Source organism: Manacus candei, unplaced genomic scaffold (assembly GCF_025592945.1).
Source record: "Manacus candei isolate 608988 ecotype Guabito, Panama unplaced genomic scaffold, ASM2559294v1 h1tg000008l, whole genome shotgun sequence".
Taxonomy (NCBI): Eukaryota; Metazoa; Chordata; class Aves; order Passeriformes; family Pipridae; genus Manacus; species Manacus candei.
Window position 1 is genome coordinate 26,997,232 of NW_026138056.1, and position 72,089 is coordinate 27,069,320.

Sequence of the window (72,089 nt, forward strand, 5' to 3'; positions counted from 1 at the left end):
CCTCCAAACCAAAAAAAAGCAGATGTTGTGAGCTTGAGAGCGTGAATAAACAGGAGACTAAATCAACAAGAATAAATATGGTACCATACACCTGCCCCAATTAGTACTTTATTTCAAATACATTAAATGTAAATATTGTTTTCCAGTGTGATTTCATTTTGCCAGAAGTGCCCTCATCACTGGGTTACAAAAGTGTTACTACACATCTTCCTGGCTCAAAGCATACTTGATTATTTTGTGAAATAGAAGTGACAGAGAGAATGTTGTTCTGACTCACTGTAATGTACAGGTTGGGGAAATTAATCATGGGCAATCAGGCTCAAATCCTTTTAGAGAGGGATGGAAATAGAAACCTACCCCTTCAGATGTTGATTATCTCTTGTGGTACTGTGTAAAGAAAACACAGTATGTATTTGTCTTTTGTGATATTTTAGGAACAGCCATACTGAAATGATCCTGTGTGCTAATATTTAACATCAGAGACTATTTCTGAGAGTCCAATCGTTCTTCATTTCAGGAACTTTTTGTTTGGTAAACAAAATATGTTTTGATCTTTATACACTTAAGAGGCAAGCAGAGCAAATTAACCAGTTTAATAATAAACTACAGTTCAGAAATCAGAACAATTTCCTGTATCTGTCTTTTAAAATGTATCTTCAAAGTAATTTAAATAATGACATTTTTCTTTTTAATGATAATCTGTCTTCCCTTCACCCCAGCTCCCCATTGGCCTGCAGCTCTGACATTTCTCCATTGGTTAAAATCTTTCTTGGACTTCATACCAGTTGAAGAATGTTAATTGATGATAAGTTTTGTACACTGTTGCTCTTGGACAAAATTAAACTAAAAAAAATAAAAGTTCTTAATCTCAATTAGAAGCAGAGTAGAAGCTCCCTTCAATAGAAATAATTACTTCCAATCACTAAATACACAAGAATGCCTTTTTCAAAGTATTACAATGATATAAATATAGTTTTGTTCTCATGCAGTCATTGTATTAAAATTTAAAATGAAATGTTTTAAACTAGTAGCATAAAAGTAAAATTTTAATGAATGTTTATTTAATAGATTTCATGTATATATACAATTTCTGTTTGACTTTTACAGACCTTTGTGATTAATTTTCTTTAGTCACTTTTGTGAAATAGATGGTGAGGATGGTGTAGAAAAACAATTCTGCCAATCTTGCTCTTTGTCATAGCAATGGATAATACGTGATACTAGGTATGGCTCCTTTTCTTGAAGGCCAAGAGCTGTGGAGTGCTACATGTATCTATTAAGTGCTGTTCTTTTAAGTATTTTTTCTGAGGGACTGATAGAAAAATATGATCTTTGTGAATTCTGTCTGTATAATACCAAAAGCAATGGATAGAAAATGATGCTACAATGTCTAAAGATGACCAACATTTGAATTAACATCATGTTGCACAAAGTGTACTAGAGAATGTACAGTGATACTTGTTGATAAAAGAAAATGCATGGAAATGCTACCTGGTACATGCAATGTGTCCAGGGACTTGTACAACTTCTGATAGACGGTATAGGGTCTTAATGCATCTTTTTACTCCGGTAAATCTAGCCACAGGAAAGCTATGCTGCGCATTTTATGCTGCACATTTTTTGTTTTTGAGTTCTGTCTCTAAATTGCCAATATAGCAGTGCTCCACAAGAATAACACAGTTCACAAGATCCTCAACAATGGACGTGACCAAGACATTTTCAGCTGAAGGAATCCATCTATTGAAAGATCTTGCAACACTGGAATAATCTTGCACATTACTGTACTCACACCCAGAATAGCAGAAATACCAACACCCATCATTTCTTTACTTCATTTGTTGTTCTTGCCAGAAGCCTTTTGTGTCAGTTTTGTAAATCTGACCAGAAAATTAAAAAACTGCAGGGACAGTTTGGGCAAAAGCTTAATGCAAGGCTTTGAGCAGAGCTCATCCATTTTAGTCACCAACCTTCAGATGGATATATTTACCTTCTCTAGCTCTACATATATTTAATTGAAAAAACCCAAACAGATTAAACAATAATCAACAAAAGTAAAATCAATTCAGACCACTCAACAACATGGTGGGCATATTAGATTTCAGCACAGGAGAGTTCAGGAACCTGCTCCAGATCAGGAAGAGATTAAATTTGAAAACTGGTCTCCCACCTTAGAGACTTGCTTCTGAAAAGTCTCCTGCTTGACCATTTTTGTGGGAGTCTGAAGCAATTTGCTACATTGTTAGTACAGATGGGCAGGTGGGGGCCTGATTTGAGAGTGGACATGTCAAAACGCCATTTGTCAAAATCGTAACACTTTTATGTGGTCACAAATCATACAACCATAAACCAAATGCAAAGGGCACAGTCACAGAGTGTAAAAAGTTTGCTGACAAATTAATTGATAACAAAAAGAATCAATTTCAATGAGGCCTATCTCTTTTTGCATTAGTATTTATTTTATTGAATCTAAAACTTGCATTATCATATATTAAGGTCTTCAATTTGACAAAGACTAAATATGATCAAGTGCTTTCAAAAGGTATGACAAATACTCAAAAAGAAATATGGAAAGTGATATTTTATCTGTATTCTGTTTGAAGCCCAGCAGATGTCCAGTGCTGATGGAAAAGGGCAACTACTACAATTTCCAGTTGATGGAAACTGGATGGAACCCCATAAATATCTTCACTCCTTTAGAATTTTTTGGTTCCTCGTCTGCAACCATTAATGGCTCTAACAGTAAATCTTTTCTGTTGCTTTATAATGAAATAGCACTTGTGCCTGTACACAGAATAAATGGCTTGGTATGACATATACTCTTTACTAGGTGATAATGTTAAGCTGTACCTCAATGCTTGCCACCAGCATGCTTGTAGCAAATGGGGGCAGAGCCCTCCCCAAATCTTCGTTCACGAAGCCTAGCCATGATGATTGATGATGATTCACCTCAATGCTACAGAGTCTAGGTCTTGGCCTCCAGAGGTCTAGAGAAGATAGAAGCAAGATGTAGCTAGACAACAGTAATGAGCATTAAAAAATTCCAGATCTGATGTGTAGACTCCAGGAAGTCCTAATGTTTTGTTTCCTTCCCGTTTCTTCAAACTCTTTTGCATGGACAGGATGTTAGTATGGCTCATTCTTCTGTATCCGAAATGATAGGTGTTAAATTGTCTTAGCACATAAACATGGAAAAAACTTGCATCTAGTCTGTGTATCCAGCTGCACAGTGGTATTTTACCTCACACAGTTTTGCTATAAAAAAAAAGTTTAGTGCCCAGTACTTGGGTGCAGAAGCCCACTTCCCAGCAACACAAGGAAAAAAGTCATAAAGATCAACGATTACAGAGCGTAACACTTTTTGCATATCACAGAGCATAAGTACCTATAGCATCCTGCACTTAGTTCCAAAGTATTTAGGGAAGTTATAACCAAAACTGAGAGAGTATAAGAAGAAGCAGTGTGTTACTTTGCATGGCATTGTTTCTCTTGGGCCCATGAAATTTGGAAGCATTTGTAGAGCCGGCCTGAAGCCAGCTGGATTCTGATGAATTTTAACCTCAGAGTCTCAGTTTTTGAAAATGAAAATACAGAGAACCTTTGCAAGCTGCTACAGCAGTCCTGTGAAGACTGGAAGCTGGTCAATTCTGAAGTTAGCTCAATGTAACAAATTATACTAAGTAAATGAAATATTGTCCTGATTAGCTTGCATAAAAATTTCAGGCTAGAAGACTTTGATACAATGAAAATTATATACATGATGCCTATTCTTGCCTGGGAAAGAAATGAGTGGTTACAAGGTTTTGAATTCTCCTTTGTAAAGAGAAGTCTCATGTGGCTGGTCTGAATCCACAATAAAATTCCTGTCCTGATACCTCCAGCCATATCCACATGTTCTGGACTTTTGTGGAGCTCACAGCTTTTTCTCTTTGCTGTGTCTCAGCAGGAGCAGGCCAGCTTAGCATCCTCTTGCCAGCCGCCAAGGATGGAGGCGGCCGCGGACGTGGCCCCCCTCAACCTTTTCTGGGCAATAGCTTTTGCAGGACCGAGGCCAGCTTCTGGCTGAGGCTGCGGTCGCAGCCAGCCCCTGCAGCCCGCGGGACTCGAGGCATCGATCTCCCCGGGAGCTGGTGCTGGCTCCGCCGCCCCGGGGGCGAGGACGGGCTGTGCGATGCCGGGGCGCGGGTGCGGGGGCCGGGGCGGGCGCGCTGCCCGGAGCGTCCCGGAGCGCGGCGCGTCCCGCCCCGCGGGTGCCGGGGAGGGGTGTCCGCCTCACGTCACCGCCGCCCGCGATAAATGCCCGGCGGGGCGGGAGCTGCGAGGAGAGGCGCGGAGCTCTTCGGAGCGGCGGTGGCGGCGACCCAGAGGCCAGCGGGGGAGGCGGCGGCTGAGCGCAGCGGCAGCCCCTCGCCGCGGCTCCGCTGCTGGACACGTCCTTGACCGCCGCGCCGCTCCCGCCTCAGCGAGCGGGGCGAGGCCGCGCCCGCGCCCCCCGGCCCCGGCTCGACGCGGGCGTGGCGAGGAGGCGGGCGGCGGAGCGAAGCTGGCTGCGGGGAGAGCAGGCAGCCGCCGCCGGAGGGGTAAGGGCACTGGCGGGGGGCAGCATCCTCCCCGCAGCATCCTCCCCGCGGCAGCGGAGGGCAGGGGGCGGCGGCAGGCAGACCCCGGGGCCGTGGGGCGCTCCAGTCCCGGGAGAGCGGGGCCGGTGCCGCCGGGTGCGGGCGGTGGCGGCGCGCTGGGGAGAGCCCGGTCCTGCCCGTCCGCCTCTTTTTGTTCCCCTCCCAGCGGCTGGGTCCTGTGTGGCGGGATTCGCGCGTGCTCGCCCAGGGTGTAGGAATGACCGCGGCTTTCCTACCTAAAGTATTCAGTTACCTAGTAGGCGGTGTTGGGATACTGTATTCTTGGAGGTGGTGCTACTTTTTCTGATCGTTTCCAGTGCTTTCCTTTGTTTAGGGAATAGAATAACCCCGTCTTCCCCCATTTTCTTGTCCGAGTTGAATACCTTTAGTTTCATCATGTATTTTTTTGAAATCATAGAACAAAAGCTTTAATCAAAGTCATATTTCGAAATGCACTAAGAGGGGCTATTTTATATCAACTTTATTGTGGATTTCAAGTTTACACTTTGGTGATGAATGCAAGCCTTAAACTTCTTTTGTTCTTAAATTCCAATTTTGAGAGACCTTATCTGCAGTCTAATCTTCATTGATGTGTGGCTCCTTCGAAGTAGATATGAAAAGTATACTTTTTGCATTCAGACACTGAAATGGGCATACCAGTGTAATGTATAAAACCACTTGAACAGAATGAGGTTCATAAGGTTGAAGATAACCTATCTTTCCGAATCAAGAGTGTGTACTTATTAGAGTAAAAAAAAGTAGCATCCTGCTTTCTCCCCATCAAATAACAGTGACAAACTCTGTACTAACTACAGGGTTTTTTTCTTTGTAAGTTCATACAGGCCAGTCCTTCAGTCTACAAATTACATTACTCTCTCTTATGTATTTACAGCCAACAGACGTGGAAGAAAGACTTTGTCTTGGAGCTAACTCCTGAGCATTTTTGAGATCATTCATCATGAAGTATGTAGTACAGGAATGGCTCAGAATAACTATCTTGCTATTCATAGCTCAAGCAGTTTCTGCAATGATTCTTCCCAATGCCACGCTCTTAGAGGAACTTTTGGAAAAGTACATGGATGAAGATGGTGAGTGGTGGATCGCCAAGCAGAGAGGGAAAAGGGCTATCACAGACAGTGATATGCAAAGTATCTTGGATCTTCATAATAAGTTACGGGGTCAGGTGTATCCACCAGCTTCCAATATGGAATATATGGTAAGGAAAAACTGATAGCGACATGCAGAAAGAATTGTTCTTAGTATAGTTACTATCACTTTATGAAACAGCATAATTTCAGTCTTAGTTTGCTTGTCTTCTCATTTAAAGCATATGTCACTTTTCTTTTTGTACAGAGATGAAATGTGAGATAAAAATGCATGTTTGTGGATCAAGTATCACGTTCTATTGATATTCATGCATTTAATCTCTCATAGCTCACTTAAATTTAAGTAGCAGTTCCTCAGTGTTAGGGGCCAATTTCCAAAACTGTGGTCCTCAAAATAATTGATTGTGATTGTGGCCTAAGTTACCATCTAAGAAGGGTACTGAACTATGAAGTTTCAAAATAACATATATTCTTTCCCATGCTTCTAGGTCAGATGGAATTTCTGAGCTAAATGAGAGTCTTATAACAAGAAAGTCTTCTATTTAAATTGGCATGTGTTACTGGAGTCCTGCATGTTTCTGTGTTTAACAGATTAATAATGTAATACATAATTTCTGTTTGTATTTTTTTCTTTAGGAAGCCTCTATATTTGGATTATTATTATTAGCATTAAGTCTCCCATGTTTCTGAACTTTGATTTTATTCCGTAGTTCAAGGCTAACTTTAGCTCTCCTTGCTAAGTAGATCAAATCAGGTCATGAGAGCTTTTAAGAAGTCCAGAGTTTTGACAAGAATGGGCAATTTTACTCACATCGGCATCTTTTTCCTGTTTCCATGTGGTGTATTATTTGTTTATCTATTCAAGCACCAGAGAAATAGCATTGCTATAGGTTGGGTTGTTTATATTAAATATTACACAGGTTTCATGACACTTTCCGTGACAGAGGTTTGTATTAGCATACTTCAAGATGTAGATATCTTTCCCAGTCTGCACGTATCCATAAACTTTGTTTCCTGTTGTGACTTTTTCAGGCCTTGTTATAATAGAGGTTAACATTTTGTTCCCAGTAACTCAAGTTGATTGATTTCTGGAAAATGCAAGAAAAAGCTGTTAAGCCTTTTTGTAAAATAAGAATAGGGGAGACTATTGTTTTCCCATGTTGAAAGACTGCAAACTTTTTAATCAAGATTATGTGAAAGCATAGCTATGATTTTCAGTTATGTGCCTTTCTCCATTCCTAATGCCATTCTACATTTGCCTGTCTTACATATCTTGAAAAGAAGAATTTGGATGTAGTCACTGAAGCAAGACTTTTGACAGCTCTATGCTTCGAAGATTCCTCCTGCGCTGCACACACTTTGGCTTAGACTCTGTTAGGTCTACATCTGGAACAAGTTTTTGTGGTTTTGTTGTTGTTTTTTCTGCGCTCTCCAATGACCCCTGAGCCAGAGTACAAGTAGCATGAAAATGTGATTACCCAATTTTGATGCTGAGGATGTTATTCAGAACAGGACAGCAGCTTTCAAAAGGGTGGGATTCAATTTTGGCATAATATCCAAGGGAATAAGGGGTTGGGATGGGCAAGGGTTTGGGATCTGTGAATGCAGAGGGTCTGTGTGAAGGGTCAGGTCAGAAGGACTCATGAGAAGGCATAGAGGGAGGCTAAGAGTCTAGTCAAGAAGGTTGAGAAATCAGAGTTATGGAGGAAAGGAGCACTTGATGAATAGATATGGTTAGGGGAAGAACTGGGACTGTCTGTGCAGAGAAAATTTGGGATCAGAAGTTTGTGGAGGGAGGTTAAGAGGACAAAAATTTGCTAAGAGGCAATTTTAAAAGGCTTAACCTGTGAATGAGTGGGGAGGGAGATGGTACCTGGAGGAAGCAGGAGAGAGTCAGTCTTTGGAACTGAGAGGGGACAGTGGGAGCTGCCTGCTTCTTGAACAGAAGGAGTAAATGACAGGATTTCTGATTGTTTGCACATATACTTTTATTATACACTTTGTGATTTCCCTTTCAGTGTCTTACCAAAGGTGAATTTCTGTCCTCCAGAACAGGGAAATAATCCCCCTAAATGTTTGCCTGATGTTTAGCAAACTAGATAAGTACAAATGAAACACTTTTGTCTACTTTTGGTGTGCTTTATTAGAATAGACATGCTGGCAAAAAAATCTCCTGCTATGGGCACAGTCCTGTCCCTCTGTACTAGTAAAACTTCTCCTTATAAATACAGCTAGTTCTGCTTGGGGAAATGAAGTTTTATGTCTCACCGAATCTGAATGGAGGTGGTCGAGGTCCAGGTGCCTCACTTGTACACCTCTGTCTCTATTAGTCTGTCGTATAGTTGAGAAGTTTAGGATCTCCACTCTCTGAGTGGAGCTGGGAGAAGGAATGTGGGGGATGTATGCTCTCATTGCACTGTTAGTCTGTAACATCTCAGGTAACCTAACAGGTGGCTCTGGCTGAAATGCTTCTGTCCTGCTCCTGCTAATAGAATGTACCAGAGCTGATTATGAGAGTGATCCAAGTACTTAAAGAATCAAGATTTTATATTTTAAAATTTACTTTTTTTTCCCATTCTGAGTCATGAAGCTAGTTCCATACATGGCTGAATCAGATGAGTTCAGTGCTATAAAAGTTGCTGGGAATGTATAGCTAAGAAATGGGAGGGATGGGAGGGTAGGACAATCAGTTATATGACTTAACTTGCAAAGTCCAGCCTTATCTTTGAGATGAGGTCTCTCTATTAAAAAAAAAAAATTAAAAGGTTGAATTACAGATATTCTGTACAACTTTACACTCTTCCCGTATGCCTTGAAGAAGAAAAGGGTACTGGGCTATCACAGTTAAAGACCTAAAGTTATTAGCTTCAGTACGATTCACAGTAGATAGGTCTAAAACATTCTTATGGTTGTCTGGCTGAACTTACTGGATGAAAAGTTCATTTTCCCAAGTACTGTGGCTCTGGTGATGAGCAGTAGTGAATTCCTAGGGTAAAAGAATAAGAATAGAGCATGTCAACAGAGAGACTTCTGCAATGAAACCCCCCAGCTTCCAGCAAACAGCAACTTAGGGAATTCCTGACTCTGGTGGCATACTTTTGTGTCAAATGGAATAGTCTCAGATGGAATTTTTGTGAATCTGAGTGCTTTTGAGTTCATTTAGTTCAGTTGTATTCTTTGAATCCATAGCATCAAGTTGTAGAGCTCTATAAATTTAATTATGTACTGTGTGAAAAAGTACTTTTTCTTGTTTGTTTTTTTTTTTTTGCTTTAAACCTGTTCTTTTATGCCTTATTTTACTTTATTGTGAGAAATAATTTTCTCAGAGATCACATAGCTTTCTTTTGAAGAATTGTGCTTCCCTTACTCGAAAACTGTTCTATCTGAAAAACAGTTCCATTTTGTTTTCCTTCTCTGTCAGATATGGTTCTCCTGTTTTCCTTTTATTTCAAAGGAAACAAAGCAAACTGTTGACAGTTATGGTATACTCCAAATTGATGTAGTTGTATTTATTTTCTTCACTTCCTAATAATTTCTAACATTCTCTTACTTTTTGACTGGCTGAATTAAAGCCAACATTTTTCATAGAGCTATTCACAATGACTTTAAGACCTTTCTAATGTGCTAAGAGGTCATTTACTACACTACAGTGTGTATATAGTTGGCTGTAACCTCCAGCCGTGTCACTATTATTTTGTATGTGTTCACATTGAATGCTATCTATCATTTTGCTTCCAATCACTTAGTATTAATGAATTTCCCATCTTTATCTTGTATTTTTCCTATCGTGTTTTTAACTATCTTAAGTAGTGAGTACTATCTTGCATTCCCTTTTCTGGGGCTATTGTGATCAAGGTATACAGCAGAGGACAATGGACACATCTTGAAGGGAATTTGAAAAGTTATTTTGTATTCTTAAATCTTTTTACTGTCATTTACCACTTTTTTCTTTATCTCATGATAGCTTAATTTGATTTGTTTATTAATTTTTAAATAGCTTAGGAACTCTTGAAAATTTAACTGCATTTTAACCCTTTTTGACATGTTTTTGACACTTTCAAAGTATAATTAATATATTTGGGAAGAATTTGTATTATCTATGTATTTCAGTATTGTTTTTTAACTTATCCTATGAAATTGTCCCAACAGAAGTCTGTTTTTTGGTCTGCAGTTTCTCAGGATCTACTAGAAGCTTTCTAAAATACTAACACCCATGTGCTATTTTTTGTTACTGTGGTAATGAGGCCATTTTAAAAGAGAGAGTGCACCACACAGTAATTTAGAAGTTTCATGATCAAGTTTTTCCAGATTCTTCAAGGCTATTGTCTGCTCCTGGCAATTTGATACTGTCAATATTTTCATTTTCAGCTAATGTTTAAGTCTCCTATGTGTCCTCTACCTTATCTTCTGTTTCTTTCTCTGTATAGAAGAATCCTGGTGAGAGATCCTGTGTAAGCTCATCTGTAGGGAACAGTAGTGCAACAAGTTCTGTTAACTCCTCTGCAGTGGCCTTATGACTGCGTGTTAGATCATTTCTTCCTAGACCTCTTCCTTGAATGCTGAGAGAGTTTTTGGATTGTCAACATTATGACTTAAATAGAAAAAAAAATATTTCTTGAGGTTATGATGAACAGTTTGTTATGAAAATGCATGGCAGACGTGTGCTGTATATTTGTTTGTCTGGATTGTTTCCTAGTAAAGAAAGGAGTAAGGAAAGTTTTCTTTTTGCTATGCATATGGATTTAACAGCACTGGAAAGAGAGCAAAGAGGGATGACGTTTCCCTGCTGCCTTTCTAAAGCACCCAAACAGTACATAGCAGAATGTTGTGTGAATCATTATGCTTTCAACATTTCCCACCCTGGGCCATTGACACCAGCGTGGCCTTCACACCATATATGCACTTGGAGCACATCTGTATGGAAGAGATACTTGAGCTAGTACTGAAAACTGCAGCTGACTGCTGCTGGCAGTGTTCAGTCTGACCAGATCAGGGAGCTGCTGTGGCTCTGATGTTCTGTGGCTGCTCAGGTGTCCCTCCTTGTTCCTCTCCTGTGTTGGAGCTGCCTGTGCCTGCCCAGCCTCCCTTGGCAAAGACCTGTCCTTTAAGGCAAAAATGGGAACCATTGTGCTTTGTCATATACTTGTCTATGGTTTGTTGTGGATTGATGTGGAAGGGTTCCCTTATTCTCTGTTATTCAGTTCAGGTAGAAAGGGATTTATTGCATATTAATAAATTCTTAGTAGATTGTAAAGTCTTAGTAATATTTGAAAAAAATTGTTTTAGGCACCATAACCTACAATTTCCTAAACTCTTGATCTTTTTTTTGGTTTTGTAAGCATTCTTTGTTTAGCATAGATTGAAATTGGAAAAGCTCTTCCCCCCCCCCAATAATTTAATTGGTAACATTACACCTTAATAAAAGTGAACCTATTAATGAAAACTTAGATTTGTTTTTCATGATCATTGCAATCAACACTTTAAAAATAGTCATTATTATTTGGATAGTGGAAGTTGTTAGTTCTTTTGTGTTCCAAACAGTTATACTTTGCAAAATAAAAGGACCCACCAAGGATAAAACTTAAAAAGTAATTTTGATTAATGGATTTAGGATGCATTCTATTTTAAACCATTTTTTTAGTATCCATTCCTTGATTTCATCCGTGTTTTTCCAAACAAAAGAGTAAGTCAAATAGCTCATGCAAGATCCTCATTTCATGCCTGTGGAATTTGCTGTACTTAAAAGTGTTTGGGTTCCCAGCTTGACAGATAGCAGAACATTTCAACCTGCTATTTCTTGGCACAGAGCCACACACTGCATTTTGTAATTACTATAATTGGACAACATCAGTCTTCTCTAGGGATACTATCCTCTGCTTATTTAATTATTTCTAGTCTTCTGGGAAGATTCTTCGGATAAATACATTGCAAAACCCATGTCTTGTTTCTATAAAGTTTTATTTTGGAAACTTTGTGAAGAAAATATAGTCTTGTATGGGTGCTTTTAAAAAAATTCAGATTAGAATATTTATTTGGTTCATAGAGTGGAAAAGTATATATTTATTCTTACTTTTTGTTGGTATAATATCTCTGTAGGTGTTAGTTTCAAAACCTTGATAGTGATGTGTTGAATATAATTCCTTTCAAAACCATGACTGCCTTGTGACTTCTATGGAACCTTATATTTTGGAAGGCTTAAAGATTTGCCACTCCATTTCAGTAAGTTCAGGAACACTTCAGAAGAAGAAAATTAAGTAATTTGAGACCGTAAATATTTCTCATTTAGGTTTTTTATAATTTTTCTGCTGGCAAATTCCTGCTATATTGAAATAGAAACCATTAAACTTTGGATCATTTGAACCCACTAGTTGACAGAGCTCTTGAATGGATGATAGTAAAATGTTATTTATTGCATTGCAGTGACTCAGTAGGGAGTAAAATAATTTTTTTTGCTATTTTGTGATGTTTTTAGATTCTATGATTTGTTTTAAGTCTGGAAGTAGCAGTTTCTCTATATATGTCTCTATCAGCTCCCAGTTGAGATTTTTTTGTCATATCCATTGTTCTTAGGAAAATTGAAACAGCGTTAGGAAATGTAAAGGAAGGCCTTTTAGTGGATGTACAAGTTTTGGTGAATTTTTATGTTCTGAAGTGCCCTGTTAAATTTCCTAGACCTTTCTGACAAAATTTTTGATGTCTCCATTTAGTGTGTCTTATCCATCTTGCCAAAACTCTTCAGGGATGCTTGGTTAAAAACAATTCCTGTTCCTTCTTGAGCAGAGGACTTTGGTTTGTGGAATTCCTTAAGTGGCTGAAGAGCGCGTTGGGTGCCAAGAACAGAGCAGCTCTATTCAGAGTGAACCTGCCTGCTTTCCCTCTAGTTTTCCACTTTTCTGCTCCACTTCAAAGATTGGTGGAAGTGCTTCAGCTCCTTTGCCTCTGCTCAAAGGCTACTGACACTGCATCAAAGAACACAGTGACGTTGACTTATCCTCTTATTCTCTCTGGCAGTTTTAGCAAAGGATTGTGCACTGTGAAGTGGCCAAGAAAAGAAGTGGATAAGTCCATGGTATGACTTTTATTGATGTAATGCCAACAACAACTAGGCAACTCCAAGTAAAGAAACTGAAAGTGGAAAGTAGCAGAAAGGCTCACTGTCTCGAAGTTTAAGGAAGCCTTCCCAAAATAAAATAATTAGCAACACAGGACAGACACTGTTCATCTTTTATTTTTGCTGTCAGAGAATTTCTTCAACCCCCATATCAAAAAAGCTCATGGAATATTAATTGGTAACAGCAGAATCAAAGCTTAAATACAAAATGTAAACTGAACACAGAAATCATCAATGAGATTTATAAAAGTAACTCCATGTAGTCCGTCATCTTCAAGATATCTGCCTTGGAATCTTCCTTAACTTCTCACTTTATTGAAATGCTATATATGAATTTATGCTGTTATCCGTAAATATAATCATCAACCTTAATTTTGGCATAAGTAGAATGACTATCATAGAAAAAAGTGTGATTCATTAAGAAGACTATTCTCCGTCCTTTAGAGAAGGACAAATTTCACTTCATTATGAAACAAGAAAAGTTTCTTAAAATGAGGTTGTTAAATTCAGAATTTGGCTGCCTGATAGGTATTACAATATATTTGTCCTGAATTCCCTGTTGGATTTTCAAATGATCAGGCATTCCTTTAATACATTTTCAGCTCTCTTTTTTTAGATTTTATTTGAACATATTTCTGACAGTAGTGCCAAGTCACATATGATCAATGGATGCTCTCTGGCAGCAAGTTTAATTCACTAATGTCAAATCACAGTGGTCATCTTTTAAAAGCATTTACTGTGACACATATTTGAGATACCGCAGCTAATTCCTGTTCAAAGCCCAGGAAATTCTGTAGCATCTCTAAACTGCTGTATGAAAGCAATCGGTTACAGCGAGTTTATCCTGGTAATCACTACCAGGATTTGAGGTAAGGACTTGTTCTCTGGTCAGTTTGTGATTAGCTATAAATATTTATGAATACTACTTGTGATGAATGTGTGTAATTCATAATTTGACAATGGATAAACTAGAGAAATCAAGATCAGCTTTTATGCTGTTGGTTCTCTTCCATTCCTTTTAGAATATAGAAGTGAATGGATGATTTTTAGTCATGTTCTAATAGAAAGTCTTAATGCATTGCTTTTAAGAAGTAGCAAAGTAAATGCACTGTTTCAGAACACCTTGGAAAGCTGAATATTCCAGCGAGGTTTTTTTAACATGCTTAGAGTACACACAGAATTAAATGTGATTACTCATGTCTGCTGGTTCCTATTCCTGGTTTTACTTTTTGAACACAAAAAGCTCAAACACATGAAGCTGTAATAGGGACATACTTCTAAATATTGGTGCAATTTTTTCAGTGTTTGGGAACAATATTTTTGGCCTTATACTGCTTTCCTGTTTCCAGGCAAAAGCCACAGTTTTCCTGCTTTTTACTCTTCTCCAAAAGAGTAGCTGAAACCTCAAGGTCTATTCAGGGATCTCTGCCCGGTTTAAAGCTTTATAAACTCCAGTCTGCCACATGGTAGCATGTGGGTTCCTTACCATTTGTTTTCTACATAGGTAGTAGTTCTGCAGCAGAAAATGGATGTCTAACTTTATTGGCAGAGAAAAGTTGGGCAATTTTAGCTATTCTCTTTCTTTGTCCTTAAAGGATATATCAGTACTAGTTAGTATTGTTGGTTTTGTATTTTCAAGGGGAGTTTCCTGGTGTTTCCATACTCATGAGTTTTTATGGTCGCTGCTGTATATGGGACCTCAGACTAGAGGGAGGACACATTTTTTTTTCAAATTCAAATGACTGAAAAAGGTAAACATCTCAGTTGAGTGCAAGTTACTTACTTTTCAGATGTGTTCATTATCACTAGTTTCCATGAACTTCCTTCAGCAGCTTTGTACTGATGCAAATACCTCACCTAAGCATGACTGAAAGACGAGCAGATGAAAACTGCCAATGTCTGTTTATTAAGAAGAGATCATGTTAAACCAATCTATTTTACTTTTTTAATGACCCAATAATTAACCAGAATAGTGTATCAGAAGGAATTAGTATTAATTAGCAATTAAATGTCATGTTTTGACTCTGGGAAGTTCTTGACACTCTCTCCCCCTGACATTTTTGTGACAGAAATTGACCAGAAGCTCCCTATTAAATAGGCAGAAGATTGAAGGTGTTGATGCTGTTGGAGCCCATTCATTTTTGGTTAAGCACTTGGGTTTTGACTTGTCTGAGCAAAGAATACACATGAAAACTGCAATATGTCTGCATACATAATATATATAATATGGGCACAGCATGGTGTTGTTTCAGGGAACATGATCAAAATTAGAACCTGAAAAATAGAAGTCATGGCCTGGAATCAACATGGTGAAGTTTAACTGCAAGATATGGAATAAGGAAGAAATCAAACAGGTAACATACAAGGGATAAAATGTAGAGATAAAACTACAATAAGAAGATGCAGGAGTTGCACTGAATTTGAAAATAATATGAGGGAGGAATCTTTGAAAGGAGACTTCTGTGTGTGAAACTGATGAGACCTTGCCTGAAATGCAATGTCTATTTCTGGTAATTTTTTAGGAATGGTGTAGCCATTCTAGAGAGAATGAAAGAGATTAATGAGATTGATTATAAAGACAGAATATGTGCTTTATGACATGATTGAAGGAATGAAGCAGCTGAATTTCATTAATCTTGGAAATAAATAAAGGTTGTTAGAGGAAAGAGAGTGATTTCCTTTTTCTTGGCAATAAAACATCAGCTAGCATTGTAGGGCAGGAGATTTACATTGCATACCAAGGAAATCCTCTTTACTCTTACAATGATAAAACTCCAGAAGAAAATTACACTAAATATTATTCTGAAAATACTGTTACTAACTTTAATTTATAAAAATGTGGATAATACAGGTATATTTGGCTCAATGGAAGAGTCTAGATAAACTACAGTCAGGATCAGTCTCCTGAAGTCATTTTCAACTGTACCTCTGTCATTCTGTGCTGATGCCATGCAGGTGATTTCTAGTTCTTAACTGTATTTCTGGCATATTTGCTCATGGCATTTCTGATTCTATGTTTCATTTCTCCTTTTTTTCCTTCTCAGTGTCATTAGTCTTAAAGAATACAGTGGATTCTTTTAAAAAGTAAATAAATACCCATACTGTACTGTGGTATTTACTTTCCCACTCTTTCCCTATATTTAGAATGTATACAGCAATGAGGTATTTATCCTATGCCATGGTAAATGTTTACTTTCAGTGGTGCCCACTGTACTTACTTTTCCATCTTTACTGAGCTTAAATTTTAGCACTTCTTTAATTTCAATATAGTCCAATTCCATATGATTATTTCTGCCTTCCAACATATGTGAACATCTCTCTCCAATTAAAACGTTATCACTAGGGGTTTTTTATTAATATTATTTTTAATGGAAAATGGTTTTTGAGCTCCTGGACTTTGCAGTTCTGTTTCAACACCATTTGGTGTAATTGGTGGACTCGTATGCTGGTGCAGCTTGGGTGAGAATACACTCTTTTGATTTAACACTTGCACAACACAAATGGTGGGATTCATCTCAACAAGCTTTTGCTGTCTGTGCTGTAAATGTCTGCATTTGAGCCGGTCTCCTTATAATTAGTAGAGAAAAATGAGAATTGTCAACACACAGTTTATCTCGGTTAAAGGTGGGTAGCTAAAGTTATCTCCCTCTATAGATGCTTATTGGTCTGTGTAACTGCAAAGATAATTTGGATGATTATCTCAGATGTAGGTATCTGATTTAAGACTGTTTAAATTCGGGGGAGGTTAATCCCACCCCATGTAATTCATTTGGCTCTTGATGAATTTTAGTTTAAGCTTTGGTAACCTTAACAAAACATCAGTTCCTCCATGAGCAAGCAGAACGTTGGTTTCAGTCTATGTGCTATTTGAACCCCGTGTTTACAGTTTAAATACCCCAATTTTTAGTCCAGTCTGTGAAGTTAAACTAGCAGTAGTTGTGGCTTATTTTAATGTCATCTGTTGTAAACTAGAAGCAGTCAGAAGATCCATATTGTATGTAACATCACATCACTGCTGCAAAACGTAACCTCCTGGGGTAGAGGTAGAGTTGGCAGCTGGAGGCAGTAACTGCTTCTATGGTTCAGTTTAACCTGCCACCTGAGTTTTAACTTCAGCCAGTGTGGTGTATTAGAACATTTGTGAAACGCTGATAGTGGCATATCTGTGTGAGTGTCTTTGATTGTGCACTAGGTTTTAACAGGATTCTGATGAAAGTAATGGTTGTGTTGGCGAGTGTTGTGGTGCAATTGGAACCCATTTGTAGAGTAAAAGAATTGATGCTGAGAACCTGACATTCTTGGTGTCTGCATTTCAGGGGGGCTTATTTTGAGCTAGTTCTTTCTATGTGGACTGAATACTCATGAACAGCTGCGAAGTGCACTCCTGGAGCACAACTACTGGCATTTTATTTGGAAAGAATCCAGTTTGTACTTCAGGAGGGCTCTGTTGTACACATTAATTTGGAATGATCAGGATTTTAATTTCAAAAGCACATTGCTGATCCAAATTTTAAAAAAGAAAACCTGCAAAACTAATCCACTTTGAATTCAGTCATGGTGATATTGCAACCCAGCCTAAATGATCAGGTTCATTTTCTGAATGCTGGTGTCACAAAAAAGAATATTTTAGATAGTAGATCTGTGTGAACTCTAAGAAATGCAGCAGAAATGCATAATTAATCATGATACTCAGATGATACAAAAGTTGTTTTCCAAAGCTGAAACAGGAAGACACTGAAAAAGTATACAACCCTTGTGAGACTGTAAGGCTACAGTATGCAGAGCTGAAAGTTTTCTTCTCTTACTGTGAAATAGATACTTACAGGAGCTGGTAAGTTTAGTTCCTGCTCTACATAGTGGGTCAAATATAAGTTTGAAATAAATAGGAGTTTTATTGTGTAGGTATAATGCTTTGGATAGCAGAAGCATCTGAGATATGGACCACACAATCTTGTCAGTGGTAGGCTCTTCAGAGTAGATGATGAAATCAAGCCTAGAGCAGTAGTGAGCCTTGAACTGAGTGGTTTTGTGTGTGAATGAATTATACTGTCAAAACAACGATACATTAAAAGTTAATGTAGACCATATTTGTCACACAGGAGTAGACAATTATAAAAGGGAAGTGGTTATGTCAGTAACTTTCTACAGAGAAAGATAAGTCTCTTTGGATCTTTAAAGAGGTAAGATAATGGGATCAAGTTTTCACAGACTGAAATTTCACATTTCGATGGGTGATTACTTGTTATTTCCTGTAGCTTTGGTGAACAATTATTTATGTATGCAGATGGCTAGAAAGCACTGAAGCAAAGGCCATCTTGAAAGTTTTGCTCGGGGAAAATGTAGTTTATGAACCAGAAAGCTGTATTTGTCATGATAACTCAGTATTCAATAATACCATGAAAGAAACTATGGCCCGGATAGATTGAGGAGCACAAAATGATACAGCATATACCATTTTCTTAGACTTTTCTTGTATTGATTTGCAACTGTCTTGCCCTCTTTTTTCTTCAAAGCAGAGAAGTACAACATGAATTTCTTAAGTTAGGTGCTGTTGTGAGCTTGGTCTACATGAGAGGGAGGGAAAGAGAGGTACATAGCTTGGTAGCTACAACCACTTTGACATCATGATCACTGATGAACTAGAGGAAAAAAACCCCTCTGTAGTTCCTTCCTGTTCCTGCAATAGCGGTGTGTCTACCCATTGCTAGGTAACATCTTTTGGTCTTTATAATTGACATCACTGAGTGGTCTTCTCTTGAAAGTAAAAGCAAGATTTGGAAAGTGGAAGGACATTTTTCAATTTAAGACATACTAGCAACTCCTTTTAGGAATAGCTTCAAGTAGGTTTAAGTTGCTGAACAGTTTGTGATATTTTCAGTGTAGAAAGCCAACCCTGATGATGATTCCTTATATAAAAGGTAGACCTCACATAGTTTTCCAACAATGTGAGGAGCACTTTTTCTTGATAAACAGGTTGAATTACCTTGCATGTAGTACCAAACAATTGCCAGTCAAAATGCTTGTCAGACCTGGGAATCAGCTGCCTAGTTGCACTTCCATCTTCTTGTGCTCCCATTACTACCCTGTATTTACCAAAGGAATCTGATAGTGCAAAGACATTGAAACCTGGTCATGTACAGACCTACATTTCAAAAGATCATAGTAACCCTTTTTATGAAAACAAGCAACTTTCTGTATTTTTAAGTAACGTTTTTTGAAGATTTAATTCATCCTTTATCAAACAGAAGGATCCTTACCTATAGCTATGCAGAGATTTCTTTTAAACTTTGCTATTTGTTTCAAAGAGTTGTTTTAGAAGTGCCCGTGTTGTAAATCTGTGAAGTACCAACTGCTGCTGTGGAAGAACCTTCTGAATTAAGCTTAAAGCTTTGGAATTAGGTCAGCTCAAGTATATAGTAGCCAGATTTGAATATCACTATTAACATTGTGATTAAAGTATGAGAAATGCTTACTTTTGGTAGGATGTAAAATAGCTGTGTTGCCGTGACTCTTCATATTCTTCCGTTTTTATTCTAGCTTCTTTTAAAGTGCCAAGTATTTTGACATTTTAAAGTTCACTAATTAATTTTTATATTTTTTTAGAGTTCTTCATTGTGTAACTTACTCTGAATGAAGATTTTTACATGTTTTTTGTAAACCTTTCCTTATACATTTGCTTTCCTTCATTTATCTCTTTTCTTCCCTCCTTTAAGGAGGAAGGAAACACTGGGAGAACAAAAACCTTTTGGATTTTATGAAATAACACATGAAAACATAAGTGTTTAATCTTTCTTTGTATATGGAGATGCTTTCATTGTTTGAAGCCAAAAGCCATCATGTAAGTGAAACAAGGGAATGCTATTAAAAAACACAAGAATAACACTTTTATTCCAGTAAAGAGATATGTTTTAAATACTTGTGCAGATTATTTTACATGTTTGTTTCTTTTAACCTGCTATGTGAGCAAGCACAGAATGAAAATGTAAATGCATTACATTTAATGTTCATCTGACAGGATTGGTATGAAAAGCCTTAAAATAAACAGTCTCTTAATCCTTAGAATTAAGATAAACAGTTTTTCTTCATATAACTTCAATTAGAATAATAAATTTAGGGGGGAAATTTACATCTCCTATTTTAATTACTGAAAGAGAAGGACAAAATTCAAGGTGGCATCACTAATATAAAGCAGCTTCTTCCTGTTTTTGATCCCATCCCTGAAGCAATGATTAGGGCATGTTAACAAAGAAGTAGAAAATCTTTCAAATTGTTTAAGTTCCAACTACATGTAACTGTAGAAGTGACCTTGAAAAATACCTTTAAACTATTCTTCTCTACATTAGCTGTGATATGAGATTTCAGGCTGACACATTTCTTGTACAAGTTTTTAATTTGTTTTCAGAAATTTTGTACATGTTCATAATGTTATTAACACCCGTGTACAATTTTTGCATCACTGGACTAGTCAGATATAAATTTAAGATAAAGTTTTTCAAGTAATTGCTTCAGGGATTAGGATATCAGTTACAGAATCAGAAAACTGGTAAAGTTGGAAGGGACCACAGAGTGTCATTTGTTTCAATCTCCCTGCCTTAAGCAGGATCATCCCCACTGATAAATAAGTTAAACAATACTGGGCCCATTATTAATCCTTTGGAGGACACCACTAATGACAGAACTACAACTAGACCCCATACTGCTGATTACAACTGTCTGGGATCTGCTGTTCAGCGAGTTCTCAGTTCACCTCACTGTCCATTCATCCAACCCACACTTCTTGGGTTTGCATACGAGGATATTGTAAGAGACAGTGTTAAAAGCCTTGCTGAAATCAAGGTAGACAATATCCAGGGCTGTGCCCTCAGCCATCCAGGTAGTTGTTTCATCACAGAAGGCAATCAAGTTGGTCAAGCGGGATTTACCTTTAGTGAATCCATGCTGACTACTCCTAATCACCACCTTGTCATCCATGTGGCTAGAGATGGCTTTGAGAATGGAGCACTCCATTGCCTTTCCAGCTACTGAGGTGAGGCTGACCATTCTGTAGTTCCTTGGGTCCTCCTTACACTTTCGGAAGACTTGAGGTGACATTTGCTTTCTTCCAGTCCTCAGGCACCTCTCCTGGTCTCCATGACCTCTCAAAGATGGTTGTGAGCAGCCTCACTATGGTGTGTGCCAGGTCTCTCAGCACTTGTGGATGCATCCTATCAGGGCACATTGAGTTCTGGATGTCAAGTTTGCCTAGGTGTTCTCTAACTCAATCCTGCTTAACCAAGGGAAAGTCTTCCTTCCAACATTCCTGGATCAGAAATTCCTGAGGGCTGGTCTTGTCAGTGAAGTCCAATGCAAAGGCAGCATTCAGTAACTCTACCTTCTCTACATACTCTGTTACCAGGGTCCCCCTCCATCTAGTAATAGGCCTACATTATCCTTTGTTTTCCTTTTGCTACTGATGTATTTGAAGAAGCCCTTCTTGTTGTCCTTCACATCCTTGGCCAGATTTAATTGCAGACAGGCCTTGGCCTTTCTTGTCTCATTTCTGCTTACTCTGACAGCATCTCTAAATTCATTCCAAGTGGCCTGACCCTGCTTCCATCTCCTGTGTATTTCCTGGCTATGCTTGAGTATTGACAGGAGTTCTTTGTTCATGAATGCAGGTCTCTTTCCCCTTTGCCTGATTTCTTGCTCATTGGGATTCATCAGTCTTGAGCCTGAAGGAACTGATCCTTGAATCAAGGATATTAAAAATCATTAGAGTGATCCTGGAGATTGAGAAGGGCCTGGAGACCCAAGTAACTGTGACATCTAAACTCTTCTACCTTTTTTGTTTTCTGTGGCTGTAGGTGGTTAGCGGTATTTTATTCCCACTTTTTCTTTAAAGGCTCTGGTAATCACGAAAGTGACTTGAATCTCTATGTAGAAAGTTCTTTTGAACTGGGACATTAGACATTGTTCCAGAATGTTTCATAAATTTGATGTACCTTTACAGAGGTTTTGTTTTAGTTCTAACTTCTGTGACAGACACTTCAGGAAGTGGTGGCTTTGATGAGAAAATGAATACTGCTCTTAAAGAGATGTTTCCTATGTGCAGTTTACACTTGACAGATTTTTTATGTCTGAATATGTAATGCTTTTGATATTTACTCCATCACATCTCAAAACAATTCTGAAATGATTAAAATCAGAAAGAAATTAAGGTATATCTTGGTAATCATAAATGAGGCTGCTTCGAGGAAAGTACGTTATGATGAGGCTCACCTCAGCATAAATTGTAGGACAAATTTAAACTCTATAACCTAAGAAGAATTAGGGTGATTGCATCGTGATGAACCTTAAGCTATGACCTGAATTAAGCATGCCAATTCCTACCTGAAATAATCTTGCATGTATAACCCCATTCATGAAGAAAGTAGAGTTGGTTCTTTGGCTCATACGCCAACCTTTTCTGGAGTCAGGAATGACTGTGCAATGGACAGAAATATCCAAACACCTCAAACTCCTCATTGCTGATATTGTCTCCTGCACTATGCTTTCTGTGAAGAGCTTAAGACTGTCTGCTCAGGCGTGAATATCTTTGCTGCAGCTAAGATTGTGGCCTAGAAACTGGGAAGTCTGCTTATCTCTGGCTAGGCAAGCGGGGTAAAGGGAGTAAAGACAGTATTTTATACTGTGGATGAAGGCAGAGAAACAGTTAAAGAAGACAGAACTTTCTTTAAAGACCATATCCAATTTCAACAGCACTTGGAGCGTGGGTGTTCATCTGTCAGGAGGATTAACGGTGAATTTAAGTTTTTCATCAAAAAGCTATTCTTGCAGAGTTCTGGATGGCTCTGTCATGCATAGCTATCATCACTCTTTAAAAGAAAATTTTGTTAAAGATAAGTACTTCAGTAGCTTGAAGAATTGATTCAAGCAGCTAAAATTGATTGGCTAGCTCTAATCTTAAAAAAAAAAAATCATTATTTCAGTTAAAATAGCTGCATAAAATATTTTTATGTGGTGAAAAAATGGAACAGTAGAGCTTCTAACCATGGCTTCTGTTTTAAGTGTCGAAAATGTGAGGAGATGCTTTACAAGAGAATATATAGTGGCCTTCTGAAGCTCATCAGAGCTATAAGAAATTTTAGCTAGCCTTTGAAGTGGGAAGTTCTAAAATTGAGCAGGTGCCCAAATTTTGATCTACTGTAGTGGGTTGACCCCGGCCAGATACCAGGTACCCACTAAAGCCACTCTCTCACCCTCCCTCTGCAACTAGACCGAGGAGAGAGAAAAAAACCCAGCTAAGGATTCATGAGTAAAGAGCTTGGAGAGGTCAGTGATTGATTACCTTCACGAGCAAAGCAAGACTCAAAATGGGATAATACCTGTATTTATTACTAACAGGATAAGAGCCAAAGAGTGAGAAATAAAACAGTCTTAAAAACATCTTCCCCCCACCCCTCCTCCCTTTCTTGTTCTCCCTCCTCCCCCCAGTGGTGCAGGGGGACGGGGAATGGAGGTTGTGGTCAGTTGTTGTGTCTGCCACTGCTCAGGGAGAGGAGTCCTTCCCCTGCTCCCGTGGGGTCCCTCCCATGGGAGACAGTCCTTGATGGACCTCTCCAGCGTGAGTCCATCCCTTGGGCAGCAGTTCTTCCCAAACTGCTGTCCCATGGGTCATTCCTCCATGGAGTGCAGTCCTTCATGAATGAGCTGTACTGACGTGGGTCCCCCACAGGGGTCACAAGTCCTACCCCGGAAAAACCTGCTCCAGCGTGGGCTTCTGTCTCCATGGGCTGCAGGTCTCTGGCAGGACCGTGCTCTATCCTGGGCCTCCCACCGGTTCACAGCCTCCTTCATGCATCCACCTGCTCCAGCATGGGCTCCTCCATGGGCTGCAGGTGGGTCACTGCACCCCGATGGTCCTCCATGGGCTGCAGGGGCACAGCTGCTCCACCATGGTCTGCACCACGGGCTGCAGGGCCTCAGCTCCAGCACCTGGAGCACCTCCTGCCCCTCCTTCTGCACTGACCTTGGTGTCTATGTCGTTATTCCCATGTTCTCACTCCGCTCTTCCCTGGCTGGAATTTCTTCTATGCAACAATCTTCTGTTCTTAAATGTTATCACAGAGGCGTTACTGTTGCTTCTAATTGGCTTGGCCCAATCCTGGAGCCAGCTGGCATTGGCTCCACGGGACAGGGGAAGCTTCTAGCAGCTTCTAACAGAAGCCACCCCTGTAGCCCCCCCTGCTACCAAAACCCAGCCACAGAAACCCACTACATTCCACTCCTCACCTCTGTGAATCACATATTTAAGAATTTTAAATTTTACATTCATCACACAACCTTCCCTTACATAAACAAAAGAAATAACAACCTACCAAAACAGAATATAATGAAAATTCCCCTTGCCAAAAATCAAAATAACATCACCAATCACCAAACTTAAGTGAACAATTTACGCAAAATCCACCCCTTGTACCTTTACCACAATTACAGCAAAAATTCCCCACGATCATTTCATTCTCAAACAGTATTCAATACTTGTTTTGCTCGTTACCTCTCCCAATTACTATCCTTATCTCAAAATCCTCATAACTTCCCCGTACAGGCCACCAAAAAGCCTGTAGGTGTTACAATCCGAGTCCTTGTCTCAGCCAGATGTCCTCCATTACGGTTTGGGTTCCGGCCTCCACTACAGTCTTCTGAGAGTATTGAACTGTGGCTCGATAAGCACAGGCCAGGCCAGGGCAAGAAGCTGTTGGTTTTGATTGGGGTAGGCAAGGCACCCTTCCGTGAGGTGATGTGTCAGTTTGCTAGGGTTGAATACTCGTCAGGTGTGAAGTCCCGGGTAATGGGAGGTGTCAAACACCGTAGGAATCCTTCCACACTCCCTGCCACCCAGGAACTGGGCCCCTCAGGGCATATCCCAATATATTATCACCTAAAGTTTGTTTTCTCCTACACCAAGATAACACCACATTCCACAAACTCCATAATGTTCTGACAATATTGGTTAGTAGCAGTAACATTACTAAACAGCTCACATAAGGATTAGCAAGGAGCATGGGTGACTTCATTATAAAGCCATTTATATCAGTCAGGAAGGGGGGGAAGGTTGTATTCCTCCATCAGTCTCAAATAGTTCCCCAGAAGACAACTCCCCCAGCACAGAAAGGCCATTAGTACAAAAGCAGGGTGCAGAACCATTGTTTATATTAGTATGTTCCCGAAACTAGCAAAGTAAAGCTATAAGTGATGCAATGCAATGTGTATATATATATATATAACTGCCTTTGTCGTGCCCCACAACTGGGCGCCAAAAAGGACTGTGGTGGGTTGACCTTGGCTGAATGCCAGGTGCCCACCTAGCCGCTCTATCCCTCCCCTTCCCAGCCGGACAAGGTAGAGAGTAAGGTGGGAAAAGAAAACAACACAAATCGTGGGTTGCGATAAGGCAGTTCATGCAAAAAAGAAAGCAAAAGCAGTGTATGCACACATAAAGCAGAAGCCAGCAGTTAATCTCTACTTCCCATAAGCAGCGATGGTCGGCCACTTCTCTGAGAAGCAGGGCTCCAGCACACGTAATGGTTGTCAGCAGGCAGCCATCGGAGGCAGTGAGTGCCTCCAGTCCTGCTCCTTGCCTCAGGTTTTATATCTGTGTTGATGTCCTATGGTATGGAATATCACCTTGGTCAGTGTGGGTCAGCTGGCCTACTTCTGTCTCCTCCCAGGATCTCGCCCTCGATTGAAGAAGGAATGTTACAGTGCTGTGCTCAGCAGTAGCCAAAACAGGGGTGTGTTATCAACACTCCTCTAGCTACCAATGCAGAGCACGGCACTGTGAGGGCTACTATGGGGAAATAAATTCTGGCTCAGCCAGACCCACCACATCTATCATAAGTCTAATTTACTCTAAATTTGCATTTCAGAGTCTAGCTGGTAAAACCATTCTTAACAGCAATTATTTGGGAAATATGTTAACTTTATGACTTGTTCATGCTCAGAGCTAAATCTACATATTATAAGATTTTGAACTGACTTAATGTCATACAATATATGCGACAAAAACAAACTGTGGTGGCTTTTGTTTTAAAATTTTATGATCTTGTGATTTCATGATAGAATGATGAAGCAATGGTACTACAATCTATAAGAACAAAATATGTATGTGGAGGAAGTATGTTAACCTTACTGGTTTTTTACAATGGGTGCAGAAGGGAGAAGAACTATTTATGGTAGTGTGACAACAAAAGCGAAGAGGAAAAGATTTATACAAACTGTCATATAAAAATTTGTGATTTAAGATTAGAATATTATGAAGATTAAAGAATGCTGGAGTTTATGATATCAAAGTACTGGCCCAGAAGGGTGAATAGAAAATTCCTACTGTTTTCTAAAACTAATGGGCTTTGTATCCAAAGGTGGATTAAAAGATTTATTTTGTCGTTATTATACTGTTTGAGTAATTCTGTCAAAATAAATATTGCATTTTGGGAGTCAAAATGTACTCTGTAAATTTCTTACTTGCTGATGATTGCCAGCTAGTTGAGGGAGGTGATTGTCCTGCTCTACTCTGTGCTGTTGTGGCCTCACTTTGAATATTGAGTGCAGTTTTGGTCACTGCAATATAAGAAACATACTGAGCTATTGGAGAGTGTCCAAAGGAGGGCAACAAAGATGGGGAAGGGTCTCAAGGGGAACGGCTGAGGTCACTTGGTCTGTTCATCCTGGAGAAGAGGAGACTGAGGGGAGACCTCATTGCAGTTACAACTTCCTTGAGAAGGGAAGAGGAGGGGCGGGCACTGATCTCTTCTCTGTGGTGACCCGTGACCGGATCTGAGGGAATGGCCTGAAATTGTGTCAGGGGAGGTTTAGGTTGGATATTAGAAAAAGATTCTTCAGCCAGAGGGTGGTTGAGTGCCGGAACAGGGAAGTGGTCACAGCACCAGGCCTGACAGAGTTCAAGAAGCATTTGGAGGATACTCTGGGGCACCTGGTGTGACTCTTGGGGATGGTCCTGTGTAGGGCTGGGACTTGAACTCAGTGATCCTTGTGGATCTCTTCCAACTTGGCATGTTCTGTGATTCTGTGTGATTGTATGATAATAATAAGACAGAATGGAATGCAATACATTGGAGACCTCTGAAGAAGAGAAGCAAGAACAGATATTCTACGATTAAATTGAGTGATATAATGATGGTCTTATATAACCAAGGACATATTTGTTTTTAATGGGTAATCTGATTAATAACATGAAAACTGCATGTCAAAATCAATAGAAAAATAAATTTTAGCATGTGGAATTTGTCTGTTATATTTGTGTAATCTTTGGTTGTGTTAAGGAGCTTTCTACCTTTCATCTGTGCCAAAAATTTGTAGACATGATCTCCAGTGGCTGCATGGGAATTTGGATCTGGAAATATTGAATTATTGTTATTTAGATAGCATAGTCTCAATCTATGAAACTTAATCTGAATTTATGATGAAATACTTGAGGTTCTTTCCCCAGGAAATACTATAGTTTCCTAACCTGAGCATTGGTATCAGAGAGATAGGTATCTGGAAACTGTTTCTGCAGGTCTCAGGAGATTCAAAAAGTCAAGCAGCATTATGGATACTTTGTGCAAGAGGGATGGATCACTTTGAGCAAACCCCAGATTAGTGCAGTAAAAACTATGCATACAGAGTATGGTATGATTTTTTTGATTTGCCTTTCAGCTACGAGCCTATTCTTCCATGTCTCTTAAAGAATTAAAAATAAGGATAAAGAATAGTGATACACAGTAATTCATGATCTTTTTTTTTGACTTCTCCTAAACATGCCTCATGAATGTCTCCTTTTTTGCCAACCTAGTGATAAAATCAATGAATGACAACCTTACTCTAGTTTTCATAATTTGTGTTTGAATTGTGTATTATTTCAACAAAAGCTTGTTATAGAAAAGGAAGAGAAAATCGCATTCATTTCACATGAACTATTGGTTTAGAGGAAATAAAGCTTTGTTTGAAAGCATGTTGGGTAATACCCTTTTGGCTAAGAGAAGTGCCCATAAGTAAAAAGAAATCTCAAGATAGAAAAAGCACTTAATTTAGCTTGGAAAGTTGAACTAAGCCTTTCAATTTCGTATTTGTGCTTTATTCACTGCAGCATGGCTGCACATGGTTTCTAAAGGGAATGCTGCAATGGGGTTAAAACTTTTTTTTTTCTCATGGTGAAAACATTTTTCTTTCTTACATAACACAAATGGAGCATGCAGTTTTCAAGTCTCACTTTTTTCTTCAGTCTTCTACCTCAGTAAAAGAAACTTCAAAAATGGACAGTCTTCTTTTTTAATTTTTTATAGAATGAGATACACACCAAGGATTTCTAAGAAGATTTCCCTTTCTTTTCTTTCAAATTTCAGACATGGGACACAGAACTGGAGAGATCTGCAGAGTCATGGGCTGAAACCTGTCTGTGGGAGCATGGACCAGCAAACCTTCTTCCATCAATTGGACAGAATTTGGGGGCACATTGGGGAAGGTAGTTTAAGATACTGTTTTATGCAATATATGAAATTTTTTAAAATTTAACAAAATTTGATTATTACTTAAAGGAAAAATGATAGAAGCTACAACTTTGGAATGATCTAATACGTTGCTACTGGCTTTCATAGGTACAGACCTCCAACATTTCATGTCCAAGCATGGTATGATGAAGTGAGAGATTTCACGTATCCCTATCCTCATGAATGCAATCCATATTGTCCATACAGATGCTCTGGTCCTGTTTGTACACATTACACACAGGTATGTAGGTGTGTTTGTTTTTTATCATCTGTGGAAAAGAGTGTTTGAGACCTCCAGTTATGTTGCTGTATGATAATTAGAGCATACTAAACTTTCAGTATATGCCATAGCACAAAAGCCCTAAAAGGGCTTGTTTAGACTCCATGGTTAACAGCACTGGGTATTAGTAACAGAGTAGGGTTGCCATACAAATCTTTAGACTTCATCCTCATGAATATCACTTCCTTATCAGGACTAAGGAAAAAGCTCACGAACACCAGTGTAGCACTGTGTTGCTGCTCACTGCACTTCACATAATCCGGCCTTTGTGCTGCTGTGCTGATAGTCCTTTCTGTAACAAGCTGAAGAAACAGCTCATTTTTTAAAAAAAGAAATATTTTCTTAGGTGAGTTCCTCAGAGCAAGGAATAGATTTTAAGATATTACTTTAATTTCAGCATGTTTTTAAAATTGCATAAAACTAATTTATTGCTTACTTCTGAAATTTGCGTATCTAACCTGAATTTTGGCAGAGGGGAGCCAGTCATGTTTTCAGTGAATGGGAAATATATGGTTTTGAGATTATACTACAGTCCACATAAAATTTGTGATACAATATTCGAAAACCTAAAAATGATTAATTTTTAAACATTTATTTTCTTTTTAGTAGCATAATTTACAATTGTATCTAATTTTAAAACAGAATTACCTCCATATTCTTATTTACCATTTTTCTAAATATAATTACACTTACCATTACATGCGAGATCAATACATATATAGTGTTTTTGTGGTATCCTGTTGGATCTACAGTTTTGGCTTACCTTGAATTAATACAATTTCAACACCTGTCATATTTGTCTAATTTGAAGATTCCAGCCTTTGTCACTCTGATTATTTTGAGATCTGCAATGAAAGGTGAATAAGGAGCACAGCCACCTTTGACGGCAATGACATGAAAGCATATTCATTTAAAATCCATTACTTGGGTCTATTTGGCGTATGAGTTTGTTTTTTTTTAAATTTTATCCTTTATCTTACTTCCTTTTACTGATGAAAGATATCTGTTCTCTCAGTCCAACCGATCCAAACCCCTCTGGGTCTTTAGGTTGTACTGAGAACTCTAGAGCACAGGAACATAACTTCTAACTCACAATCATCTATAAATTGTAATTCCAAGAACCAGTTCTTCAGATCATGTTTTGTAAATGTTTTGCTACACTTTCAAATATATGCTTAGACCATTTATATGTATAAAATTAGAGCTGCATTTTTTGTATCAAGGTAAAGCTTTTCTTTCTATTAAGGGTATAACCAAATGGCCTTTTGGCAGTTGTAATTAGGTCACTTCAACCCATTTATAACAGAGGGGAATATATCACTTCCATTATTTGAGTTTTATATCTTGAAGTTTGGAGATAGTTATGATTTTAAGTTTATCAGCTTTGGTTTCACGTTTTTCTCTTTCATTTTCCATAGGTTGTTTGGGCTACAAGTAGCAGAATTGGTTGTGCAATTAATTTGTGTCATAACATGAACATCTGGGGACAGATTTGGCCAAAAGCAGTCTATCTTGTATGCAATTATTCTCCTAAGTAAGTAGATTGATACCCAGAAATATCTTGGGGGGGCAAGATGCTTTAAATAATCTGAAAGGAGATCAGTCTGGATTTTCTATCATTTGTACTGTTACTTTGTTCCCAAGGCAGGCTTTGGCTGCCCAAATACTCTTGTGATTTTTCTAGTCCTTCAGTTTTCTGATCCATGTTTTAGTATACAGCATCAGAGATCTTTGTTGTAGTGTGATATTTGTATCTCCCCACTGTGACTTTAAGGAATGTGTAACAGGAAGCTTATGGTTAAGATCAACTTTTATAGGATATTCCATCTAGGAGAGTGGAACCTGTTCTCATTTAATGGAGGAACTTAGTCTTACAGTGCTATGCCAGTCTGAAAAAATCTTACAGCAATTTACATCAGTTCTTCAGCTTTTTTCTTCATGGACTTTTCAACTACATCCTATGTATTTGGTATAGAATCATAGAATCATTTGGATTGGAAAAGACCTTTAAGGCCACTGACTCCAACTGTTAAACTAAAACTGCCAAGTTCACCTCTAAACGATGTCCCTAAGTGTCACATCTACATGTCTTTTAAATACCTCCAGGGATACTGATTCCACCATTTCCCTGGGCAGCCTGTTCCAGTCCTTGACAGCCCTTTCAGTGAAGAAATGTTTCCTAATATCCAATATAAACCTCCCCTAGAGCAACTTGAGATCATTTCCTCTCATCCTATTGCTTGTTACTTGGGAATATCAGAACAAAGTTACAGTCTTATGTATCTGCTGGTTTTCATTATTTATTTGTTGACATACTAAATGCTGTTTAATGTTAATACATTTATTTATTAAGATATTTTTTGCTATTTTTTTTTCTTTTTGTGTAAAGGGGTAATTGGTGGGGTCATGCTCCTTATAAACCTGGTCGCCCTTGTTCTGCATGTCCCCCTAGTTTTGGAGGAGGTTGTAGAGAAAATCTTTGTTACAGAGGTAAGTACTATTTCAGCATTACAACTATAAATGGGAATAGAAATGTAACCTTTCCTTTTTGACTTCTTTCCTCATTATGCCTTAACATAGTGGAATAGTATATATTATGCATGTACCCCAAGACCTGGTAGGGCCCTTCTTTACTATGATGAATGAGATCATGTAGTTATGGTATGTGAGGCTGAGCCTCATCAGAGTGGACTGTACTGAACTCCTGCTGATAAGTGCTGATTCAGGGCTTTTAGTGCACAAGGATGGAGACTGTCACTGTGTGCTATTTATGCCTTTCTGTAATTACAGTGGAAGTCTATGCAGTCATTTGTTTATAGGGAAACATTATCTCAATGACATAGTCATGTGCTATATGAAAAATCAAGAACAAAACTAGAAGACATTACAAATTAAAATGTAGGCTAGGATGATTATTAACTTCTTAAAATTTTTGGAATGCTATTCATATTTTATAGCATTGAAACACAACATATTATGAAGCTGCTACTTCTTTTTGCTTTACTCTGTGTATGAGTAATTTAGCAATTTTTCTTAATAACTTTTGAGATCTCATATGGACCATATGAAAGTGCATAAACGTGCCCAAATACCTTCCTTATAGTTCTTGTCTAAGTAAGAAATGTACATTCAGTTATAAGTATTTCAAAATTATTTTCATTGTGTATGAATAGAAGGGTCTCATTTTCAGGTGTATTTTATTATGAAATAAGCTTCTTTAATTGCATATCATCTGTGAATTTGGTAAAATTCATGTATAACTGAGATCATCTTTGTTCTATTGGTTTTCTGATGGCATAAAGGTACTAAAACAGGAGCATTTTCATACTTAAATTGTGCTGCATGTGCTAGAAAAAAAAAATCTTTGCTCAGTATCACAAACATACTTGAGATGTTTTTATTAATCTTGTGTTCTTTATCTTATGAAATAGTGAGAAGTCTTTCTTGCTTTCATTTTTCCACCATTTTATGAGAACAAAGTCATTTTACTGAAACACAGTGAGGGATTTACATTCCACACTGATTTTTTTTTTTTTTTCTGAGAGATTATTTTTTTTACCCATTTTCTGAAACAGAGGATTCAGAAAGACCTTATTCTCCCCATGAACCAGAAGAGGAAACCAACGAGATTGAACGTCAACGATCCAAAGCCCAGGATGCAACAGTGCAAAGCCGGCCAAGAACACATTCACCTTCGGCCTCCACAGGCACTGATGACAGTGAGAAAAATGAAGTAATAAGCACGCAGCAAATGTGTAAGGAATTTACCTGATTTGCAAGTGGTCAACAAAATTAAATTGTATAGTGTGAAATTCACTGCAGTGAATTTGCTTTTTGCTTGTTTTAGCTCAGATTGTCTCATGTGAAGTAAGGCTAAGAGATCAGTGCAAAGGAACAACTTGCAATAGGTATGGTAAATTTTACGGTTGTCATTTTGAGATTCTGAAAGGCTGTATTTGTACATGAGCTGGAATATTTTCCCTTTTTGTAATCCCAGGATTTAAGACCAAGTTGTATTTTATTCTCTTAGGTATGAATGTCCTGCTGGCTGTTTGGATAGCAAAGCCAAAGTTATTGGAAGTGTACATTATGAAATGGTAAATAAATATTTTTAAATTAGATTTTGTACCAGTAGAGTGTTTAATGAAATGTCTTTTCTGTTGGAATACTAGTTAAAATCGTATTAAGAATGCATTTTGAGTATATCAACATTCACCAAAAATAAAAGCTAACACCAAATGTTTAAGATAGCATCAGATGACCTAAATTTGCATCTGCTATTCTGCATGTACTGTCCAAATATGCTTCATACTTACACATACACAGAAGTAGAATTTTTATGTCCACTTGTTTCAATGTAAATATGTGAAGGTGCGATTAAAGGAAAAGGACAGCAATTTGTGGGTACACTTGTATAAATTGTTTCAATAAGGTAGGCCTACTTGAGAAACCTTAATGCTAGTTGAAAGTATAGCGTTTACTCTGTAGGTCTGCAAAACAATATAAGAAATAACAACTACTGTGAACAAGTATAATGTAAATAAGAACAGTTTATCTCTAAGGCAAAGTGGTGTTTTATTTGTGTGAAATAATACCTCATAGACCATGCCAAACCTAATAGACTCTCTACCAAGGTTTTAATGACACATTGTAATTGAAACCTTATTAATGTCTGACATGAAACTGCTTTTCTTGCTCTGTTTTTCAGCAATCCAGTATTTGTAAAGCTGCCATACATTATGGCATCCTAGACAATGAAGGTGGTTGGGTTGATGTCACTAGGCAAGGGAGGAAAAACTACTTTATCAAGTCTTATAGAAATGGCATTCAGTCAATTGGGTAAGTTTTCTTAAAATATATGGAAAGGTTTTCACATGTTTATTTGTAGTTCCTACAAGATATATCACAGTAAAATATTTTTCTCATACTTTTTGTCATAAAGAATATGAAAATACTGTAGAAAGGCACATGGATATGGAGTTATTGTGTCCATTCTGAAACTTTAGCCAGTGTTTAATGGTGGACAGAAAAGTGACACAATTATGATGTGAAAGAAGGCAGATTGTTTTACATGTTTTGAACAAAGCTAGTATTATTTCCAAAGTTGGACCATGGACAGAGCAATCTATGACAGTTAAGAAAGCAATAATCTTACAAGGTTTTTTCTGTAAGTGACCCTCTTGTAGTGTACATATGAAGAATATGAACCAAGTAGAAAATACACCTCTTCCTATATGTTTGATGATTTCATCACACTTCCACAATTTCTGAGAAATTTTCTGAGAAAATCCAGAAAAGCAGTGCACAGAAGGGGAGAATACTTGCTGTTTCTTATGTAATTATCCAATGATAGGGAAACATCAGTATTAGCATATTTAAATCTAAGATACTATTAATATTTGCAAATTACACTTCAATATATATAGTAATGTGTTCTTCAGAGCTGTACATTTCTGCTCTTATTTTTATCTATAATTAGTATATATGTAATAGTAGTATGTGTGGAACAGTTAATGTAGGAGTGACATTGAACTGAAAGAAAATAGAATTTTGCTGAGTGATGTGTTTGGCTCAGGTGTAAACCCAAGGGTAAGGAGATAGGTGATCATCAGAGACTGTACGTACACTCTGTGCTGTGCACCTGTGATAATTTCTCTTTTCAACAGATCAGTCTAATCCAGCATAGAGAAGAACGCTTACCTGTGTCGTGGGTTTAACCTGTAGCTGGGTTTTAGTAGTGGGGGGAGCTATAGGGTGGCTTCTGTTAGAAGCTGCTAGAAGCTTTCACTGTCCTATGAGAAGCCAATGGTAGTCAGTCCTATGAGAAGCCAATAGTAGACCAAATTTAATGACCTATAATTTGGTCTACCTGGGTAGCACTTAAGGCATTGATATCAATCTGTTTCTTTGGGTCATCTGATGATCTGACTGTGGTTTCAGTCACCCACCTAAAAATGAAGATACAGACAAATATTTCTTTTTTTACTTGCTTTGAGACAATGAGACAAGTATCTCTGGATTATACCAATCCTAACATATTAGGAGAAAGTCTAAGAGTAGATAAACTGTAAAACAATCTTTTAAACTAGAAGCAATTGATTTTCCATCAGTTGAAATCTCTGTGTTTCTATGCCATATGAGACAAAACTGTATGAGTGTCCAGCCTACCCGAGTGTATTTAGCACCTATCCTTTGAGAATCAGAACTCAGAGCAAGGTATTAACACTTGGTTTTGTTGGCTATGGGATAAAAAAAGATTATTTACCAAAGTTTCAAACCTTCCAAAGGCCCATCGATAAGGCAGGGGATACCTTGCAGCTACCTGACTCTTACCAGTGTCTCTATATGGAGCCTTGCATAAACTACATATCCATTCAATGAATAGATGACATAAAGTGGATCTCACCTCTATTGTCTATTGCAAACCAGAATAGGGAATACAGAAAAGGGACTGTCAGTGCAGCATACAGCAAACTTCCTAATCTTCAGCTCCTCTGATTTCTAATCAGGATTGCTAATAACGATGTTTTTTCAGCTGTTGGATTTTCTTAGTATAGGATGCTGTTCTAATATCTCAACAACAAATAATCAACAAAAGAGTACAGAGAACTATACCCCCATCAGTGTTTGCAATGCTAGGGCAACAGAAGTATGAACTACCTCAGTGAAAACAATGTGAAATTGATGGGCCATACAACTAAATAAACCAATGCAGGCAAACAGTGGAGTCCCCAGGAGCAATTTGTTCCAAAGGGGAATAGGGAATCATTTCCTTAGTTTGTTTTTTTTTTAATAATAAATAGCTTTATGGGTGCCAAAAGCATCATCAGTTTCTGTGTTACAGATGAAAAATATCAGAATCAAAGGTGTATCCAAGGAGTAAAAGAGGAGGAAAACAGAATATAAGAGGAGTAAAATAGAAATGCTCATCAATTTGGAATGAAACAACATAATCTATATACCTGACTCTTTATAACAACAGGAAACGAATGCATCTGGGTACCATATAATTACTGAGAAAAAATGACTGTTACATTTTATACTGGGTTTTCAGTGATACTGTTGATAACAGATGACACAAGATCCAAAAATAAAATTTAATTAAATGTTTCAGAACGTCTGTGAGGAGAAACTCTTTTCAGAGTTGGAGTTGTTTATAGGAATGAATCTTGAGCAGAAAGTGAATGATCTCTTCTGGTAGATGAATGCTTCTGAGCAACCACATGCTACATTTTGAGGGACAAATATATTGCATGGTTTGTTCCTAGCAGACTACTCTCTTAGCAAATTAAACTACTGAAAGAGTTTAACATGCATTCTTTTTTTTTCAGATGGATTCAGTGGGAGTACAAAATAAATGTCATTGCAATAAATAGTTCACAACTGGGCGGGGGGGTGCAGTGAGTAAAAAGTGATTTGGGACAGTGTCTTGAGTTAATTTCTATATTCTCTAATAAAAATACTTCTAACTAAAAGAAATCACTGAAATATATTATTTACTAACAATTTCTGTTATTTCTTCTTCAGAAAATACCAGTCAGCTAATTCCTTCACTGTCTCTAAAGTAACAGGTTAGTATTAATTTCTTATAAACTCAGTACTACTTTATGATTTTTCTAAATAACACTTATTTATTTGTTTCTGTTTTACTTTCTTCAGTTCAGGCTATTACCTGTGAAACAACAGTGGAACAACTCTGTCCATTTCAAAAACCAGCCTCACACTGTCCAAGGTAAAATTATTAAAATTTTAGTAGTTTAAAGTGCTGCCAATATTTCTATCAGTTCCTAATTATCCTAAGTTGTCATTGATCAAAGATGTCAACAGTAGCTGTGAAAATGAAGTCAGAAATGTTTAACTGATACTTAAATCTTTGGTCTCAGTAGAAAGCCAGGTAAGTAAAGATGATCTGCAGGTTTTTTCAATGGGAGAATCTCTTTTTCTTTTGCCCATGAGGATCCTGTTGCTAATCTTAGTGAAATTGTTAGGCTAAAGACTGTGAATAATTCTTCATTATCCGGTATTATTTCTATGCACCTTGGGCAAAGTACACTTTATTTCAATTTATTTACCTGTAAAACAGATACAATAGAAGGATGCAATACAGATATTTATTGCAGAACTTACCAATTTGTTTGGAAGTTCTGTAGGAACTGGATTGAAAAAAAAAGTTGAAATATATATGGTTAAATTAAGGTGTGGTCTGCAGGTCAGTAAACAGCTTTAAATATTTGTGCCATTTCTTTGAAGACTGTGTTTTAACTCTTCGAAAGAAGCTGTGCTGCAATATTTTGATGAACGAATTTGGTAACAGTTCTTAAAACCATAGATGAGTCAAAGGTAAATACACTGTAGCATGATTTACCACAAACTAAGCTGGAGATATCCACAGGATTACTTTCATAGCAATCCTACAGCCAATACAGGAAGCAAGTACAAAGCCAGAACTGCTAGAAAAACATCCCTTCATGTAGCACTTGGGTCCATGGACTTGTTTGGTGTTTGGCTATGGCTCCTGGCTCTCTAGCTGGAAGATGTGGAGAACTAAACTAAGGAGTGGAACACAGGAATGGATAGATACAATTTCATACTTGTATATTTTTCTTTTTTTATTCATTATTAAAAACTAAAATTAGCTTCATTAAGAGAAAAATAGGGTCTGTCTTAAGGAAAATTAAAAAATAAAAATAAGGTTAAAAATGGTTTAATTCTGATCCATCAACTTAAGGAACTTCACAACAGCAGTGATTCATTCACATTGATTCACACTGATTACACAAGCTTACTTTTCCCTTTTGTACCCTAATCATAAATCATGAGCTCTTCAACAGCCCTCCTTTGAGATCTTGCTTCCTTCTAACAAAAGTAGCTTTCTTAACTGCTTTAATTACCTATCTGGTAAGACTCTAGCTTGCCTAGGTGATGTGACGTGCCAAACATCCATGGAGCCTGGATAGCATCCTAGAGAAGAACACTTGCCCAGGGCTGCCCCGTGTAGGGGCCAAAGTGTTTAGGGCATGACCCATTTTTAAAATTAAATAGTTCAGCGTAGACATTGAGTTGACTGTCAGTTCTTGCTTGTAGCATATCACAATTAACAAATAAGATGCTTGACACCTTCTGTACTACAGTTAGCTTCCCATATGATTTTCATGTGCATTTTGAAACTATAGCAGCCATGAATCACTGAGAAAGTTTTCCTCAAAGGTCAACAAAATGCAGTTAATAAAGATGGTCTTTGTTTTTGTAGTCTTCTGATCTCCTAGAATCAGGTAGGAATCTCATTACTTTACGAAGTTTTTCATTTTAGCTATGGATGCCAGTGCTCACCTTCATTATAAGTTGCTAGATTGGCTTACATCACCAGGTCATCAGCATCAAAGCAGATCCTCACTCAGATCTGCCTCCTCTGTGAAGGTATTTGACTGTACAGTTTGTAAAGGATGCTGTAGAATCAGATAAATTACAGAAGAGTGAACAACCTCTCTTCTCGCTGGCTTTTCTACTAACCTTACGTATGTTGGACAAGAACACCATCTGCTTATCAAAAGGGAAGAAGACCAGACTTGTTAAAGTGTAATTTTAAGCACTTCATTATGAACCTCAACTTACATCAGCAATGCTTTTCACCTGTATGGTCAAAGCCTCAAAAACTGACAGCATTTTAAGAGCAGTATAGACCCATATATATGCATTATGAACTTGATTTATACTCAATAATGCTGACAATGAACATGATATAGTAATCCTCTGATACTCATTCCTGACTGTGTGTGGTTTGTTTTTGATCTTTCAGGGTGTATTGTCCTCACAACTGTATGCAGGCAAATCCACACTACGCTCGTGTCATTGGTACACGAATTTATTCTGATGTAAGTATAGGGATTTACATTACATTATATAATGAAATATAAAATCCTATGAAAAGTTATAAGGTAAAGATAACAAGATAGAGCATAGATACAGTTTTCCTGCATATGCTTATTTTTCAGAGTCTTTTCAAAGTTCTTTTTCAGAGACTCCCATTTAAGTTAGCAGTACTCAGCTGCTGAAGATATGGAAAGTTATTTGAAAACCCATTATAGGCTTCAGTAGTCTCTGGACCCAAATTTTCAGTTTTTTAATGAAAATTCCCACTGATTTGTTCAATATTAGCAGTGTATACTCATTTAAACCCCTGCACTTTAGATCCTGATGCACCCATAACTTCTGTCAGATAATACTAACAAAAAAAACTACTCTTAAAATAAATGTCCACAGTCTCATTATTTTGGATATTTCTTATTTGTGTGGATAGCAAAATATTTGCAGCAGATTTTTAATATGTTTGTGTAAAGTATCTCACACTGTCATATTTTAACATTTTTTTGTCATTCTGTTTCCTAATCAAGTTTTTTTCCCTACAACATGTTGAGTTCTCAGGTCGGTAGAAAGAATGAAAAGAGGGTTCTATTTTATGCCCCTCCTTTGTCATCTCTCTATGGAGAACCTAGGATGTAGTGGCAGAGAAAGCAGATCACATTTTTGCCAGTTTTAACTGAAAATGTAGTCTCTGCAATTATGTTTTAACTATCTTATAGTGTGAAAATAATATGCGAATATTTGGTCATCATTATTTTGAAACTAAGTAATGTCCATTAGATTACCTGAGTATCTTGTCCTGAAAAACTCTTGTCCGTAAGCAGTGTCACAGATGTGAGTAGTACTTCTAATTTAAGAAGGATTTGTGCACTGGATCCTTAATGTGTGTGAGAGAGGCAGTGAAAACAGATTCAATGCAAGTCCATTTTGTGGAAGATGATTTTCTTTCAGTTCTGTGGTTGCAATCTAGAAAAGACTTTGTTGTAGGAGAAAGAAGACATGCTTTTGTTTGACTTAGAGAGGAGAACAGCCCAGAATATATATTTTCTTTGTCTGGAGAAGCCCCAGGTGACTTTAATTAGTATTATAGAGTTATACTTTAAAATTTATTTTAGATGTACTATTTCATTATTCATCTCCATTGTATAGAAATGTGTGCAGCCATAGTGCTTTTAGGAAAAAATGGACATAAATACAGGTAAGAAACCAGAGATGGAAGTCTTCTTATCAACTTCAAATGCTGTCAGGGTAGATATTTACACTGAAGGTGCTGTTTTAGATTATGTTTATAGTAGTTTCTAGTACATACAGTATAGTGGTAAAGGAGATAAATAGACATCTGCAGGGCAGAGTTCATTTGACTTTTTTGGAATGTCTACCTTACTATGAGATGAATTGCCAAATAGAGATGTCTGTTCTTCTCCATTTCCTACAGAAGGGTCCTGGGGCATCTAGCTCAAATGTAGAAGGATGTATTTGTACAGGTGTTCCCATTGATGATATCAGTATTATACAGTTTTCTACAATGTTCTTTTTTTGCTAACATTTATTTTAAAACTAAGATACTTTTTTATTGATATTTTCACTAATACAGTTGGGTATTATATGCATTACAATATATTACTGAACTAGCTTCAGGTGAAGTATTTCTAGAGAATAACCTGTTTAACAAGTGTGCCCTCTTTTACAGTTTTTCATGTATTCACAGAGAGATTTCTTCACAGATAGAGAGAATTCATTCACCCACTTGTCATAGCAAATGTATTTGAAATTGCAGTCCATGATCTACTTGGCTGATTCCACAAAATAGATGGAGTTTTTGTGAAGTTCATGCAAATTCATAAATATGTATGTGGATGTATGCATATATGCACATGACTATTTATTTGCCTTACTGCTTAGGCCTCTTGCATTGAATAAAGGAACAGGATTTTGCAAAGATAGTAAAAAAAAAAGCAAATAATATTAATGGATGTCACTAATGCAAAAAGATACATTTACAAAATCATTTGTATGGTATTGAGAATCTAGTTAAACCTTTCCTTTTCTGGCTTTGGTCTGATAAGACATTTATTCTTAAACTCATTTCATATTTTATGGTGACTTCTTTTCCTCTCTATTCCTGGGAAGATTTGTTCTCTGGTTTATCAGTAGTGCCCCACAGAATTTTTACCCTTTTTTTTTTCTTTTTCATTTTAGCCTTTAGCCTCTTTGTCTGTAACTCCCACAGTATCAGTAAATAAGGGATGGCTATAGTAGTAACAGTAAGGCATGTGTTGGTGTTCAGGATATAACAAAAGTCTTGAAACCTTGGGAGGAGGAAAAGTACAAAGTAGTTTAATTGGCATCCCTCATGGCATGTTCACAGCCAGCAGTGTGGAAAAAAACCCTAAAGCATCTTTGCAAAAGATAGTTTTCATAAAAAATGTCAGATCTTTACTCCTTTAAATATTGTAACGTTAAAAGACAAACTACATAACAGTGAAACCGGCGAGTCCTGTGCTTGGAATGAGAGTAGGAAAATCATTGCTATTTTAAATTCCTGATTTTATATACAATTGAGATTGCAAAATAGCTACGGTAAAGATTTAAATTACACTAGTTATAACTGGAAGAAATACAAGTTTTGTTTAAATAGTGGTTTGTTTGACCAGCTATTGATATTTATATTGGCTAAGTTTTTTAAGGTTGCTTATAGAGAGATCTATTGCATTGAAGACTTCTTCCACAAAAAAACTTGTCTCTAAGTGGAGATTTACTGTAGCTGGACCTGCACTTTGCTGTGCTATGTGTTGAAGATTGGGGCCTACCATCTGGAGTATCTAAGAAGTTCCATTCTTCTAGCAATTTTTAAAATGCTGAAAGAGTATTAGAGGACTACAAGTTTAAATCAATTATTTAAATTAACGTTATCAAGATTGTCACTGAGGAATCCTTCTGTGGGTATTATTTATGCTTCATGAGAGGAATGTGTGACCAGAGAATGTAGGTTTCAAGCAGATATAAGTGCTGGTAACTTCACAGAGAATTTTCATTGAATCATAGAATACCAGGTTGGAAGAGACCCTAAGGATCATCTGCTCCAACCTTTCCTGACAAAACATGGTTTAGACAAAATGGCCTAGGATCTTGTCTTAAAAGTGTCCAGTGCTGGGGAATCCACCAATTCCATGGGAAGATTATTCCAAAGGTTGATTGTTGTCATTATGAAAAATTTTCATTATGTGTGCAATTGAAATCTCCACAAGAGTAGCTTGTACCCATCACTCCTCATTTTTTCCATATGACTTATGTAAAAAGGGAACCACCCTTTAAATACTAAAACATGATGATGAAGTCTCCCCTAAGCCTTCTTTTCTCAAGGCTGAACAAACCCAGTTCTCACAGCCTTTCCTTATATGATAGCCTCCCCAGTCCTTTAGTTGTCTTTGTGGCTCTTCTTTGGACCCTTTCCAACCTTTCCACATCTCTTTTATAGCAGGAACAAGTGATGTGGCCTGGCAAGCACTGAGTAGAGTGGGATAATGATTTCTTTATCTCTCCTGGTGGTGCCCTTGCTGATGCAACCCAGCATCCTGTTTGGTATCTCTTGTTTCTCTTTGCTGCAGTGGCACACTGTTTACTCATACTGAACTTGTGGTTCACCAGGACCCCCAGGTCCTTTTCCTCAGAGCTGCTCCCCAGCTGGGTTGATCCCTGCATGTGCTGCACTCCTGGATTATGTATGTGCACTCCAGGTGCAAGGCCTTGTCTTTGTTGAACTTCATAAGGTTCTTGTTAGTCCACTCTTCAAGCCTATCCAAGTCTTCCTGCAGGGTTGCTCTCTTCTCTGAAGTGTCTGCTTTCCCATTTAGTTTGATATCATCGGCAAACTTCATCAGGTAGACTTGATCCTATCATTGAGTTCACTTATGAAGATATTAAACAGCGTTTGGGCCAATATCAATCCCCAGAGGCCCCACTTGTGACAGGTTACCACACTGAAAAGAAGCTATTTGCCACCACTCTGGGTGCCACCTGTCAACCAGTTCCCCACCACTGCACAGACCCATTGCTAGACCATATCACTGTTTCTCCATGACGAGGGTGGGAAACCATATCAAAAGTCTTGGAGGAATCAGCTAGACAATTCCCCCTCTGTTGTTGAAGGCTGATAGGTTCTTTTTGAAAGACTGAAGAATTCAAACATGTTCCTGATCTTTGAACTGAAATAGCTTGAAAGAAATTATTTTGGTGTCATACTGAAGAGGATCTTTGAAGAGACAGTGTCTTTATTCCTATAAATTGACCTAATTCTTATGAAACTGATTTAAATACTGTAAGATTAATAAAATTAGTCATGCAATAATTATTTTATGTTTCCTAAACTTGGTTTAAATGTTATTTGTTTTCTTCTAAACAATCACAAAATAAAAGGATGAAAACTAATCTTTCCCACATTCTTTCGTAGGTATCCAGCATCTGCAGAGCAGCACTACACGCTGGTGTGGTCCGCAACCAGGGCGGTTATGTTGATGTTATGCCAGTAGACAAAAGAAAGGTGTATGTTGCTTCCTTTCAAAATGGAATATATTCAGAAAGGTACAGAGCCCGTTTTCAAAGATTACACTTTACCCTTTGCCTCCATGAGATTTACAAAGTCTTGCATTGTGTCTGTTTGTATCTAGGGCAGTGCTAGAAACCAAACAAATAGGCCAAAATTGGTGATTTACAGAGCTTGTGTAACAGCTGTGGTGACTTTGGAGAAGCTGTGGTGGCAGAGCTGCCTGCCTCCTCTAAGCTCATAAAACATTACTCTGAAAAGCTGTGTATGAAATAAAACCTCTTACTTGCTTTGCTGGTTCTGTTGCAACTAACACAATATTTGATAAGAAAATTGCCTTTACTTTCTTAGGGAGGTTTTAAAAATTAACATTGATGATGCAGGTTCATTGGTTCCTGATGAACTGTTCATTAGTGATTTACATGGTATTGAACCAGTGATCCTGAATCATAAATAATATTCACAAACATTAAAATTCATGATCATTGAAACAGTTTTAATTTCTTTTTTTTTTTTTAATAGTTTGTTGTTAACAGTGTTTTTATGAAAGACCTGGAGAAACTGTGAAAGTTCATTTGGTTGTATTCAGTGTATTTTTGCATTATATGATGATAACACATGGCTGCATGTTGCAGATTAATTTTAATCTCTGAGAGAGTTCTCCAGGTTCTGAAGGAAGAAAGAGAAAAAAAAAATTGTACTACTTAAAAAAAAAAAATCGTACTACTCTTTTTGTCCTGTAAAGCCACTCTTTTATTCCTGTAAAGCTAAGAATGATTGTTTCCTAGACAGGCTGTAGTCTTTCAAAAAACTTTTTGCAGGGAAAAGATCTCCAAAAGTTTCTGTAGAGAACTTGGAAATAGGGAGATACAGGGTATTTTTTTTCTTATTTTTAATTGAGGGTAGAGGAATGTCTTCTCTCTTTCTCTCAAACTTTTCAACAAATCAGGAAGTTTGTAAAATACAGATTTTCTTTGCTTAGTAGATGACTTATTTTGCTCATTTTTTGACTTTCTCCATGAGCATCTACTTCCTTTAGTAAGGGTGCTTCCATCTCACTGAGTAGAGATGCGGCCAGGAAGAGTTTTGCAAAATTAATAATTTATATATAATATACATATTATATACTATGTATAAATGTAAATTTTTTAAGTATGTATAGATATACATATATTTATGCATAAACCATCTTGGTAAAGTTTGGAAGGTTAGCATTTTGGAAAACAGTCCCCTGCAAGTTTTCTGTGAAGCAGAAGATGATGGATTGTAATGCTGTTACAACCAGCCTGCTTGCTTGCTTTCACCTCCATTTCCCTTTCCTTCCCAAATATACCTCAGACAGGGTTTGCTAAAGAGAAAACAGTGGGACCATTAAATATGACGTACTAGTTCAGTTTATAAGACAAAGATATTTATTCTAACAAAATTTCATTGCAGTTGGATATTTTTTGTTTAATTTCCTTTGAAGCCAGATATTTATCCATTCAGAAAGCATTGTCATTGGATTTGTTAGACATTAGTTCTTTATAGAAATCTATTCTTCATCATATAAGCTACTAACAAATAAGGGAACTCCTGGGTCTGCAAATTCTCTCCAAATGTAGTTGTTAGAATAGTGAGCATAAGATGCAGGCTTTCTCTTTCTTCTGAAAAATTTTTAGTATTTTGCTTCAGTAGAGCTTTATTCCTTAAACCAGGATCCCTCATCACAAAGGATTACTTGATTTTTTTAATGTTATTTTTTGAAATTTAGGTAGTTTTTATTTGTGGCAGTTTTGAAAAATCTTGGATAGTTAAAGTTAGGAGTTGTTACAAGAACTACTGCAGGATCCTAGAATTAACAATTAACAATTCAAAAACGTTGTCATTGGAGTGTTGTAGTCTTAAAAATAACATAATTGATGTATTTATGTTTCAGTTTACAGAATCCTCCAGGAAGCAAGGCATTCAGAGTATTTGCTGTTGTTTGAATCTAGCAAGTAAAATGTAAAACAGACAAGTGAAACCAGAGCACTTGGAAAAGAGTAATACAGGCCATTTCTTATAATTCCTAGAATTTGTATAAAGCTGTAACATTATTGTACAGAAGATGTATACTGCTTTCCACCAAAAAGTTTAAATTACATATATATCTTAATGAAAAAAAAATCTGTAAAAATAAACATGGGAGAAAAATTCGTTTGAAAATCTATAATGATATATAACACTACTTTGAATCCTGTGTTAAATATTGCTATATTTTCTTAGCAGTTACTCTTATACAGTTAATTCAAAGCTCCTAAATGTTCTTTGTTTTCCTCATCTGAATATATTATTGTATGGTGCTTTATATATGCCACTAACAGTAACCTTTAAACTATATCATAGGGAGGTCTGAGTTTTTATTTTCAATGTACAGAAAAGAAGCCATCCCAATATTCTGATAAAATAAATCATGCCTTAAAGTAAAATAAAAACATATATAACTTCTGGATGATTTACAGTAGCATTAGCCATGCAAGCATAGACGAGCTAGATTGTTCTCAATTTCACACTAATCATAAGAAGTTCAAATACCTATTTTGAAATAAAATGGAAGACATAAAATATGGCAAGCCCTGGGTCACATTAGCATGTTTTCCTCTAAAAAAATATTTCTAAGAGACATTCATCTCTATTATTTCTTAAATAGGTTGATAAAATATTTATTGGATGCTGCTAAACTCTTTAATTCAAATAAGCAATTCATTATGGCCCAATCTTTCACAAATATTCCACTGTCTTGGGATGGTTAAGTGAGAGACAGACATATATAATATTGAAGGATCTGATAAAATTTTTATATTGAGAAGTGTAGTAACCTGAAATTAAGGAATAAGCCTGCAGTTCTGCAATGCAGTTCTGCACATCCACATATATATTTTTGCCATGTCACTCCTTCAATTTACCTAAATTGGGTGTCAGAAAAAATGTAGACTTGTACACATACATAAACATTTGCAAGCTTGAGGCCTTGAGTTTTACATGTTGTCAATGTACTATACATTGATATGAGGGTAAATGTTCAAAAAAACCAAAGAAAATAGTAACAAAGGCTAACCTTGCTCCCCATGACCTGGCAAATATTCCTGCAGGCCAGGAAGTATAGTGGTATGAAGCCCAATGACAATTATGTCATTTGTTGCTTCACCATTTAAAAAAATTCATTTATGGTGAACAGCTTGGTGGATTAATTTTACCATATTATGGTATATAAAGAACATGTAGCGGTGTTACTGTGTTTCTTTCTATGAAAAGTGTATTGGTGCTTTAAGACTGAAAAGCTGTTAAACCTTATTTTTGATGTATTTTGTTTCTGTTTTTGAATTTCACTGCAACTTGTAAACTTATTCATACTCTTCATATTTCAGAATACGATATTCTGCCTTCTCTTTTGCTACATGTACTACCTCATGTAGTTAGGCAAGCTTTGTTAGGTTTTTTAATCTGTTTTGAATAAAAATAATTTACATTGTAAGACTAACTTTGACAGCTTTTATTTTTTAATTGTTTGTCCTGAATCAAGAGAAAAACAGCCACCCTAAATGTACTTATTTTTCTTTTTTTTTTTCCTGACCTAAACACTGCAAGTGTAGGACCAAGCAGCAGACATAGTCTGAGGTTCTAAAAGATGTAAAGGCAATTTAGACACAAAACTTTCACTGATTGCATCAGAAGTTTTGTGGATAAATCTTCTGCTCATTTTTTCAAGTTTTGACAAGGGTCAAATTGATGAGGGAGACAAAGAGTCTTTTATGTATAACCCCTTTTTCTATGTGCAAGTGGTGGCCATTGAAAGAAGCTTTTATATAAATTTTGCAATACTGGCATTAACCATTTTTCAGGATTGAAACCAAAGTGCAATTAGACTTTGACTGTGCTGGATCTCCAAGTCAGTCAAAAGCTTGAGACAGATTTGCACCACCTTTTCTTAAAAGCACCAAAGCAGTAACACAGAAAAGTCTTGCCATACCTGGAGTTGGGGTTATCAGAACATAAAATGCAGTAAGGCCACCTCTGAAGTTGAGGACACACAGAACTACTGAGGGAGACATTAAAAACAAAATGTTTTGACTGTAAATAGTGTCCCTTTCCACACAGGTGGTACGTTTCCTTGCAACCTGGCCTTGCCATTCAGCAGCTCTCCGTGTTCCCTGTCTGGCCTGTGATCCCCAGCAGTTGCCTCAGAACCCCATGGGCAGCCTGTGGGGTGCTGCAGAGCCTGGGCAGTGAGGTAGCTCCCTGCCCTGCGGAATAGGCAGCGGGGTCATCCCTTCCTGTGGGCAGTGCAGAGCCTGCGGTAAGGAAAAGAACAAGACAGTCACACCTTTAGCCATAACCACAACTTCTTCACTTTGGGTGGATGGGTGAATGGAGTCCTATGTGGAAACACTGTTGCCACTCCAAATTTCTGCTTTTTTCCTCCATTTGTTCCTTGTCCCTACTTTTGTTCTATGTATCTTTGCTTCCTTTTCTCTCTTATCTGTAAAATCCAACCTACATTTGCTGTGCAAGGGGGCAGGGGTGGACTCTTGGGGCCATAACAGTAAAGTCAGAGCTTTGTGGGAGGAGAAGGGGGGCTACTTCTAGCATATGTGGATAGTTACACTGTGACCGAATCTACTAACCAATACAGTGACAAGAAGAAAGGGAGGTGAGTAACTCTTTCTCTTCACATCTTCTGTGGCACAATTTTTTGGAGTTCTGTTGCTTTTCTACATGCAATGAGTATCCTAATGCAAATATTCCAGCTACTGTTGGCTTTTTGAGAAATTTTCTTCTGTATTTACTGCAAGTAATAAGTCAATGAGTAGACATTTCCAGACAGTTGTAGAGTGGGAGCTGCAGACTGGTATTTCTGTCTGCACCAAAAGCAACTGTATGCTGGATGGTTACAGCTGATTCATAGAAAGCCCAAAGGAGTAACTTGCAGTATCAGAAAACTTCTTTAGCCTAATGAAAAAAAACATAGAAGAAGATCAACTTTTAAATTCTGCAGAATTGTTTGGTTAATTGAGCAGTTACAAATTGTGTTCTCAACTCAAAATAAAAGAAAGGGATAATCAATACAAGAGTAAAGCTTAATTAATACTATTTATAATATTTAGCTTGCCTCCCAGGAAAGACCTAGAAGTAGCTGACAAGAATTAATACAACTGATACATAATAAAAAGCTGTTTTATTACATTGCTATTTGCCAGTTATAATTTTGAAAGGGCTAAAATACCAAGGAGTTGCTTGTAATTATTTGGAGAGGAGTCAAATGTTTGTCAAGCATAGATCACTTGCCTGGTGAGATTTTAAGTAAGGACCAATTGAGGCATTCCCCTGCTATGCTGCATCCCTTCCAGCTGAAGTAGCTAATTTCATAATTAAAGTGTTAGTGTTAGTGTGGAAGAAAGTGGTCAAACTCAGATAATCCTTTAACAGTTGTTCACTATTTTGATAGCTGTTTGAGGATTCTTTAGTTTTAGGGAACTTGGGACCCACCTTCATGTCAACAGACAGTTCATAGTACTAGCTGGACATAAACTAAGGAAACTAGGAAACATTTCCTAGACTTTGTGGATGCTGAGGAATTTTAAAGAGTTCACAGACATCCTTGTGTCTGATTTCTCCATAGGGGACAGTCTGATCTAGAAATTATACATAAGTACTTTTGGAACCAAGCTTGAAACACGGATCGGGATAACCTGTTTGTGAGTTTACAGGATTTTAACTGAAGAAACAGTCAGTTTCGAGTTTTATGTAAATGTCAGTCAGCGGATTCTCAGTGGATTTGAAAAAGGGAAAGTAGCATCAGCTTTTTTTTGTGTGTATTGATAAGTATGTTCAGGAAAATGCATAGCCCTTTATGGCAGAGATGTAACCAAGTTACTCACATAAACAGTATCTTCAGTGTGGCAATTACTTTTGAAGTATGTTTTGAATTTGGCTTAAAAGTCAGATAACCCAGCTTCCTGTGAATACACAAGGGAAGGTTTATTTCCTGCAATTTCTGTAGTCATACAAAGGGTAAGATTTAGAAACATAAATATTTGGAAGTTACAAAGATTATTCATACAGTGCAATATTCTGTTTGGAAATGTATATAAATACTGTATGAAATACTGTACTGTCAGACTTCTATGACTTAAGGCTTTTTATAGCATCTGTGGAACTCTAGGGAGTTATACAAGGAATGAAAAGCCTGAAGATTTTTGTTTCATTCATTGTATAACATGTATCTTACAGAGCTTTAGATATACAAATGACAACACACTTTAGTATTTAAAAAATTGCATATGATTTTATAAAAATATACATTTTGCATATGGTAAAAGAAACCATCCTATCAGCCCTAACCTTAGTCTGTCTTGCTGACAGGAATAAATGATGGAAATAGTATTTTATGTATGGTCATTATTTATATTTTTATTGTTAATAAAAGAGAAGTCATTGTTGTGACTAGTAAAAATACAATAAAATGTGATTCCTGCTCCGTGTTAACATAGGGTGATAATGTGATACCTGAAGTTTGCCATCAGTTTGTTCAGTGATCTGTGTTAAATTTCTTGTTCCTCTTAGCCTGTTTGCTAGGAGACAGATGCCTACATCATAAGACCATCATAGTGTTTTGGAAAAAATACTACTAATAAGTGTTAGATATTCAGAAGCCAGCAAAGCCCCCTGGTCAGACCAACTTGATATAATAAGGCACAGGAAAATATGAGAGGCTGAAGGAGGAAAGTACAGAACATGCAACTGAAACATTCAGTCATGATGCTCCATGTCTTACTACCTGCATTGATTCCTGCAATAATTACCCCAGTTATTCAATTCAGTATCTGTCCCCAGTGCTGTATCCAATACTGGTATTGTCTTTACTGACAATGTCCAAAGGCTAGCAGCAAAGCTGTTGGTTAAGAACTGAGATACTCAGGCCAAACAACACTATGTCTTTTAATAGGCACACAAAAGACTTCAGTTGCCAATAGCAGTAACTCATGGGCTTTTAAATTTCCAAATTTCATTTAAAGCATAAACATTATAACAATATTAGGAATAATCTCCTTGAACTTTATTTAATATGAAGTCTGCTTAACATGTTTAAAAAACTTTATTTGATGTGTTTTCAGTTATTTCTGAGTTAATGATTTTATATGACAATATCCTTATTTGGAATATCATCTCAGAATACATATAAGAACTTGCATTAGTTTTGCTAATTTTGCAAGCTCAGAGACTCATAGGACTTTGTGGTAATGCTGATTATTTTTAGGATGCTCAAGAGACAGAAATTGCTAGGAGGTAGTAAGTCTTCCAAACTTAACCTACACAGTTTGAAAAACAAGTACTTCAGTTGCTTAATTATTCACTTAGGCTTGTTTATATGCAATGTAAATATCAAGCTAGTTCTGACTTCTTATAAATTGCTGCTACTGTATGTCCCAAAGATAAATTGGAAACAGTTGCTAAATAAATCTCCCTGTAGTCAGTACAATCTTCATTCCATATTTATCTATTGAAATCCATGTGTTTCTTGTTGGTGGTGGATGGTTTTTTTTCCTACTGAAAGATCATGTCTTCTGAATAAGTATTTCTTTTATTGTGTCAGAACAACTCCCAAGACCTTTGGGGCTGCAGGCTGCACTAAGCACAGAAACAGAGCAATCATTTTATGCAAAAGGACTTAGTCTCAGATTTTGGATTTAGCTCAGTTCAGTACACAAAGAAGTGTATTGTATGAGTTGATTTAGTGCTTACTATACTGGAGGTGATAGTCCTACTCCAGCACAGCTATAATACCGAACCAGGGAATAGTTCTGTGAAATGCTCAGAGCTCCTCTCTTTTAACCAGTAAAAATTATGGGGTAAATTAGATCAGTTTACATTTTTAAATAAAAGGAATAGCTAGACAGATGTATTTGGTGGCTTATTGATACAAATGTGCCCTTCTGCCACTGACTGAGGGTTTATGCGTGTTATACCAAACATGTTCAACGATGTGCAGATCGTGCAGAAGCAGTGATTTTTTTGGGGGTTGGCAGTGATGTTAAAAAGATTGGTATTTGGATGCTTCTGCTCCAGCATCTTTTAAAGCAGTTTTCAGTAAATTACAAGACAGTTGTTTTGTAACATGTAAAGATCTGTCCTAGAAATAAGAAAGTCACACCTTGACTGAGATGCACGGTTGCATCTACTATACAATAAAAATACTGTTCTTTGATTTAGGACTTCTTTTCTGCTAATGCTTCAATTCAATTTGTAGTTTTCATTATAATTCCTGGAGAAGTACAATCCAATCAAAACACCTAAAGGTACTTGAGGAAAACAACCATCTCTACCATGATCTCTCAGAAGACATTCAGCTCTTATTTATCTCTCATCAATACAGCACCTAAACAGTAACTCAGTACCACTCCTATAATAATTGCAGTCTATGACTACCCATAAGGCTGAGATTCCAGCCTAGCTTCTTATTTAACATTAGTCAAAAGCATAGACAAAGTAATTTAACAAGAAAGGTGAGACAAATTTGCAGGTAAAAGCTAGAATAGCTGAGTTCTCAGAGAATATGAAAAATACCTCTTAAGGAAAGCAGGCCACTTTGATGTATTAGGACATGAACCTACGTGCCTGTATCACATGATTAATGAGTAGAACTGGTAAATGCTGCTACAAAACAAAGAATAAATCTTAATAAAGATTGATCTCAATACTTTTAAGATGTTTACTATCCCAAACATGTAACCTTTAAGTAACATTTCAAAGCTCATTGTTTTTCCTTGGTTTGTAAAATTAAGCAAATGCTGAGGTCAGTCGGGCTGAGAATGAGAATTTTTCTGTAGTTTGACTGGTAGGGGGATAAGGTATACTGATACACAAAAATCTGATGCAAATTTTAACGTTCATTCACAAGCATCCAAACTCTTGTAAACAGTTTTCCAGTAGGTTTTAGTCTTTCTGCTAACAAATCACTTAAATGGATGTCCATTTGAGTTACATGTACCTGTTTTGTAGGACTTGGAGAAGAAACATGCAATTAGTTTTAGAAAATGTGTGTCTGAAGTTATTTAGTGATAGCTGTAAGGTGAAATAAGAAATATTCCTCATTGTATTTCAGAAACACATCTTTATGCCTTGAAACTGCTTATAACACAGCGCTACAGCTCTCAGCATTCTGTAATGAAGTATGGTGGAACTTGTGCCTTTAAGAACTGCTCTGAGGATCTGGTCAATCTATTTGGAAGGTCAAATTAATCAGAAAAGTATTCACTAAGACAGGATGAAGGGTGCTTCATTTTATAATTTTGCTATAGCAAGTTTCCCAAATTGCTTAGATGAGTTAGCAAGAACATCTTAATATCTTCTAAACTGAACAATCATCAAATTTTTCTTAATTTCTAAAGCTAGATATTTAAATTTGTACATATAAAGATGCCAAGTCAGAATTTTATTTTGAATTATTTACAATAATGTAAAGCTGAACTTATATTCCTCTAGTCTGTTCAGCTCTAAGCTCTTCTCTTTACTTGTTCTTCCAATCTGTAGTTCACTGTGTTTCTCTATCAGTTCACTGGTCAGCAATACAGCAGTGTGTTAGGAGTGAAAAGCCAGAAAATATGCATTGGTAAAAAGTTACAAAAGGTGTAATAATTCATGGGTTATCCTCACAGTGCAAGGAAAGTAATCTACTCATGAGGAATGCAGTCTGTGTCTCCCAAAAGCCAGTGTAAAGGAAATAGCTTCTTTCAACCAACTGGTATGTAGGTTGAAAGACTTGTTATTCAATAAAACTTCTGGAGTTGACCCTGGAGTTACAAAAAGTATCTGCACAGTTGAAGTTGCTATCTAACTCTCATAATTCATGGTTAGTGACAGAAGTGACTGTGAAATAGAGGCAGTGTCTCTCCTCCCACCTAACCCAGCTGCTTTGTGTCTCAGCAAGAGCATAAATGTTTCTTTTCCTTCCTAGTCAAAGGTGGGAGTTACAAAGGAAAAGAAAATCTTGAGAGGATATCTGTGGTGATACTGTTCTGCACAGCAGGGCTGGAGGGATGGCAGACTCCTTGCAGGGCTCTGTCACTGGAAATGCTCATGGGAAATCACAGAGAGAGGAAGGAGAAAGGGAGGGAGTCCTACTGTACCATGAGCATGTACAAGGAAGCATGATAAAAAGGGCATCTTCGGTGCTGTAGTAATGCTGCCAATAGACAGTTTTTGTGCACTAGGAAATTTAGCAAACAGTATTATGAAACAATCTAGTTGTTTGTTGCTAAATATAATGCTGCAAATTCGATAAATAAGATCTTGGGTTATCTTTTCATTTAAACTGGTGTAAGTCATTTAACAGAATAATCACACCAATATCTGTGATGCTCCTAAAAAACTGGAGTAAGGATAACTTTTCTTTTCCTAATTATATTAATACAGTTGTTAAAAATTTATGAAATTATTATAAAATTTTAGCTATGTCAGTGTTTCAAATATTCTTAGTGGAAGAAGAGCCAGCCTTGCCTGTTCTGAATAATGTTTTATGTTGATACTAGGTGCTTTAATATGAAAAGACCTTTAAAAAAAGGTAGCTAATCCATTTCACTGGGACATTCAAGTGTAGTGTGATCATTGAATCACAGAATAGGTGGGGTGGGAAGGTAGTCCTGGATGTTGTATGGTTCAACACCCCCTGCACAAGCAGGGACATCTAGAGCTGATGGCCCAGAACCATGTCTAGACAGTTTTTGACAATCTCCAAGAATGGAGACACCACAACCTCTCTGGGCAACCTGTGCCAGTGCTCGGTCATCCTCACAGTAAAAATGTGGTTCCTGATATTCAGAGGGAACCTCCTGTGTTTCAGTGTGTGCCCATTGACTCTGATCCTGGCACTGTGCACCACTGAAAAGAGCCTGTCCTATTTGCACCCTCCCTTCAGGTATTTATAGACATTGACAAGATCCTTCTGAACCTTCTCTTCTCCAGGCTGAACAGTCACAGCTTTCTTAGGCTTTCCTTATAGGAGAGATGCTTCAGTGCCTTAATCACCTTTATGGCCTCTTGTTGGACTCTCTTTAGTGTGTCTATGTCTCTCTATACTAAGGAGCCAAGAACTGAACCCAGCATTCCAAGTGGTCTCACCGGGGCTGAGTAGAGGGGCAGGATCACCTTCCTCCACCTGCTGGCAACACTCCTCCTGATGCAGCCCAGGACACCATTGATGATCTTTGCCACAAGGCCGCGTTGCTCGTTCATGTCCAACTTGGTGTTCACCCGGGCCCCCAGGTTCTTTTCTTCCAACTGGGTGTCCTTCAGCATATATTGGTGCACAGAGTTGTTCCACTTCAATTGCAGGACTTTGCACTCAACCTTGTTGAACTTGATGGGTTTCCTGTCAGCCCATTTCTCCAGTGTGTTGAGGCTGGATGAAAGCATGACCTTCTGGCACCTTAGCCACTCTTCCCAGTTGTGTGTCATTAGCAAACTTGCTGAGGGTGTGCTCTCCCCCTTCATCTAGGTCATTAATGAGGATGCTAAGCAGGCTTGGACCCAATACAGGCGCCTGGAGAACACTGCTAGTAACTGGGCTCCAAGTAGACTTTGTGCCACTGATCATAACACTCTGGATGCCACTATTCTTCCAGTTTTTAATCTACCTCGCTGTCTGCTCATCAAGGCCATAATTCACTAAGCTTATCTGTGAGGATCTTAAGGGAGACAATGTTGATCTATTGACAGAAAATATCCTCTTTATGCCTTGCCTCTAGTGCTTTTTACTAGTCTGCAATTAATCTGCTCAAGTAGTGGCTGCGGGATCAGGAAATTTAATGCCAGTATTAGTAGGGATTAGTTGATGCTTTTCATTCTTTAGGTGGGGGCAGTCTACAGCCACTGACAAGCACTGCTCTTGATGTTACATATATATATATATGTGTATATTTATATATATGTGTATTCTGTAATTCTGTAATATATATATTAATATATACATATTTTCATACTCTCCGTAAGAAAACTCCTTTCATTTGTCATATGACTCTTCAAGCTGAATGTATGTCTGTGGCCTTCAACTAGCTCAAAACAGTGTCCCAAATTTCCACTGTCAGGAGCCCAAAATAACCTCAGAACATGTCCTTTACAGAATGGGGCAGTCTGCTGAAAGTGATGGCCAGTTTTGCTATTTCAGATGGCTGTTACTCAGTCTTGTAGTTACTGGCAGACATGTTCAAACATTGTCTCAGAATGTTCATACCTAATGCATCAGCTAAAGTCTCAACTCAGAAAGTGGGAAGCATAAAAATATCATGAGATAAAACTCTGCAAAAAGCAAGTGCTTTTTCTACATTAGATCCATAAACTAAAGAGAGATATTTGAGTGTGATGAATGACTTGATGTAAGAAAAATATTCTTTATCTGATTTCTGTGGAACAGCTCTATATGGAACAGAGGAAGTGAAGCACTCTGGGTTAGAAACATTTGAAGAAGTGGCATGAATTATAGAACATTCAAAACAATGCGAGATTATTTCAGAGGAAAAAAACACTAACCAAGAGGTGTACAGATTATTCAAAATACTTCTCTTGGCAGCAGATAATTTGCATCTCTATCACATAAGAATTAGTGGCTCTCATTTTACTTCACACAGCCTGGGTAGAAGTGTTTATAATATCAGACCTTGCTCTTTTCCCTCCACACATTCTCTCAACAATCTTATCCCCATATGTCTTTTTGGGGTACTGTGCTATGATCCAGTTGGGTATATCCCTCTGGATGCCAGCTTTTTTACACGGCAGGCCAATTAATCTTGGTACCCTTACTTCTCTGAACAACAATAGTAACTAAGACACAGGAAGATCTTCTTCCAAGCAGTGTATGGCCAAAGGAATGGAACAGGCAGGAGAATGGTCTCATTGCAAGAAGCCTTTCTGCCCAAGATAAGCCTTGAGCTTGGCATTCCCTTCCTTCTCTTGTGTGGACTGGTCTCAAACTTGGCATGCCAAGTTTGGAGATAAGTTACAGTTCTTTTGGCTTTCAGACAATCTCTGTACTTGACACAGCTGACAGCTCCCTTGATCTCTTTCTGCCAGGGCATAAATGTCCTGGCATAATTAACAGGGTTTATTGGTTTAAAGGACACAGCTTTGTGAAAAAGATCTGTTTAATTTACTGTCATGTGGAAGAAGCAACTCCCTGTAATGGCCCATTGTCCCAGCTGCCTTTGAGATGCATAGCTGAAACTCTTCTAGCCCTGAAGCTTTTGCTTCATTTTCCACTTTGGCAAACAATATTACTCAAGAAAAATAACACCAACATTTTTTCACAGAGATTTTTAAAAGCTCAAGCCAGATTTTCAGCTGGTGTCGATCAGGCCAGCTATCTTGACTTCAAGAAAATTTGCTAATTTACACAGGCTGATGATATAATCTACATTCTTCAAAACCAAACAGATAATAAACATTGGCAAAGCTTCTTTAAAGGGCATCTAAATTGGTTTCATACTCTGTCACCTCCATAAACTTATACAACAGAGCATGCATGATTTCCTGTTCCTCGGCTCATTTCCTGGTCAAGAACACAAAATGTTAATGCAGGAAGCAAACAAGACTCTCTTGAAGTTGGTGGCATTTTAGAAAAATCTACTGCTATTGAAATAAACGTTTCATAAATACCTGGTTATACAATGGAGCATATCTCTTCCATCATGAAGATTTCAGGAAATAAATCAGGAGAGAATTGGTTTTGCTGCATGGATGGGACAGAAATTCTAGCTTGCAACACAAAGTAATTTTACTGTCAATAATTTTCTTTGACTGAGAAGGAGAAGCTCTTTTGGCAACCCCTGCAGAGCCCCCAGCACACAAGCTATTTATGCAAGCTGAACGCAGAGCCAGAATTAAACCTAAGCAGAGGAAAAGTAATGGGTAATGTAAAAAGCCAACTGTTTAGAGCAGTGTCATGCAAACTAATAGATACCTTTTTTTATAGACATAGGTGATTCATAGTGAGTCAGTTCTAGATTATGTTTTGCCTAGCCCCAGAAGTGTCCGAAATCCCATGGGACTGCTATCATTTTTTCCTCTGCATCTAGCGAATATTTATGGGGACTGAGCAAGAACCTCTTTTAATAAGTTGTATGGATTTATTCTCTGCTATTATTTGGTGGAATATAGATTTCATCCTATGATTACGTATGGCATAGCAGAACTCAAACCTCTCCTTGTTAGCATTGCTTCAGGAATACTCAGGGGTCAAAATATAGACACCTCTTGTTTTTTATTAATCAGGACAAAAATCCAATGATGCAAAGGGTCCAAAGTGTACCTTAATTAAGTAACAATATTGGGTTTTTATGAAATAGCTATACATGTAGGTACTCATATGTGTTTGTTGGTATATAACCTGTACATTTAGAGATAAATTTTCTGAAAAAATCTGATTTCTGGACTTCTGAAAGTTAGAAACTTTCCTTTTTTACCGCTAACTGAACCAAAACAGGCTGCACCAAGCAGGTATGGATGCCATACAGCTGACATAAAGCAAGGTGAAAGTGAGCCTTTCAAGTCTGAGAGGCAAACATGAAGTTTATGATACTTTTACCTAATTTATGACCCAGTTTCTCTGTATTTGGGGCATGGCCAAAAATTTGACTCATGCATTTTTTTATCTTGAAAAATCCCTGTACTTTGCTATTAACATAATCCTCCCCCCGCCCATTGTCTAATGTTTTATTTCTTTTTTCATTTATTGTTCAAACTTTCACAATACTGCCATAATGAAATTAAAGATCACCTTTAATACCAAAAATATACATCCATATTAACCCACTGAACTCTTCTGATTCCACTGGTGGTAGCCTCTCCAGGAAATTGTCTCATGTTCCTTAGCTATGGCCTCCTTGCCCTTTAAAAAAGAGTCTAATTAAACTGATTTGGATTTCTTTTCTTGTTTATTTTGCTGAGGTTGTTTTGGGTTTGTTTGTTTGCTTTGATCTTGGTTTTCCCTCAAATGCTTTCCATCACATCCTTTTAAATAATTCCCAGGATTCTTCCTTCCAAAATTTAGTAAACTATACAGTTTCAATTTCCTGTGGATTGATTTACTGATGATAAAGTCCCTCAGTGGACTTATGGAATAGGATAACGTTTTCTTTTTCTGACTGCCTTTCCCTTACTGCATTTGAAGAGTGGTTAAAAACTTACCTTTTTGCTGACTACTGGGAAGAGAAATGGAAATTAGTGTCAAGACTGCAAAATATCAAATATTTTTTTATGCCTTTTTTTCCCCTCTTTTTGACTGGAGCAACTTGGGAGAATGAGTTAATTAAAGTCGTTTTCTTAAAGGGATTTTGAGTTGAATGATGGACTCAGTGAGATTGAAGTCTCCAACATAGTAGGAATATAAAGCAGAAAATCTAACACATTTACACTGAATTTCTTGTGACTGGGTCAGACAAGGCTTGTGATGAAATTTGCCAGTTGTCTATACTATTTGCCTGCAAGGAACCCTTTTGAAACAGCTCTGGCTTGTATTTCCTGGGGCAATACTCAGCATGAATCTGGAAGCAGAATTCAAAACTCCTTCACTTACTCTGGCTGGTCAGTCCTCCCCCATGTATCCCAGCCATTTTTGTGCTGTTATCATAGGACTAATATCAGCCAGGCAAAATAGTCTGAGAAAAGGAAGGGAGTTGTTTTCATATTTCTGCCCTCTGTCATGTTACCTGTTTCTACAAAATGCCCTGCAAAGACAAGTGGGATTTATAGGGAGCCTGAGCTTAGACTTTTAGACTGCCAAAAGACAGTGCAGTTCTGAACAGACGGGTGGGTGGAGTGTAGATGCAGCCTATTGATGTATGTCATGAATCATAATGACATAGATAATTGTGACGTGTCAGGCTGGGAGTTAAGTTTCTTTCATGATGCTGATCCTATTCGTACAAGCAATACTCCAAACTGATTGTTTTCATTTAGCAGTTCTCACAAATTCCATCCTTTAATTGCTGTTACCTGGCAGTTACCTTAAAATTTTACTTCCTGGGGTCATATAAACTTTAAAAATTCAGAGGTCATTTAATTTAAAAGTCCTGACAAGAAATTACAACTAAGATCTGCCCTTTTGTATATGTATAAAGGATAAAAATCTAGCAGAAGTTAAAGATCAATCTGCTTATTGAGGGTCTAATTTTTCTTTTCTTACACTGATGTGTTTCAACAGAATGCTGATTTTCACAGGAGTGAATAGGGTAAATTAGGTTCCTAGACAATTATGATTTTTTTGGGTTGACTTTCTTTTTTTTATTGATGATGGAAATAAGTATAAGAAACACCCCTATATTTCACATTGGTTTGAGAGAAGTTTTGAGCAATAAGACAACTGACAGAAAGTTCGCAATCTAGGATTATAAAATAAACTAGCTATATTAAAAAAAAAGGGCAACAACAAATAGGTGTGGAGCTTTCTAATAGATATAAGTATCCCTTTCAGGAATCCCTTTCAGTTTGCTTTTGGTGTGTAGCTGTGTGAACATTTCCAGCATTGTCATGCAAGTATATATTTGAATAATTGTTCATCTCCTAGAGACAAAAATTGTCCCACCTGAGAAACAAATCACTTTTGAAATAGAATTTGCTTGTTTTCTTTTCCGTTGCTGACTATATTGACATGCCAACATTTGGTTTTTCTAAAATATCATCACTCACACAGTCTTTTGTCTGTGTCTTATTGTTTAACACCCTCAATATTTGGAGGCTCCTGAAGGGGTACTTTAAATTGCATATGATTATTTCTATCCCCACATGCAGAGTTTCCTTTTTATTTGAATGTATAAGCAATCCAATTTAATTTTGATTTTGTTGTTGCCAGACTCAGAGAAAATAAAATCTAAACTATAAAATTTGTATACATAGCAGAAGCAACCTTATTAATGTGGGAGGTAAAAGCAAATAGGCATATTTGAATGTAGGCAAAATCATTTGTCAAAATAGTAAGATGAATCACTAATAATGTTTGGGGAGCAGGAAGTATGCTTTCCTTTATAATAAACTCTATAAAAACCTTAAATTTTGTACAGAAGAAAAATAAATCTACAGTTGCTGTATAAACTACTAGTTGCTATTGAAAAAAAAAGTTATTGAAATCAAAATAACCATTTGATTGGAACTTGTCTGGGCAAAGTTTTATGGGCTACAACAATACATTTATCTTAGTATATTTGAATTACTAATATCTTAATATAATTCTCCCACCCTTATCTGAGATAAGATTCCTGGTTTTAGCATAATTCAAATTACCTTCAATAATTTTGAAAACAATACCTTTAAAGAAATTTGGACAGGAATTGTCCATCAGGTGTGCCATTTGAAGACATACCTTCTCTTATATGAGCATAACTCTTCCAGTTAGAAAAGATATCCTGCACTGGTGGTGGATCACACGTCTGTCACTGGTATTCACCAGCCCCTTCTATCAGATCAGGCGGAGTTTATCAACATCTGGACTTGGGCTTTTTGCCACCCTGTGACCCAGAATGCCCCTAGACCCAGGGGACTGGGGACAGCAGGGCCTCCCTGGGGCAGGAGAGCAGGGCCTGGAAACTCAGTCAGGAGCAGGACAACTGGAAAACAGAGGGACAGCCCTACGCCCAGGCATTAGGCACCTCCCCAGGGATGGTGATGGACTGAGACCACTCCGGGACATGCAATTACTTATGGGAATGTAAAGATGTTAAGTATTCAACTGGGCTGTTCTTCAGGAGAAGAAGTTACTGTCAATGTCATGTTCAGCTAGCAGGAGAGATTTTATTTTTTAATGCTTGTTGAATCCTCCCTCAATGTAAAGTTTTTCTTTTTAGTGAAGTTGCTCAAAAAATTATTTGTCCTTTATGTTCTGGCCCTTAAAACAAAATAAAACAATTCCCTCTAATAATGATGAAACTTCAGTAAATAAATAAAACAAACTATGAAATGACTCTGAAGTAACTCGGAGACAGATTAAACACTATGCTAGTAGTTTTTCTTTTCCTCTCTTTGGTGCTTTATCACTATACAGATCCAAGGTTGGAGAGCACACATTGCATAGGCATCCAGTTGTGTTCAGTTCTATTGCTCTGCACTTTCTAACAAGCCAGCTACTAAAAAATCATTGAAATTGCTGTCAGATCCATAGCCCTTTACAGACATGGGCCTGTACAATAAGCATTTAACATGGTCTTTTGGAAAGAAAAGTCAATAATATTGTCACATACATTCATTTAGTTGTAGTAGGGTTGGCTATCACTTGTGAAACACGCAATTAAGAACCATTTTTCAGTGGTAAGTTTCCCTGCAGCCTGGAAAATAGGAAGAATACTTACTGATTACTGTGTTTAGTGCCTGTTTCAGATAACTTTTAGAGACAAACTACCAAGCATACAATACCTGTTAGTAAGAGCTCTTTGTGATGTAATTAGTAGTCATGATGAACAGGTTTCTTATTTAATGGACAAGATCTTCAGAATTAGTTAACAGTATAGCAGTTACTGCATTTAGTTCAAATATTTTTGAGTGGTCTGGGGTGGCTAAATTGGGCCTTTAAACAGTGATGTGAATACTTGTGGGGAGTTGATTCTCCTGAGAGGTTTTAGTGGTGAGTTCACACTAGTTAATGGAAATGCATCAGCTGAGAAGCTGATTCTTGCTTTTGAGCAAGACATTGACACCAGTTTTAACTCTTAAAAACAAGATACAGAATCTTACATTTTCTAAAGAAAATTTTGAAAATTAGGTATTTGAATTCATACTTTGGCAACTGAATGACTAAACATTCACAGCTGTTGAGCACTGGGAGTTCTTTGTGTATTTAAATTTTGACGAGAATCTGAATAAAGAGTAAGTAAATCTAAATAAACATTTATTTTTCTTTGAATTTTGTAATTTATTTTTTGTTTTGTGTTTACCATTCTTAACCCAAATAGGCAGCTAACACAGCTGCTCACTCACTCCCCTTCAGTGGAATGAGAGACTCAGAGGGGCAAAAGTGAGACAACGCAAGGGTTGAGGTAAAGACAGTTTAATAGGGAAAGCAAAAGCTGCACACGCAAGCAAAGTGAAACAAAGTATTCATTTGTCACTTCCCAGGGGCAGGCAGGTGTTCAGTCGTTTCCAGGAAATCAAGGTTCCATCATATGTAACAGTGACTTGGGAAGGCAAATGCCAAAAGTCTGAATGTCTCCCCTTTCCTCTCTCTTCCTCCAGTTTTTATTGCTGAGTGTGATGTCATATGATATGGAATATACCTTTGGTCACTTGGGGTCAGCTGTCCTGGCTGCATTTCTCCCCAGATTTCTCTGCAACCCTAGCCTACTTGCAGAGGAGCAGACTGAGAGGCAGAAAAACCTGGATACTGTGTGAGAATTGCTCAGCAATAACTAAAACATCAGCAATAACTAAAACATCACTGTGTTATCAACACTGTTTTCATCACAGATCTAAAATGTAAGTTGGTAGAAGTTACTATGAAGAAGTGTAGCTCTATCCCAGCCAAAACCAGTACATTCTCCATCCCTTATTCCATACTATTTACGTGATGTTTAGGTCCCAAGCTATCCAATACATCCTTATTTAATCACCTTCCCCCTTCTCATCCTTTGATATATATATGCAGATATCATCCCCTAGTCAATGGATCATTGTGAAATGTCTGTAAAGTGTCCATAAAATGTCCATTGATAGTCTTTTTTTACTCCATGACTTTGGGCTCCATCAGGTGTGGGGGTCACTCAGGACAGGAGAGGTGGTGTGCAGCACTGAAGTTATTGGGCAACAAAGCAAGCTCAGGTCAGGTCACTGCTAGTCTTCCACTGCTTTTTGTGAGGCACATTCTCCATTGGTGCCTACTATATTCTGGCCACCCAACTAGTAGGCATTAAAATTTCACAAAACCAAAATTCCTGCCCAGGAGACAGTAATACTTGACCACAATGGATATCTCTATCCATGCAAAAAGGACAAGTATTTATTCTTAATCTCTAGGACGTCTTTTTCACACTTAGTTAGAGAGTTGATTATAGAATTATGGCTCTCCAGAACCAGAATGAATTGTTTAGACAATGTATTATGATAATTTGAGTTTTTATAAAAGGAATGTGCACAAAGGACATACCTATATTGGTGACAGAGTGCAGAGAAGGGTTATTTGTGGTATGAATTTGCCTTATATCTCCCTTGGAGTCTTACTGTATACACTGAATTGTAGTACTGGTGCTCTGAATACTCACCCTCTCATGGAACCAAAGTTGAAGCCATCTACCCAGGTGCTCTCTAGAATGCTCTGCTTGCAATGTGTCCATAAAGTTTTTCAGCAATTTTCTCATTATTGATACATGATGTGAAATATAACTAGCAACTGACATAAGCTTCCTTGCTGAAAAAAATGTGATGCAAGCATTTGGTCCTGAAACCATAGCAGATCACAGGAAATCAAACCTGTTGTCTTGCACCAGTTGGAAGGGGAGACATCCAAAGAGTACCAATGGGGAATTTCTCTTCTGTCATTCATCATTCATATTTGCATCCGTATTTGCATTCCTTGCTTGAAGACTTTCAATAACTTTCAATAAGTTATATGTCCAAGGTTGAATTGGTCATGGTAAAATGCTCCAGCATATTGGCTTGCTATACTACAACCAAGTGACCACTTGCAAAGATGAAGTCAATTTCTACATTAGATTACCAACCAACAAGCAAGACAGAAATAAAACTCAAGATCAAAGGAGAGTATGCTCAAATTATTTGTATTTCAGTGGGAAATTCTTTCTAACCTGGTAAAAGAGGACTCTATCTCAGTTTCCCATTTCTGCATCTTTGCAAGGTAAAACAGAATCCAGAAAAGTCAATGTCGGGTATAAAGGCTTTAGGATTTGGAAAACATTTGTGAATGCTGCTACATATAAAGCATTGAAGGTACATTGTACTCATCCTCTGCTTCCTATACTTATTGTAGTACTTTTAATCAGGTTTAAAGAACATCATATTTGCATGTTTGTCTGTAAATCTGACAAACTTTCTTTTAGAAAGGGAAAGACACTTCCAAAGCACACCAAAACAAAATGCTACTGCAAAAACTCCACCTCTCTCCTGGGGAGAATCTCATAGAATCATCAAGGTTGGGAAAAGATTTCTAAGATCATCGGGTCCAAACTTTAATGAAAGAACAAATTATACAAAACAGATGTTAATCATAACAGATGGTAATTGTATCACTTAATGCACAACTGGAAGTTACTCAGATACAGTGTGCAGGGCATCATAATAGCATCTACTTGAAACAGAATAAAAATAAAAGAATTAATAAGGTAGAATTCAGATTTCTTAGATACATACAGAAGAAGACAGTAGAATTGTTTATTTTGGGGAGGTTGTGCAATTTTATTCAGAAACCACCCTTGAACACTAACCATCATTGTTTATGACTCACACTTTGCTAGGTAATTTTTAATAGCCTCATTCTTGTCTTGTCAACAGCTTCATTTAGTAGCTGCCTCATTACTTTTCAAATTACAAGAGAAAGTAATTCAATTTAATGAAAACTAGTAGCACTTTGAAGTCAATATTGATGTAAAGCTGCAGGGGAAAAGTAGCTAAATTAAATAAAAGCAGCAGTTTCTAAGTTAAGCTTTACAGCATCTATGCAGTTAAATTGTGTTATGCCTATGGTAAATGTAAAATCAAAGATGTTTTTCAAGTACACACCTGGATGCCAGATCTGAAATAGAAAAGTTCTGAACAAGGCACAGCAGTACTGGGTTTTCTGGGTGAAGATTCTAGATGGGATTTAGTTAATCTGTAAAATTCATATCTTATAATAATATAATTGCTAGTACTAAAGGCCAAATTTGCCTCTGGGTGAAATTCGCCCCTGTTTAGACACCAGGCGTAAAGACTGCATTGCTTGCACTACTGGACTTAATAAGCAATGCAATAATCTGTGGTCCTTTTATTGTCCCTTGAACAAAGATGAGCAGTGTTAGCAGAATTCACTTCACTGCAGTTATTGAAAAATTTTATTGGAGAGGACAATCAAACTGTGAAACTTTGCCTCTTGCCCTTTTTATAATAATGAAGTATATACTAAAACATCATTGAAATTTTATTCATTCTGTAAGAGGAATGAAAGGACTGTTATACAAATCTCCCTTCATGAAACTACTTTGCCCCTTCATGTGCTGTGACTAAGGTTAAAAGGTATAACAAATATTATGATTTGATGCCCAACACTGGACAATTTTACAAAAGCAGTCTTCCATACTCTTTTATGTATTTGTTTGACTATGATCAAACTGATTCTAGGGTAGGAAAGAAAAGTTATAAGAAATGTATTTTTAAAACCTATTTATTTAAGTGCCCTCTGTGAGCCATATTAGTCTGCATACACCACAACATAAATCCTTACCTAGTTATTGCTTTCATGCCTGCTTATATGCTTTTATATAAACATTTCAAAACATTTTTTCTTATTTGGTGATGGGAGGCAGGAAGGAATCCTTCAGCTCATGTCATTATTTCATTTGCCTGTTTCTGGCATTTTTATGCCATCTATTCCCTTGGAGAGTGCCTTTGCCTCTTATTTTATACTGCTGGTAAAGACTGATAAGCTCTGTTCCTAAACCATAGAAGTTATTTTAAATGAGTGTGTGGCAAAATCCATTTATCTTTAGATTTTTGCATGAAATTCACCCTTATCTACAAAGGTATGAGTATCCAAAGCCACTTACGTTGTATTATCAGTTTTCAGATGGGGCCTAAGTATTTCTTTGCTCTTAGACTAATTTGGTACACTGATGAATGTTGATATAATTTTAAATAATCATTTCCTTTTGATTATCTACACCCTCATTTAAAATTCTCTCTAATGATGGATAATAATATTGACATAAATTTCATTAAGTAGCTTTATGTGAGGGTTATTTATACAGTGAACTGTTCACAGTTTTGACCATGTAATTAAAAAAATACTCTAAATAAAAGAATGTGTTTAAGAATCTGAAGTATGATGTGGATGTTGTTATTGTCATCTTAGAACTGTCTCCACATATACCTAATAGAGAATTAATTTGGAGAACTGCAGTTCATTATGAACTTTTTTTAACAAGTTCTGGTTTCTCTTTTAGTTACTTTAAAATAGGGAGTTTTTTATTAATCAGGGCACAAAATAATTAAAAACAAAACCCACAAGCCCAGCAGTTGTAGCAAGCCATTCTGATATTATGTTTGTAAACATGCTCAATAACCCCAGTAATAGAAATAATTATTACGCCTGTTTAGACTTTTGCATTCAGTTAGCCATATGGCAATTTATTCATCTTTACATAGCTGACCTGAGACTTGTATTCATTTGATTTAGCTTCACAGTTCCAAAAGTATGCAATTTCTGTTGTCCAAAAAGATGTATATTTTATTTCTTTAGATACTCAGAGAAAGTACATGGGGTAAAAACCAAACAACTTAATCTGGCTAAATCTAGATGCATTGAAGAATGTTGTACATGCATGGAAACAACTGATAAGGCAATTGAACCCTACAAACTGCACATGCACTTTCTTAGAACTCTTTACTAACTTATGAATATGAAACTTCAAGATACATATAGGTAAGATGTAGAACTATGTTCAAATAGTGCAGGTTTATCTAGTGTTTAAAATCTCCTTTAAAATTGTCAGTTGCCAATTTCCTCTGACAGAAAATAGACATTTTCAGTCAATCAAATGATCTATATTAGTCACTTGTATATATCCCCATCTGTGGAAGCATTCAAGGCCAGGCTGGATGGGGCTTTGAGCAGTCTGGTCTAGTAGAAGGTGTCCCTGCCCATGGCAGTGAGGGTTGGAGCTAGATGATCTTTTAGGTCCCTATGTCTCTATATGCTTTCTAATATACTTAGCCCATACCTTTAAGAGCATCCTTTAGAAGAACTGTTTGGGTATTTTCCCTCTTATTCTTCTTTTCTACAGCCAGCAGAAGACAATGTCTATGTACTGCTCATCATTTATATAGGAAACATACCACACAGAATCAATAACTTCAAAAATTTAAAAACCCAATACTCATTAAATGGAATTTAGCTTTTTTAAGAGTCAATTCAGCTGTATGTTTGTGCTTAGGGTGGAAAGACACAACAGGAAGCAAAAAGAAGGAATATGTCAGTGACTTCACATGTTCCTAAATCTGAATTTCCTCAAAATGTCCCACATTACTTTGTATGTGATACTTTAAAAAATATCTAGCAAGTATACTTCACTTAAGTATTTTAATAATCATACCTGAGAATATGAGTAATGCTACCTAGCTTTCTTTTGTTTTGAAAGCTTTAAGACATCTCAAAATATTCTGCAAATTAGATTATTAGCAAATTGTTCATATTACCATGTGACACAGGAGGAAAGTAGTGCAATTAGAGCTAGAGCTACATTTCCTGACTCCCAGTCTTTTATGCTATTCTCCAAAGCTTGGCTACTTTTACATCCTAGTGTGAGGCTTGATACCTCTTGCTAGTCACATTTGATTGTCATATTGCCCACTTAGCAATACCAGAAAAGTGTCATGGTAGCAAAAGGTTTCCTTTCAATCCCTCCTTTTCCTATATTTAATCCATCTGAAAATATTAAATTCTTTATTTGTAGCTAACGATGTTGGAGAATTCCGTTAAAATTTTTTAAAGAATTTTTTTCAAGTAATTCCTTTAAAAGTTATTTATGTTTTCCAGCATAAATTACCTTCTTTAACTTTTTTAATACCTCGGGTGCCATTTTTCTGTAGAGTTAAAGCAACTTAGCTGATTATTTTCAACGGATTTGCTTACTTAATTCCCCATGGAAGATGTGGCAAAGGCACGTAATTGAGAGACACAAATTTCTCCCACTTCCTTGCTTGATCCAGCAGCAGAGTAGTGCAGGCAAAAATTTTCCTGAATGGGTGATCTGCCAAATGTTTCCTCTCTTCAGAAGAATGTGTTGGCAAATCTTAGGTTATTCCATCCAAATATGTTCCTGTTTGTTTTGCTTCATAGAAATATGTCCCATTTTTCATGAAAAGGTGTATGACATGTCCCACAAGACAGTGTTCTACACTCTACCCAGCGTGTTACTGATAAGACTTTTTCTGGATTTTACATGAAAACACAGTAGTTGGAGTTTGTTCTCTGCTATGCTTTTAGAGAACAGTTACATACCACATTTCCCTCAGCCTGCCTACCAGCTCCCTTCCCCCAAAATACTGTCTTTTTGAAATCTGGCTCATTAAACACTTTCTATTCATATCCCAGACCCACAAACAAGCTTTTCTGACATAAAGGTTAGTTGCATTTAATTCTGGTTGAAGGAACTGGAATCAAACAGATTTGAGAGGCATATAGGACAGGGAGGACAGCTTCCTAAAGCTGACATGCCTCTGTCAAAGACTTAGTATCTAATGCCATCTGGAATTATCTAGGAAAGTTAAGATATAAGCCTTAACCTTGTGCATTTATTCTCATATTAACAGAGGTGTCAGTTACTAACAAGCACCCTGTATGAGAGTTTAGTAAATTTCAGGACTAGAATACTCTGTATTATTCTCTAAATTTCAAACTCAAAATAGGAATCTTTGTTAGTTCTTTCTTACTTATTTTTACACATCCTAATGAAAACCATTTCATAAGCAGCAGCAGAATCAAAAGCCAGTAAAATGAAAAAGGTTTTCATCAGTGAATCAAGCAGCATAGTTGTACAATAGAGCATTAAAAGCTGTCCATTGACCCTTCTATTCAGTAAGGTCTTCGTTGATAGAAGGAAAGTTAGTCTGGATGATATTTAAAATAATTAGAATTTTTACTTTTCTCTCAGCTGATCAGGTTTGAGAATTAGGTGACTTAACTGCAGACTGCCTCTGCTTTTCACATCTATATATTCAGGGAGAATAAATGATTGTGCCGTTTGAAAGCACTGTTTGTCTTCTTCAGTCATCTGGCAAATCCCCTTCTAAACTGAGCTGATATGGTGGCTTCAGTCTATCCCATTGTCTGCATTTTTCCATTCAGGATCTCCTCTAATTTATGACACAATTTAATAATCAGTCTCTGTTATGAACAATATCTTGCTGTGTGCTGCCAACTGTACACAAGGTCTTATGCAAGCTGTGTGCTGTTATCGCTACACAACCAAATGCCTTCCATTAGTCATTCTATTCTCATTCAGGAAATAATCATCAATAGTAAAAACTTGCAATTTTTAGACCAGAAGACTACCAATGGCTTTTTCTGCTTAATTTCTTCATCACTTTATCTGGCCAGATATATGAAAGTGTTTAACTACACAACAATGGTGGACTAAAACAGCGTACTCCATCAGGTTTAGGAGGGCATGATTCCTTACGCCACCAAGGATCTTAGGCTTATGCTTAAAGTGTTTAGCACTTCCAACTTCAAAAAATAGGGTCAAACAAAGCACATCTACAATTTAAAGAAATTGCTAAATTTAGTAAAGTTATGACAGTTTACATCCTATGAATATATTGCCTAATTTGTCTCATTAGAAGGATCAGAGCACATCTAGGTCAGCGTTGCTTCCTGCCATATTGGGCCCCTAATTTTGCTAACCTGAGGTCAAAATATTGTACAAGATAATGGACTGAGGTTTTAAATAATTTTCAAGTAAATATTAATCAAAAAATTCCCAAAGTTGGGGACTAAGTCAAAGCTAGGAACTGAATTATACTTGTTGAAAAAAAATATGGATGCTTTCTTCAGAAAAATGTATTTTGTGTTTAATGATTGCAAATTGTTTTTATACCCAGACCTGTCCAGTTGGATTTGAAGAGCTAGAAGAAGCAGAGCATTTGCTATCTTCAGTAAAAAAGAAGCCATGAAGCTGCAATTGGATTCTGTATAATTTTGTTTGTCCTTACTTTGTGAAGAACTACCTCATCTCTGTCGTTATAATAATTATGTATCGGATTAAATTAAACTCACACAAACTTAGATGTCTATATGTAGACTTCTGCATATATGCTACGACCCACTACAGGAAATAGGGAACTCATCAATATGTTTAATAAAGCCACAAAAGGCATGTAGTTCACCCCAAGTGCACACTTGCTGGCTTGTTCCCAAGGAGTGAAATCTTTCACTTTTTTTTTTTCACAATTCTGTACTATTCTGTACTATTGCCAACTTCTATAGAAAAGCCTGCCTGGAGCTTTTAGATGATTTAGGTTTCCTGAAGTGGCATAAACAAACATAAGTTTCTAGCATAAAGTATCTGAATATTTATTTTTTAAATAAATTTGATATCTTCTAGTTTTGAAAGCTCTAACATAAGAAAATTTCATCTAATGCTTTCTTTCACTGATTCATTCATTATTCTATATAACACAAAGAACTTACCTGGAGCTTTCGCCAAGATATAATTCTACAAAGTGCCTATTGAATTTGCATTTAACAAATCATCCTGACAGCAACCTAGTTAAGACATGATGCAATGACACACGTGCTTTAATTCAGATATTCTGCCATTTAGCTATTTCTCTGAAGATTGGATCTACTGCTAATGCATCTAGGGCCCTCTGAAGATAGTCTAGGATTTATATTTAAAAAAACCCAAACCCTAGTGGATTATAGTATTTCTAAACAAGATATCTGGCTAGGGACACCAGCATAGTTTTTCACCGAAATGATTTTAAACTTGCTCTTTGTAAAAAATTAAGACATTCCACAATTTCGACCAAGGATTTCTATCAATCTCAGCTTCACCCTTCATGCTCTATTGCTCAAACAATCCAAATTTTAGCTAAAAATGCAATAAATAGAATGTGGATTTTGTATTAGTAATTTGGTAGTTGACTTGTGTCATACTGCCTTAGATTAACCTTCACAGCCTTCATAGATTAACCATATAGATTAAGTATATGAAGAAGCTTTTCTGTTGCCATTTTATAGGGATGGCATTCAGGGTGTTGTGATGTACTTCCACTAGAAAATCCAGTTGGCATTTGGGAATATTTCATATTCTCATATTTGCTGAAAGCCAGGTTTGCTGGCTTTCAGCAAATCTACACTAATCTCTTTCAGGGACTATTATCTATCTTCAATAAATGGGATAAAAGGGCTATTTGCAATTGCGTTTGAGCAGTTATAGTGAAATATTATAATTCCTTGTAGCATGTCCCAAGTCTAGGTAGGTTTGCAAGAGAATAGGAATTAAGCTGAAACAGATACATTTGAACTACCCAAAAAAGGCAGACATCCTGAATGAAATTCCAGCTTTACAAATAGATAGCATCTAATCATTAATTCAATGAGTGAGTTAGGTGTATTACTGTCTGGAGCTCATCTGTGAAAAGAGTTTGTGTGTTTGCTGGAAGCTTTGTTTTGTAACCTGTGATGTAGTGCCAGGTCTTGGCAGGGAAGTGTGGCCCTGATGCAGGCATGCTAATGTGTTTGTATACCTATGAGAGCAGATAGTCCCAGACAGAGACAGCTCTAACTCTGTGAATACATTTTAATAAGGGTTTATTTCATATTAACTCTGGTCAGTGACTTCAGCAATGAGAAGTATGTGTGTAATTCAATGTCCATTCTTGATTGTTTTGTCTTCATTTAAATAAATAAAAAAAATGCTTGCTGAAGTTTATAAATCTACTTAAAGCAAAAAGATATAAATGTTCTTTTTTCTGGTTTGTAAATAAAAAAGTAAACTAAATGAGAGAAACACACACGATCTAAGTCTGAGCATCACAGTTTGTTTTCCATCACTTCAGAGAATAATCATTGTCCTTGGAAAGAAATAAGAGATCGCATTAATATGCATTATACATTCTATTTCCAGTTCAGTTCCTCTAAATATTAATTATTGTTCACTGCGTATCAGGAAGCATCGCTAAGGAATTAAGTATTTCTACTGTAAGAAGCTGCTAAGGACTAGTTTCTTGAAAGTATTTTTATGACTAGTTCTTAGATAAGTGTTTAACATCTATTGTTTCAGTTGGAAATAGGAACCGTATGTAGATATTAGTCACCTAAACATCACTGAGATTGAATG

At 37.1% G+C, this 72,089-nt stretch overlaps 1 protein-coding gene across 4 annotated transcripts; it reads left to right on the plus strand.

Moving 5' to 3' along the window:
* Positions 1–4,280: 4,280 nt before the first annotated feature.
* Positions 4,281–46,540, plus strand: CRISPLD1 (cysteine rich secretory protein LCCL domain containing 1). 4 transcript variants are annotated; one of them, XM_051768842.1, is made up of 15 exons: positions 4,281–4,577; positions 5,509–5,832; positions 28,217–28,335; positions 28,469–28,601; positions 30,059–30,174; positions 31,030–31,130; positions 32,216–32,395; positions 32,488–32,548; positions 32,671–32,737; positions 33,349–33,479; positions 36,168–36,211; positions 36,300–36,372; positions 38,437–38,512; positions 42,952–43,082; positions 44,963–46,540. In XM_051768842.1, exons 2-15 carry the CDS (start codon positions 5,575–5,577, stop codon positions 45,012–45,014), a joined length of 1,542 nt encoding a protein of 513 aa, XP_051624802.1. In that variant the 5' UTR covers positions 4,281–4,577; positions 5,509–5,574; the 3' UTR covers positions 45,015–46,540. The 4 variants fall into 4 exon arrangements, with proteins under 4 accessions (XP_051624802.1, XP_051624811.1, XP_051624816.1 ...); XM_051768851.1 differs by lacking the exon at positions 4,281–4,577 and having other exon boundaries at positions 5,574–5,704; XM_051768856.1 differs by lacking the exons at positions 4,281–4,577; positions 5,509–5,832 and adding an exon at positions 24,262–24,585.
* Positions 46,541–72,089: the final 25,549 nt, after the last annotated feature.

Excerpts from the sequence above, each read along its gene's own strand:
- CRISPLD1 (XM_051768842.1), top strand. The coding sequence starts at position 5,575 with ATGAAGTATGTAGTACAGGAATGGCTCAGAATAACTATCTTGCTATTC. Across the intron at positions 28,336-28,468 it reads TTGGGGGCACATTGGGGAAG|GTACAGACCTCCAACATTTC; the intron begins GTAGTTTAAGAT and ends TGGCTTTCATAG. Across the intron at positions 32,738-33,348 it reads GAAGTGTACATTATGAAATG|CAATCCAGTATTTGTAAAGC; the intron begins GTAAATAAATAT and ends TCTGTTTTTCAG.